General features: G+C 34.1%; 1 protein-coding gene across 2 annotated transcripts; it reads left to right on the top strand.

Annotated features, from left to right (window-relative positions):
- The first annotated feature begins 1474 nt into the window (after positions 1-1474).
- LOC145293958 (folliculin-like) lies at positions 1475-41283 on the top strand. 2 transcript variants are annotated; one of them, XM_080140830.1, is made up of 10 exons: positions 1475-1634; positions 8647-8884; positions 11782-11919; positions 14803-15024; positions 19423-19678; positions 23493-23620; positions 26400-26513; positions 29101-29326; positions 34183-34285; positions 40918-41283. In XM_080140830.1, the coding sequence occupies exons 2-10, from the start codon at positions 8657-8659 to the stop codon at positions 41111-41113; spliced, it is 1611 nt and encodes a 536-aa protein (XP_079996956.1). In that variant the 5' UTR covers positions 1475-1634; positions 8647-8656; the 3' UTR covers positions 41114-41283. The 2 variants fall into 2 exon arrangements, with proteins under 2 accessions (XP_079996956.1, XP_079996955.1); XM_080140829.1 differs by lacking the exon at positions 1475-1634 and adding an exon at positions 1720-1852.
- Positions 41284-60948: the final 19665 nt, after the last annotated feature.

The raw sequence follows: 60948 nt of genomic DNA, 5'->3' as shown, positions 1-60948 counted from the left end.
TCGGCCCTCGCATTTCATTTTCTTCCTTTGCTGAACCAGAACTTTACAAACTTTTAAACTCAACTTATATTAATTGTCAGTGTGGTTCTTGGCAATGCTCACAGATGCTATCATCGTTGAAAATGGCCTCTACCAAAACTAGGGACTACGCCACAGATATAGAGAGGGTCTATTATGATATCACAATGTATTCTGACTTTCTGCAATCCTTTCACTTTGTAATCCTTATAAAAACGTGATTATAAAAAAATGAAGCAAGCAAAAGAAATATATCTTATACAAAGCAAATTTTATGAAGACAGGAAAAGTTTAGCGCTGTTAAGAGGATGAATCAAAAATATTAAATGAAAGATGAGGAATGAAGGTGGCCAGGACTGCTGCGAAGAAGGTAGGTTCTCTCTACCGTGCTAGAAAGCTACTAACGCCCGAAAGTATCCTATACCTCTATAAGGCCACCATTCGCCCATGTATGGAGTATTGTTGTCATATTTGGGCTGGTGCATCTGCCACTAGTCTCTCGCTCTTAGACAAGGTTCAAAAGAGAGTCGCCAATCTGATAGGTCCTGAACTGTCATCTAAGCTTCAGCCTCCATCCCATCGACGAAATGTTGCATCCCTCTGCCTGTTCTACAAGTACTTTAACGGTGAATGCTCTGACGAACTGCAAGCACTTGTACCCCCTCGACATAAATACCCCCGACAAACCCGACAAGCAGCTAAATTTCACCCCTTCATAATAGCGATCCCTAGATGTAAGAGAGCCTCTACTCTAGTAGTTTCTTCCCCAGGACAGCTAGACTTTGAAATTCCCTGCCGGGTTCCTGCTTCCCCAACCGTACTGACATGCAGAAGTTCAAGTGCAACGTGAACCGACATCTTGCTGCCCAACTCTCTACACAGTACCCCTGATGCCTATTTTCCTGATAGTAGCCCCCTACACTAAAGTGGCAATGTGCCTTGTTTGGGGTTAAAATGTAACTAAAAAAAAATTAAAAAATAAGGGGAAAAAATAAGGAAGAAAAAACCCTCTTTAAACCATCGCATTTCGAAGCTAAATGCTTCTCATATGATGCTGGATTTTCTCCACTTCTGATAAGAAACATTTAACTTCAAAATGCCACGGCCTTAAGAGGTTCCTTTCCCCTTATTTTCTTTCCTTATTGATCTGATGTTATAATAAAGTTACAAGTAACCTTTATTTCTCATTTTTCAGTTAATACAGGTGGTGGTTTAGTAAATTAATAAAAAGGTTCTTTATTCAAAATAAATCAAAATGGGTCCTTTTGCTTTGGTGATCGTTTAAACCAACACATTTCACATGAAAACATTATTACGTACTTACGTGTCATGTCGAAATTAGTATAAATTCCGAAAATTACGAAAAATGATCCAATGGATGTGCTAGATGTATTTTTAACAAAAAAAATCATACACAGGTACGGGGAAAATAGCGTACCTTTAATCGAGGCTAATTTAAGGGAATGTAATGCTGAATTAGTCGCACCGCACACGCACAACTCCTTGACGTTATAAAACATACGATAAAATTCGATAAATTCTATTTTTACTTATAATTATTTTTCTACTGGAACATTTCGTATTTTTTGGACTTTAAACTAATTTCGACATGACACGTAAGTACGTAATAATGTTTTCATCTGAAATGCGTTTGTTTAAATGTAAACAAGTACATAAAAAAGAATAAGCTTTTCTAAGGGGAGGTAATTCCTCTTTCAACTCAGAAAATACGATTAGTAATGTTGTAAAGAAAGATGGCTGCTTCCATTATTATTGCTTAGTTACTGCTACTATTCCTTTCTTATTTATTTGAACTAGTCTTTATATTATTCAAGTAAGTATATGGTAAACCTTGATTATTTATCGGTAATTGTCATCTCATACCTTTCCCCCCCCTAATCTGGGTCTGAAAATATCCTGTTCATATCTCTCTCTGTCACGGGATTGTTTACTAACAAGCCCATGATGCTGAAAAACGTCTCACATGAAAGAACGTTAACAAACACGTTTAGATTGTATTCATTTTTTGTGTTATTTTTCTTTTTTAATTTAATATTGGAACACATTTATACTTTTTTGTGTGTGTGATTAATCATTGTTTAGCAGTTTTTGTTCCTGGTATTAATGGAAATGGACATTTAATCCACGTTTATACTTAAAAATATTTCTGAACATTAAAAAAAAAATTGTTTTTTTTTATTTTTTTTTTTTAATTGGAAAGGATTTCGAAAGTTAAATTTAATTTTACAGAGTTTGGTGAATTTACCGAACTAAACCTAAAATTTGGGTTAGGGTTAAATTACGGCTAGGATAACAAAACAACAACAAAAAAAGAAAATAGAAAATAAAGAAAACAGTTTGGTTCGAATTCTGTAGAAGTACCCTAATTGTTATGGTAATGCTAATCTCTCTGTATAAAGTTATTGAATGTTTTCCAAATCTCTTTATTGAATAAGGAGTTACCAACAATTTAAGGCCAGAAACGAAATGAAAATAGTAATGTGCAAGTCACGTGGAGGTGAGAAACGGCAAACGCGCAGACACATGCGTAGTTATCTCCATAATAATAATAATAATAATAATAGACTTTTTCTATTTCATGTTAATGTTTTGTTGACTACTGACACATCCTATCTAAAGTGAAATAACGATATTTACTTGAAAAAGTAATTGAGAACAGATTTAAAAAATATTATTTAGTATTATTAAGTAATATTTGGCGTCAGTCTACATTAGTTTAGAAATAAATGCTGTATTTAGTTCTCTCCCACTGCAAGAACTTAGACACCAGGGTCGGAAAGTGAGATCGAGAAGTCAGCGCCCCAGAGTAAAGGCATTCTGACCTGCAAAAAGTGCCTGTGCAACCCGGTCGGCATTCCCCAGCGATTAGCAATAAACTAACTCCTTCTCAAAGAGAGAAGGCAAGGACTGAGAGAGTGGACCTCCTAGAACTGCACAGAACTAAAACGTCCACCGCAAAATCAACAAGGACCAGATCATTTTACATGAAATAATCTAAATCTCTGTTGATTTTGGGGACCGATAGAAATAAATATAATAATAGCAACAAACTCTACTCGATAAAAGTAAAAATAGCGTTGCTTATTTTATTTTATTTTTAGAACGAATCTGTTATTTTAGCTTTTAACTCTCTTATTTTTACGCATTTTGATAAATAACAACACCGATTATTTTGTTGGCATTTAAATAATAAAAATTATGCTTTAATTTTCACAAGGTCTTGAATAAATGTGTTTCTCTTTTTAGAGAGGGTATGATTCTCAGCTTCGTGTGGTTAAAGAAGAAACGTACTTTTCAACCATTTAGTAACTGCGTCATTTATTTTTACTGAAATAATTTTCTTTTTTGAAATCAGCTACTTGCAAAATACTTTTTAGAGGTTAAACTGATTTTATGAGCACTTTAGTGGCAGTGCATATTTAGAATTATATTTTTTTTAACAAAATACAGAAAAATCTTTATGGTGTACGTACTCGTCACGGGACGAAGATGTCATATTCCACAAATCACATAAGTTGATAAAGTAATTTCATTCTTTTAATAAAGAAAATCAAATTTTACGATTTTAAGCGAATAATAATAAAATGCACGGTCTATAAATTTCTGTAGTCAAATGGAGTTGTCGGCCCTTGAATTTTAATATATTTTAAAACAATATGGCCACTCTCGGCCTTTCCTCGCTTCCTCAAAGATTTGATTTGATTAAAAAAAGTACTTGATGAATTTACGTGATTTTTGGAATATGACATCTTCGTTCTGTGACTACAACGTACACCGTAAGACACGGTACTTTTATAGGAGGAGACCCATATCGTCCCAAATATTTCAGATTGCGGTTTACGAGACAGACTGGAAATGGCCGAACCGTCGCCGAACAGTCAGTTAGTACCGACATGAAATAAAACCACTTTTTTTTTTTTTTTTTTTTTTTTTTTTAACTTACTGTTTCCATTTCACTTCCGGTTGCTCCTTCGGTTTGTGAGAAATTAACTTACCATCACCCTCTTTGCCAGAAAAAAAAAAAACCTAGGATAAAGAACAAGGACTTACCTCCTGCATAGTCTCTTCGTTCTGGTTTCATCTTGCTAAGTCAGCTGGCAGTCCAGGCCGGGTAGTTATGTCGTTTGTAGACATGTTAGTTTGAGAAAAGAAGCATGCATAATCAATTGTTCAATTTCCATTTACTGATGTAATAATCTATATATATAAAAGGTAAATGCGGCTTTTTCGTCGGGGGTTTTCCGGGTGGGAGGGGGGGTACTACTTCTTAGAACTATTTATATATTCCCTAGATCATAATATGTACGATTTGTGAAGGGACATCGTGTCTAAATTTATTTTGATTGACTTTTATAAAATTTGCGTTATTTCATTGTGTCACGTGTTTGTTCCGCTTTTTAGTATAAATAAAGTGAAACTAAATTGAAATGGTTTGTGTTCCTCGGCTTTCGCATCGGAACGTCCAGAAAGCAAATAACTTTGATCAATGTAGTGAAAACCATCATATCAGACAATTGCTCTTCATTTGGATTCTCTCCTTTTTTATGGGGAGCTGGTTTTCCCCCAATAACTTGGGGAAATAAAACCAAAAATACTACCGTGCAGCCAAAGTTGGGAAAAACTGCCTTGCAGCAAAAATTAAATGCAGGATTTCATTCTCTCTATGACGTGATGTTTGACCTCATTAAATTCACGCACCTGCCATTTAATCTTTTAATCGTTAAATTAAAACGCATTTTCTTCCTCTCCTTTCGTGGCCGAGCAGTAAGATGCCAGGTTGTTTTCACACTTTTTTTTTCACATTCGGCTGAATGCTTTTAGTTCGAGCCTACCTTCCTACCAAAACTTTTTTTTTTTTTTTTTTTACACCCACAAGCACACAGGCAATGCCGGGCATCCCTGCTAGTATTTTATAAAGGGGTATAACTCCTGCCAACTCAACAGAGTTTGTAATTTTTCGTCAATTCCATTGTCGATTAGACGATTAAAGAGAATTATAATTAAGTTCAAAATAGAGGACCCATTAATTAGCTGCATTCAGTCCAAGCATCTTGTTAGCAACTGACTGTGAAATCAAATTCCTGCCAAAGGAAAAGTGCCCCTCAGGGGTGCTGGTTTCTCAATCCTCCTCTCACAGTTCTTGCAGTGGGAGAGAACTAAATACCCTTTATGATGTACGTATGAGTCCTGAGAACTGCAGAGTGAGCTTACATAATATTAAAAACACGTTTGAACCCTGAACAAATGTAATGTTAAATGAATATAAGAAGAATGCATAAACAAGAAAATGTTTTAAACTAGCTGTCCCGACCCGATATTCTCTGGGAGTATTTATGCATTTTTTTTTTTTTTCATATTTCGCTTTAAAGTCTGTCATTTTTTATTTTTGTACCCAAATATTGTTTTAAAATCTATTGGATATAGTTGCAAAATTACGTTTGAAGCTATTTTTATTTTTAAATTCTTAAATTAAAAAATAAATTTTGAGGTAGAGTTTCATTACTATGGTCTTTTATTAAAAAGAATGCTACTTATTTAGTAGTAAACCTATTTTCAAAACTAAATGACAGAAAAATCCTTTAAAAACTTTTTGATGTAGTTACCTGTCGCTGAACAGAGATGTCATATTCCAAAAATCCCATAAATTTATCAAGAATTTTTTTTTAAACTAAGAAAATCAAATTTTTTGCTCAAGTGAGATATTATGCTTTGATCTGCCATGTTTTATAAATAAGAGTGAGACAATTCAATTCGAACTATCAACATCAGTCTTATAATGGATACAATTTAATATTAAAAGCGTTAAAAATTGTTAAAAAAAATGATTTTCCATATTAAAAAAAACCTACTTGATCGATTTTGTGATTTTTGGAATATGACATCTTTGTTCCGTGGCAGGTATGTACATCATAAAGATTTTTCTGCAATTTAGTTTTTTAAAATAAGTTTAATTTAAAAAAACATCAAAAAAATTGGTGTTTCTTTTTTTTTTTCTTGCTGCTGATAACAAAAATGGCTTCCATGATCAATTTACATTTGCTGCTTCCTTCTAAAAAATATTCCAGGCAGAATAAAAAATTTTCTTAAGGGAGTTCGAACTTGAATTACATTTTAGTGATTTGAAGAAGACAGTGCCACAAACTACAAGCAGATTGAAATGTTGATTTGTCGGATAGAATCACGACTTAGCTTTGAGAATCCAACTGACTTAATTTTATATATTAGGTAGATTTAAAAATCTTAAATAGAAAAACAAGCTATTTGTTTTTACTATTACTTTTCTACACAATAGCAAGTCTGCATGATATAAAATTAGAATAATATTTACATTATTTGGTGAGGATTTTTGGTCCTTGTTCGAAATAAATGAAAACGGAATTTTAATTAAAACCAATATTATCAATTTAATGGTCATAGCAAAATATGAAAAATAATAAAGTATAAAATTAATGAAAATAGTTTTTGAAAAATTTCAAGTTATACTTAAATTATAAATTTCAAACTATGAGTTACTTCCCTTGTTTAAGTGACGTTTCAAAAATAATAATAATGGACCGTGAAATTGTGAAAGTACATGTTTTATGTAATAATGTAATATGTTATTAATTGCGACATGACAATTAAATTGATAACATTGGTTTTTAATTGAAATTAAATTTTTCGAGCTTCAATTTTTCATTATCACGAGCAAGGCACCCGACATTGCCTGGCCATAAAATATGCTTGAATATGATATTTTAATTTACACAGATTTCATATTTATTATTATAGAGTCAATTATTTAATATTATATTGTATATAAATGTTAAATAGAGAAATAGTCAACCACCTCAGCAAAAATAACCTCCTCAGTGATATGCAGTATGGTTTCCATTCTGCTAGATTTACAGCAGATGTGCTAGCAGTTATATCTCATAGGATTAGTGAATCTCTTGATGGAGGCTTCCTTTCTAGGGCAATTGCCTTGACATATCAAAGGCCTTTGATAGGGTATGGTATAAAGGTCTACTCCACAAAATCTCCAGCTACGGTATAGCTGGAAATGTCTTTTCAATTATTAAATCATTTCTTTCTGACAAGTCCATAAGAGTAGCAGTTGATGGGCAGAAATCAGAAGCTCACAGTATTAATGCTGGAATCCCTCAGGGGTCCATCCTGAGCCCAACTCTCTTCCTGATCTACATCAGTGATCTCCCAAATCGCATCCTAAGATCATTTGTAGACATTTATGCTGGTGACACTACCATCTATGGCAATACTTCAAAGGTCATAAATGACCAAGTTCTCTCTGATTCTCTCTCATCTGATCTTGATCATGTGGTGCAATGAGGAAAAAGGTGGCTGGTTAATTTTAATGCATCTAAAACCAAGCTCTTTACATCATCAATGCTCTGATCCCTGCCTGGCATCAATCAAAATGAATGGCTCTCGTCTTGGGGAGGCTCCATGTTTTGACAAACTTCTGGATCTGACCTTTACTCCTGATCTGAGATGAAACATGTACATCAAATCCATTGCCATGGCTGCTGAAAAAATGGTGGGACTATTCTACCACTCCAGTAGATATCTGACTGCTGATGCAATTCTCTACTTGTATAAAAGCCAAGTACATCCAAGGATGGAGTACTCTTGCCACATCTGGGCAGCTTCCTGCCTTGACAGAGTTCAAAATAGACTAAGTAGCTTAGTGGGGGATTTCTCTTCTGTGAAACCTCTTTCCCACAGAAGAGACATTGCGAGCCTGTCTCTGCTTTATTATTATTTTCATGGCAAGTGCTTGCCTGAGCTCCAATCTATGGCCCCTCCTGTCCTGACTTTTCATGAAAAACACTCATCTAGCTGAAACCACTTTCAATAATTTTCCCCACTCTTTATCTGTGCCTAAGCCTAAATGTAGATTCCATGAACAAAGGTTCTTTCTTAGAACTGCATATTTGTGGAACTCTGTTCTGTTTTCTTGCTTTCCAACTAACTACAATATGGTTGTCTTCAAGTCCAACATGAACAAATTCTTAATGTAAGTAATTCAATTTACCAAATTTCTACTACTAACGATTACTACAATATTTTCCTATTGTCTACCGTACACTCATTAACCCTTATCCTCAAGTGGTCTCCGGGCCTTCATAAGTGGTGACTCCTTTGTAAAAAAAAAAAAAATGATTTGTGTGCCTTCCGCTAATCAAAACCAAAACATAGTTTCATGATTGAAACTATGTTTACAAGTTAAGCACAGACTGAGGTTTATTTGTACTCAGTGTTGTTGGACTGTGGAAAGGAGTGTGAATGTTATTAAATACAAGCTGGTTTCCATGGCAGCAATGTTTTTGATAGACAAGATGCAAGCAAGGGCAGTCGGATGGTCCATAGAGGTTTATAATAATATAGATTCCAAACAAGTACTGGGTTTTTATTTGAAAAAACATTGTAAAACTATATTAATCCTTCTTCTAAAATATGATGAGGCTTTAGAACTTCAATCATAAAAGAGTTACACCCGAGTTGGTGAGAGATTGAAAAAAAACAAACTAATGGTGCTTACTTGAAAGAATGTCTTCGGATTAAAGGAGTGAAAACTGTTGATTGAATTTTTTCCATCTTTTACAGATCCTTAAAAATGAATGCAATCATTGCTGTATGCCATTTCTGTGAACTTCATGGTCCTCGGATCGTGTTCTGCACCCAGCCATTCCATCCTCAGGAACCTCGCACTGTAGATGATGACGATGCCTCCTCTGATGTCAGTTCTGGACATTTGCACTGTCGATCCAAAATTCTACATCGGGGATCTTTCTCTTCCACTGACAGTGCTGCTGTAACTAGCATGAAAACAGACCTTTGTGAAGTAAGTTTTCCTTTTTTTTTTTTTTTTAAATTCATTTTTTAAATTTATGTAATCAGGTCATTATGGAGGAGGAGAGATGGGCAGTTATAGCATTCTCCCTACAATAGAAACTAACCTCTTCTCAGTTCGCCTGTCTCTGCTCTATTGTTATTTTCGCGGCAAGTGCTCATCTGAGCTCCAATCTATATCCCACCACCACCACCTTGCCAAACTTTCCCCCAAAACACTTGACTGGCTACAATCACTATGAACAATTTCCCCCACTTTCTGTGTCTAAATCTAAATATAAATTCCATGAATAAAGCTTCTTTCCTAGAACTGCCTGCCCGTGGAACACTGTTCTACTGGCCTACTTCCTGATTGATAACAATATGGTAGCCTTCAAGTCCAATATAAATAAGTTCTTGTTGAGCTGTTCCCTTAAATTAGCAATACACATGAAAAAATTGAAATGGCTTAACATATTTCAATAATGGCATACATAGAAAGAACTTGATAAGCTAGGAAAGAATCTTTTTAAATCTTTTTAAATCCAATTAAAATTAAAGAAGTTATGACTATTTTTGTGTCTCGCACATTTGGATATTTTTCTCTCTTTAAGACTATATGTGTTTTGTCACATTTTTTGACACTACTTTTTCAGTAAAAATGTTATATCTTTGTTAAAACATGAGATTAAGCAATGGAATTTGCCTTAAAAGTATATTTAAATATTTAAAGCAAGTGACACCATTTTAACTGAAAATGTGACATTTGGAAAAGTATCAAGTATTTTTTGCCCACCTATTTAAATATAAAAAAAAAAACTTTGGCTGAACCTGACAAATTGTTCAACAATTTTGAATTAATTCTAGTTTTATTTTTAATTGCATTTCATGTTTTTCTCTACTGGTATTATTTCTGAACTTCTAGAAACTGAACACCTCCTACAAATATTCAAATATCGATTTTGCATTTTTTTTTTTAATAATTGGGTACATTTGTTTCCATTCAATAATAATCTGCTGAAAAAATTGTAAAAAAGACAAAAAATATAAAAATATAGAGGGAGTGTACCGCTTGTACAAGTGAACCCCAAAAAATCATACTTCAAATTTTCAGTTGTTCAAAGCAAAACACAATATTTTCAAGATTTGACCACTGATCAAATTTTAATAATATTTATATGGTTGATAACAAAATAGCTCTGACTAAACATGTAAGAAAATTTTTTATAATCAGCTTTTCAGTTAAAAAAAAAATTTGATCTAAAATAAAAATCAACAACAAAAAACATCTGTTGTTTACAGCCGTGCTATTGCTACGGCTGATTATAATGCTATTACTAATACTACAAGACAGTCTACACTCAAACTCAAAACGATTTTTTTCCGGGTATCATGATTTTAAATTGCTAGCTACCATAAGAGAAAGCAACATACAATTATAGTTTTAATGGATAGAAACAGTAAAAAGATTGTTTTATTTAACAATGGGTGTCTGAAGAAAATTAAAAAAAAAATTTCAATACTTGTCATGTTGAAATCTTTTTTTTAACACAACAAAAATATGAGTGATCAAAAGTATTTTGGACACCCCAAATTATTAAAATCTTTGGTTAGTTTCCAAATTTCATAACAAAATTATTAATACAAATGCAGTACGAGCATTTACAAATTGAGGGGGTGGTCCTTAAAATATCTTACCGAAAACGCTGTTTTATGATGTTAATATTTTTTATCACTTTATTTGCTTAAAACTCTAAAAATATATAATGTACATTATTATTTATTAATTCATTTGAAAGTATATTCATTTCTGAACAAAACTGTGGTATTTTGAGGACTTTTTTTATTTTTAACAAAGGAGTCATCACACTTAAAAAGGCCCGGAGGCCATTCGAGGATAAGGGTTAATGAGTATACAGAAGTCAAGGGGAACATGTTGTCATCGTTAGTAGTGGAAATTTACTAAATTGGTTTACTTAAGGGAATGGCTCATCAAGAATTTGTTCACTGTTGTTCTAAATCAAAGGAAAACATTAATTTTCTTGTATGCTCATGTTGTAACAATGAAGTTTTTTTTCTTCTTTTAATGAGAAACACTTTGTCAGAATTTGATTTCTTTTCTATCAATTGCTAACCGACAGCAGATAATTTTATTATCAGATTGTCTGGAAAGTTTATGCTGATTTGTGTACCCAAGTTTTACTAAATGCCAATGAACGATGGATTTTGATATGTTAAGCCTTTCTTCTTGTGCTGTGTAATGTGGCTTATTCTTAATTAATACTTTGATTCAGTTTTCATGCATAGAGTGGAGTCTGCCTAAGCATTCTTCATCATTAAGGCTAAAATCTTCAGCTCTAAACCATGCAAATTACTTCCATACAGTTCTGTCAGCTAAAGCATCTTCACTGTATATTGCGCATATCTTTGTTGTTTGCAAGGCATTTTCACCTTTATGGAAAAAAAGCATCAAGTGCCTAAAATAGTTTTTACAATCTTGTTTTCAAAAGGGCTCCCAAATTAGCACAAGTTAAATAATTTTGAACTTTCCTTCTCAAGACATAGCTTGAAGTATGCTTTAACCGAAAATGTAAATGTACTATATCTGTCGATGATTTAACGTTTTCTAATATGGCGAAACATGAACTACTACAAATAGGCACAAACTTTATCGACAACCTGATAGATTTCATATTGTCAAGTTTATTTCTATTATAAAAATAGAAAAATATTTTAATATGTTGATAATTATTTTTAACCTAATTTCAATATGTTCTAATCATTTTTTTAACGGAAATCGCCCTGAACAAGGCATAAAGCCACTTGATGTAAGGAGCGAACAAGAATGAAAGATGATTTATTTTGATTGTGTTTTATTCTAATTGTGTTGTTTTATTTTTTTTTTGTCAGGGTTGTTATTCAGTCAAGACAGGCTTTGTGAGCCATGATGAAGAAGGCCCAATCAGTTACGTGAGTAGTCAGCATCCTCATCACCCTAAAGTCTTCAGTATGGTCCGACAAGCATGTTTACGCAGTCTCAGTTGTGAGGTAAGAAAATACATAATTACGTGATGTGACATTTAATCAAATATATTTTATAATTAATCGTTTTTTTTTTGTTAAATGGAAGTTGGAAAATAGTTAAAAAAATGATTTATGCAGACGAGAATCCAAATGAATTTTTTCATTAGCTGAATTTTTTCTTCATTTTCTTAATTTCTGTTTTTTTTTGCTATTCACTTTTTTTGTCATTCTCTTTTTTTTTTGCCATTTTTTTTTTTGCCATTTTCTTCTTTTTTTTTTGCCAATTTTTTTTTTTTTGCCAATTTCTTTTTTTTCATTTTCTTTTTTTTTTTCATTTTCTTTTTTTTTGTCATTCTCTTTTTTTTTTGTCATTCTCTTTCTCGTTTTCATTATTCTCCCACTTTCTTTGTCTTTTTCTCTTTATTTTTCCGTCGATCTTTCTATCACACTTATGTCTGAAAAAGTATTTTCATCAGATATGGATTTAATTCTTTGATGCATCCATGTATCTCTAAAAAGGCTTTTTCTGTTCAACAATCGCCCCACCTATTTCTACTTCTATCACACATAAATTTGGAAAAAAAGATTCTCTTTGCTAAATACTCAGATTTAATTGGCAGATCTTCAGAATATATATATCCATGTTTTTGTTCTTTCGAATCTCATTAATGAATTTTTATTTATTATAGTTATAAACTAAAATTATTTTTTTTTAATAATTTATACATGCGATGCAATTTATGAACCAATGATATTGCTCACAGCTGGTAGCCTTGTGTCAAACTGGAGCAAGTGCAAACGAAAAAATAAAATAGTATAAGATTTACCTTTTAAAATGGGATATAAACATTCAAGTTGCTAAGTTCATGAGCAGGTTGTGAATTAATTCCAAATGTCAAGTGATCTCATTTGACTAAATGATCGTCCACCGATTTGTCTATTCCCTGCTCCTCTCGTCCCTCATGCTGTGCACAGCTGTTAAGAAAATAAGTAAACAGTGGCTGCTTAAGATAGATAATGTGCACCTTGCTGTCATACATGACTCCAAGCTGTTGCATCTTTACTGTGCATAATTTTGTCAATAAGTTCAAAGACTAGAAATGTCTTGTCATCCATGTGAGCTTTTACAATAACAGAGTTCTCACAAGCTTGAAAAATCCTTGAATTTTGATTTTTGCCTTGAAAAGGCCTTTAAAATATGGAAAATGTCTTTAAAATCGTATTCTTCATGTCCTGTAAAAATTTGTTGCAATATTAAAAATAAAATCAAAATAAATACTAATAAATTATTTTTTAAATGTTAATAAAAATACCATGTTAACTATTTTTTAAATATTGAAAATAGAATCGAAATAAATTGTTCTGAAATTACATCGTATTATTGTGGATACAGGAGTTACATCCCTTTATCACAAAACTCCCTGATGTTTTCCATATAATAACATTAGGTAGTTTCATGACAAAGGGACATAACTCTTATATCCACAATACTGGAAATTAAGAATTAAAAAGTAAAATGAACACAGCATAGAACGATCTACAATGGGGAAAATAACATTTAATCATGCTTGGTTGGACAAATATAAGTTGGTTAGGAAATGTAAATATGATTGTTAACGAGTATATTGTTTTGTATGTAAATAAAAATAACTTTTCCTGTTAATTAAGTTTTTTAGTTTATTATATCATTGTTTATATATCAAATTTGGTTTTGAAAACTTGAATTTTGTCTGCAGAAGGCTTTGAAAAACTTTGAAAAGTCCTTGAAAATAGACTTTGAAAATCTGTACGAACCTTGAATGAACAGCAGCTTTGTGATTGACTGATTTTCATAAAATCATCATCATCATATTCCGTTTCTCCAAGGACTCTGGATTGATACTTACTATAACTTATTATTTCAACATTTCCTTAATTTTTAAACTACATCCCAGGCAAAGATTGATATTTTTAAGGCAGGTTGAGGCCACTTTTACTGCTTGATCCAGGTCCAGGCTCAGGCTCATCATGTCTCTCACAGAGACCTAACAACTCCTCAATTTTTTGTTTAACCCTAAAAAAATAAAGAGAATACCTGAATCTAGCATAATAATTTAGAAATAAAATTCAGTATGGAAACCAACATTGTATGAATGATAACAATTCATTTCTACAGCCAGGATATAAACAGTTTACAACTAATGTTTGCATAAATGACTGTTTGTCCAAATATACTTTTCAAAAGAAATAATTTATGTTTCTATGTGAAAAATGTCTAAGTGTCAGTATATGTATGCATTTAATATAGTAACCTTTTTGAAAATGAAAAAGAAAATTTTCCAAATTTACGATGTGTTGATGTCACTGAAATAGACAAAATCTTTGACGGAAAAGGGTTGTAATATTTTGGTTGAAATGTTGAATAGCAGCAGCAAGGAAGTGGTGGTTGCTAAATGGGTAACGGCACAGACTGACAACCAGGGTATTCCAGGTTTGAATCCAGTTTGTTCCACAGAAACATTTTCACTTAGAGATGTTGGCAACCTTCATTTGGTCTTTCCCATAAGTAACCAATGTTCTTCTAGAAGGAATTCTAACTAGAAAGATATCAGGGGAATGAATACCAACACTAATAGTCTGATTCATAAAAAGTGAATGAACGATGCTCAACAACAACAACAGCAGCAGCAGCAGTCTAATGCATCTTTCTGTAGCTTAGAATTTAATGTTTTTTCTCTTCCAAATCTGTTCTTCGATTCAGTTTATTTCTGTAACTTTGATTGACCCCCTCCTCGCCATTTTTTGTTTGTTTGTTTGTTTCGTGTACTATATCTGCTATAAACGTTAATTCTCTTGAAATTTCTTTTTGCATTTTCATATTATTATGTCACAAAGGCAATTGTTATTTTTTTATTTTTTAATTTGTAGGTTTGTCCAGGCCGTGAAGGTCCAATATTTTTTGGTGACAAACAACAGGGCAATGTTCTCAGCTATACATTTTATGTTCAGGATAACCAAGCCCGAGGGTTTAAACGTTGGTACAGTATCATCATTGTCATGATGGACAAAATCTACTTATTAAACTCTTGGTCATTTCTTGTACCCAACCTTCAGTTAGTCATCAAGCAATTACAGAATAAAGCTGAAAAGGTATGTAAACTAATCTATTGTTTTTTGAGGGGTTTTTTATCATGTGCTAATATTTAAAATTTTATTTTAAAAAAGTTTTTTTAATTCATCCCCGAACAGATATATTGCCACTTGGATGTAAGAGACCACTATTTGGGACCATGTCTACAGGAACACTAAATAGGGAGTTGAATAGCGAGATTACATTTAAATCTTTGTATATTAATACAGTCAGGGAAACAGGAAGGGAATTCCAAAGCCTAGCAAGTTGAAGGAAGAAACTATTAGAGTAGAAGATTTTTCGTCATCTAGGGATCATCTAGTGAAAAGGTGGGATTTTGCTGCTTTTAGGATTAGTCGGGAGTATTTATATCGAAGATGGGGTATAAGTGCTACGAGTTTGTCAGAGCACATTCCATTAAAGTACCTGTAAAACAGGCTCAGAGATATAACATTATGGTGATAGGACAGAGTTGGAGCTTGCTTGATAATACGGAACCTATTAGACTGGAGACTCCTTTCTTGATTCTGTCTAAAACAGTGTGACTAGTTATAGATGCAACAGCTCAAATGTAGCAACTATACTCCATACATGGGTGAATGGTGGCTTTGTAGAAATACAGGATACTGTCAACTGTGAGTAGTTTTCTAATAGTAGAGGGAGCCCACCTTGGCAATGTCTTCAATGTATTTTTAAATCTGTTTTCTTAGCAGGCAATCCATCGGTTGTTTACATATTATTGTTAAAGGTTTATTCATCTGAACTCCAGAACGCCACAAAAGAACATGCATGTTTAAGGCCTTTTTTCTTTACCTTAATAAATCAACACAATTTTAAAAGGTAGTTATAGAGCCACCATTCACCTGTGCCTGGAATATTGTTGTCACATCTGGGCTTAAAAAAAAAAACATGGATATCCATTATGTTCTATATATATATATAAAGAGCCTATTTGTGTGTTGGGAGCATTGTATATGTTATAGTGCTCCATTACGAGTCTAATTTCCTTTGAGGTCAATTTCTTTCTTTTGCGTTGTCTTTGGTTTGTGCTAATCATATTTATTCATCTGTATTTGATTTATTGTATTCTGATAGTTGAAATAAGAAGAGCCAACATTTGCAGGATGCTAACTAGATCCTCCATGTTAGTTTTCAAAAGCACTTCTACTGATCATGACATTCAAATCTTTCTTCTGAACCTCATGGCTTTTATATTTGTTTGGTGTCAATTTGTCATAGTTTTGTTGGTATATGTAATAACACCAAACCCAGGCTTATTTTATATCTCGTTTTGTCATAAGGATAATGTTTATTTATCCCATATGTAAAAAATATGTAGAAGGGCTGGTGAATTGCTGTCCCATTTTGGGATTCTTTATAAGATGCAGAATTATCTTATCTATTCCCACTTCTTTTGTTTGAGTTCGTTTGACTCGTTGGTCTAGTGCTCTCGATCAATTTGCTGTTTTGATACCTCATTGTAATGCAGCTTCCTGTTCCAGTAGCTTATCTTTATCTCTACTATTATATAAAATGAAAGGTTGTGTGTGAGAGAGAGTTCATTCTCTATGAACTCCTAAAACTCTGGGCTGATTTTTTTTTTTTTTTTTTTAATTTTACACAAATATACTTTATGTGCATGGTAATGTGTTTAGATAAGAATCGATAATCGAAAAAATCCGATTAACTAAGGGACAGATAATTTTGACTAAAGTTAACACCTTATACAGCCTAACATCACAAGTACATTTGAGAAGTTTTATTACTGCATGAACAGAAAAACTCAGCATATAAAATCAACAGTAAATTCTTTGATATGACAAGAGTGCATTCAAAATGAATGTTTCTATTTAAAGCACAATTGAACTATGATCCTTGACTTTTGCCTTTTAATTTTTAATTCAAACCATTATATATAAATACTTTTATAAAATTAACAATAGATTTTCTTCAGTGCAATATAAACTACAATGTATTATGGACTGTCATTGTGGGGAGGCATGTAAAGCTTCCTCCCGATGCACTGCAATAGGTCCCCAACTAGAGCAGGTAATTAATCGATTTGATAGAAAAATCGGTGATTTCACTAACAATAAAATATGGGAGTGTGAAATATTCGTTGATCATCATTCAATCCCGGGCAACGTCGGCTCTCCCTGGTAATTTCCAATAAGTACAGATGTGTTGAACTCTCTTTCTACTGACTGTTTTCCTCCTACCTGTAATTTTGGTCTTTTCAAAACTAAAGTCAATAGGCATCTCCTATCTTTGTGATAATAATCTTTCATTCTTATTAGCTCCTTACATTAAGTGGCTCCTCGCCTTGTCTGAAGCGATTTCCATAAAAAATAAAATAAAACAACAGTACACACTGTATGTATTAAATGTTACAATAATGTTGATCGATATTCAGTTCTATGGAGATCAAACATTTCCAAACCTATATGCCCATATATAACATAATCTCAAAGTTTTGTAATCAATTCTTTTTTTCACAGAAGAGATATTGCTAGTCTTTCTCTACTCTATCATTATTTTTTATTATTTTCATTGAAAATGCTTGAAATCATCTTCTTACCACAACTGAAAACAACTTTCCGTTTTTTTTTCTCCGTGTACTAAGTCACAAGTGGAATTTCTTTTCAAAATATTCTCATGAGTGGAGCACATAACCATGGGGTTTCTTCTCTACAAACATGACCGTCTGAATCCAACACCAACGAACACTTATAAACTGTCCCATAAAAAATCAAACTTTGTCTATCCCATTAATCATTTTCAAGCCTCTTCATCATTCAACTAACCCTTATCTGTGAGTAGTTTTCGCCTTGATAAATGTTGACTCATTAGTAAAAAATAACTGAAATTAACAGGAAAGAAAGAGTAATCATACACCAAGGATGGTTTATAATGAGTAAAATCTTTGTTTGGATGGATGAATAACGCGTACAGAAATATGTGAGCAAATTGAAATGCAAAATGTTCATTTCAACTTGCCAATATATTTCTATTACTTTTGCGCATGGGCAAATTCATTCTTAGCTTCAAGTGGTTTAATTTCAAATCTTTCTTATCTGTCTGTCGATAGCTCAAATGGTAAAGAACGCGGCTGGAGTGCAAAATGTTTTGGTTTTGATTCTAGTAGATGGCATCCAAATTATTATTTTATTTTACTTTTGAAATCAACACTATATATTAGGTACAATATAATATTCAATAGAGATTTGCCTCTGTAGTAATACATATGGAATCTGCATGTATTAAAATATATTTAAGCGTATTTCATGACCAAGCAAGGCCAGGTGTCCCCCACTAATTAAAAATAAAAATCAGGTTTTTGTATTTTACTGATCCACTATTCATTATTACTTGGTTAAATGACAGACTGACTTATCTCCCCTTGCTTTGTGGGATTTCTGCTATTATAAATGGTAGATTTTTTTTTACATAGGAATCATAACTTATCAAGGCCATTCGACCACTCGAGGATAAGGGTTAAAGAGTCTACAGTAGTCAATTGGACAATATAGTAATCGTTAGTAATGTCAATTCGGTAAATTTGTTAACTTAAGTAGAACGGCTCCTCAAGAACTCATTTACGTTGGACTTAAAGACAATCAGATTGTAGTCAGCTGGAAAGCATGAAAACGGAAGACAGTCTTTACAGACATGCACTTCTAAGAAAGAAGCTTTGTTCATGGAATCTACGTTTAGGATTAGGCCCGGATAAAGAGGAGGGAGAATTATTGATAGTGTTTTCAGCTAGACAAGTGTTTCTTGTGAAAGTTTGGTGAGGTGGGATCATAGATTGAAGTTCAGTCAAGCACTTGCCGTGAAAATAACGATAAAGTAGAGACAAACTCGCAACGTCTCTTCTGTGAGATAGAGGTTGCAGGGAAAAGAATAGGACATCTACGAGGTTACGAAGTCTATTTTGAACTTTATCAAGGCAGGACAAGTCCTTTCTAGCAGCTCCTGCCCAGATGTTGTAACAGTACTCCTTTCTTGGACATACCCGGCTCTTATATAGATAGAGAATTGCATCAGCAGTGAGATATCTTCTGGATCAATAGAAGGATCCCATCATTTTTCCAGCTGCCTTGGCAACAGATTTGATGTACGTGTTCTATTTCAGATCAGGACTAAAGGTCAAGCCCGGAAGCTTGATAAAGATGCGATGAAACTTGTTTTTTTTTAATTTTTAATTAAATTTTACTCTAATTTTTCCAAACTTTTTGTAAGGATTCTTATTTTTGTCTAATATGTAAGTTTATTGAAGAATTTTTACTTGGAATATGATTTTCATATATGCTACATAACTGTAGAAATGCCTAACTATCCAGTGGTGTGGCCCCGCTTTAGGCAATACAAAACAAACTGTATAACCATTTAAAATTTTTTTTTTTTTTTTTATCTAGGTCTATACAGAAGAGCAAGCCCGGTGTCCACAGAAAGGTTATAGGGACAGTATCTATCCAGCTAATTTCCGATTTCAACGAGGTGGCAATAAACCTGCAAGATCACTAAAGGAGCTGACAGATGACACACATATTTTCAAAAAGTTTCATATGTATTTTGTGTGGATTTTGAAAGCCTGCGTTAACCGGACAACGGAAACCTCTCTGGAAGCACCACCTACAGAAGATGCTATTTTAGATACAGAAAGACTTGAAGGTAATTTATATTCTATGTGGGTCGTTCAAATTTTGTTTTTAGATTTGCCCATACCTCTCTATCAGTGGTATAGTCGATCGATCGAATGATTGGTTCGTCTGCCATGGTTGAGCATAAAATAGCATTATGGGATAGAAAAAGGAAAAAATAAAGATTTTCATATAATTAAGTTAAAGCAGTTGAAGGGATACACAGCTTGCTCACAAGTGGTTGAATGGGAATATGTTCAGAAGTTAATCAAAAGGTCAGGAATGCAAAACTTCCGCTTTTTAGCAGAATTCTTTTTCTTTGAATTCAGAAAAGGCAAGTTTGTTTTTATTTTTTTAAATTTTTGTCAATACTTATTATGGCCAAATCATTTTATTTTTCTTTCTGTCTGTCTGTCTGTCTGTCTGTCTGTCTGTCTCTCTCTCTCTCTCTCTCTCATGCTTGTTTTTCCTTCTCTGTTTTTTTTCTTTCTCTTTGACTGTTTCATCTCGGTTTGATTAGTTTTGCTTCACTTCAAACTTCCAAACAATTCACGATGTGAATAGTGGGAGGCAGAAGACTGTTTTACAAAGAATGACACCTCGTCCCACATACGCACGGAGTCTTTCTCCTGCTAACAGCCATATTTTTTCTTTATTTCTTATCTTCTATATATATAAAAGCGAAAATGTGTGTATGTTTGTATGTTTATGTGTCTGCTAAAAACTTTCGACAGACACAACAAAAATTCACAAACTTGGTCTCATATGAAAGCCCCACCTTCCGGACGACAAATATCGAAAAATTAGCCTAAAGTGACTATCAGAAGTGCGTCAACTGATCGATTTTCTGCAGGAAGGGGGGGGGGCAAAAAAAAGTGACATTTTAATGTTAAACATTACATATTTTTAAATCGATTTATAACTGCCCCAAAAAATACAGCCGCCAACTCTTCTACATAAAGTATACACGCGGCCGTTTATTTTGGGTCAACTTGTATTTAAAACCCGCTGAGTCATGTCACGTGATCTTGACGTCAGCAACCTCTAATGGCGGTCTGAATTTACAATTTAAAAATGTTGTTATCGGTAAAAAAAAATTAATTAAAGCTAAACTATGAACTTCTACGCTATGGCAACGTTACCAAAGTTATTACCACATTCAAAGTAGGTAGATACGATAGTTAAACGAAAAATAAAGCCAAGCCAAACATGTGAAGTAAAAAAAAAAATACGCTTACAAAAAATATTAACGATCAAAGTTTTTTTTTTAAATAAAAACAGCCAGACGCCATTTTCCAGTCTTTAGAGTAAGGCAGACGAAGTGAGAGAGAGAGAGAGAGAGAGAGAGAGAGAGAGAGAGAGAGAGAGAGAGAGAGAGAGAGAGAGAGAGATGTCTAGACAGAAAACAAGAAAAACGTTAACTTTTTCACCCCGAAATCAACAATTTTTGACGGGGGGGGGGGGGGGGGGGTCAACAACGCATGCGTCAGATGACGTCATGACGTCGTGACCTAATTTACTTTAAATAGTTGATAAACCAAACAAACTTTAAAGACGTCGCTTTAGCTCAGGTAGTTAAGGCCTTGGTTCATTATCTAAACGTTTTGGGTTCGAATCGTGGTGTGAGATTTTTATTTATTTATTTTTTTTTTTAATTTAAATATTGAACCCGGTATTATTTAAGCCATTTTTCACGTAACGTTCGTTCATTTTTCTGTTTTAATCGTTCGTTTGCCTTACGTTATTTTTTTTGTGTTTTACCCCCAACCCCACCCCACTTAATTAAAACGTTGTTTTCTTTTCTTACTTCGCTTATAACAATGCTTACATCGTCATCGTCGTCGTCGTAACGCGTGACGACTTTCAAACATCTTTCACTTCTGGCTGGCCGATTTTATTTTCAAAGTTCGCCTCAGGGGTTCGGCTTCAATCCTACCTAAAGGGTCATAATAGGGGTCAAAGTTAAAAAATTTTGACCTCTGCGGTCTCTACCAAATTACTCAGACAATTTCTGGTCTAAACATTGGAAATTTTACATAAAGGGTATTTAGAGATAGGGAAAGCTTTTTAATCAGTTTGGGTCGAAAATTTGAGCTACCAATATATAAATTTATGTATGCATGTATGAGTTTGAGCTTGCCTTCCTACTACCACTTTTTTTTTTTTTTTGCTCAACACACACCTCCAAACACCCGGGCAACGCCGGGCTGAAATGTTAGTATAATAAAAAAGCTATTTACAAAAATGACCTTTAGCAAACTGATACCAATTAAAACGATGTCACCTCTATATGTATTCCTAGGAATATACAAAACTGCCAACCTATCTGATTGTTTATTATTATTTTCATTTACTTATGCTGAGATTGAACATTTCATGAATAATTTCTAAATTCTCTGTTGCCATTTTGCCACCCATTAGGATCAGGCCATCATCAATTGATCCCCTCCATGTCTGTTGCATTGCTTTGACCATTGACATCAATGAGAGACACACTTTGAAGTATTTTGGATAACTGATAGTAGGTGATGTGGCTGTACCAGTTGAGATGTCATTGTGCAACACAATTTTTCAAGGATACTTTTATAGTGAGACCATCTGATGCACTTCAGCCAGAATCAGATTGTTTGACGTTTCATTGTCTACCACATATCACAGTCATACAGCAATACAAGTCGGATATGTATATTGTACATTCTCTATTTCACATTTGATGGAATCCCTGCATTTTGCAAAATTGTCAACAGCTGTTGAATCGAATTAATAAATTAATAATAAAAATATTCTTTTTGTTGTTCTTAGTGATCACTTCATTCCAAGCAGATATTTACGATGAACAAGACCCTCAATATTATTGGAATTCATCAGACACTCAATGGTTAATGGTTGCTTTCCTTGACCCCTTGGGGGGGGGGTTGTGTCGATTGGCCAAAAGGTAACCCAATACCTGCTCTATTGGGTTCACGTGAATCAGCTTATATAAAGCTTTTGTGTTCCATCCTTTTTCTTTCTCTGAACTCATAGCACTTATGCCCCTTTGACATACATTGATAGACTAATCTAACAAGCACCAAAATCTCATCTCATCACTATTGAGATTCCTAAATGCAGGCAAGCCTTCTACTATGATAGTTCTTTCCTATGGACTGTTAGACTCTTGAATTCGCTCCCTGTTTTCTGCTTTCCTGACAGTACTAACCTGCAGAAGTTTAAATGTAATGTGAACAAACATCTTGCTGTTCTATACCTCACATTCCTCTGTTAAATGCGATTTCAAATAGTAACCCTTTATGTTCTAAGTGGCAACATACCTTTTGTAGAGGTGAAAACGAGTAAAAAGAGTAATCCTACTACTGTGATGTCGATTTGACTGCATTGCATTTTTTATTGTATATCATTCCTTATTTTATTTGCCGAAATAAAATTGTAAAAATAATATACCTTATTATTATTCCTCCTTTTAAAATCTGTCATTCTACTTCAACTTTTGTTGCTTATTTTGAATATAATTTCTACTTTCTTATGAGCAAGAATTGAATTTTATTTTGGTAGATAAAAACAGGGTCTGAACCTGAGGAAGTCTGAGGTTTTGGTTGGTGTAGAACCAAACTCATAAGAATGTTTTGAATTCAGAATCTGATTAAAAAATCTGATTTCGAACTTCTAGCATTCTTACAAGTTCAGCTCCAGGATTATTACTGAATAATGAAAGAGTTGGAATCTTATATTTTGGAATTCTAAGAGTCTGAGTTGCACATTTATATCTTCTAATGAAATAAAAAAACTCAATAATGTATTTTTGTAGTCGGCATGGAATCCTATTTAATTCTTTGTTTTATCTTCAGAAACAGAAGAAGGCTTTATCAAATTGTATATGAGAAAGTCCAGCCCTGATTTAGAAAATGCAGAAATGGAATCTTCTGAGCCGAATCCAAATATACCAATGTTTGATAATTTACAACATTTAATGCAGGTGAGAAACCAGCAATGTCTTCCATTACGGTATGTTGGAGATTGGTAAAATATGGTTATATGGCCATAGATTATGAAGTTGCCTACGTCGAGTTTTAATGCTATTAAATTATGCACTAATATATTAGAGTTGACATGGCTCTGTACTAAATTTTCATAGCCCTAGAACCTTTCTGAAACACAATTGAATCTGAATATTGTTTTAATTTGTTATTGATCATGTTCATGTATGCATTATTGTTTTTCATCACAAACATTTAAAAACAAATGAGATTCTCCGATTGGCACAGATGTTCAGATTAGTTTGATGGTGTTAAGATAAAAAATCTGACTTTATCCATTATTTTTACAGTAATAAGACAAAATATTTATTGTTTAAAAAAAGAATTAAAACTTTACAATATTTAAATTAGAAAAAAAAAATACAATATATAATCATCTTGAGTCACCAGTTACTGTTAGATCACAAAAGTTAAGCAATATTTTTTTTTTTTTTACATAGGCATCACCACATTATCAAGGCCAAGAGGCCACTCAAGGATAAGGGTTAAAGAGTGTACAGTAGAAATTGGACATTATAGTAATCATTAGTAATGAAAATTTGGTAAAGTTGATAACTTATATGGAACGGCTCATCAAGAACTTATTTACGTTAGACTTGAAGACAACCATATTGTAGTCAGCCGGAAAGCAGGAAAACGGAAGACAATTCCACAGGCGTGCAGTTCTAAGAAAAAAGCTTTGTTCATGGAATCTACGTTTAGGTTTAGGCACAGATAAAGAGTGGGGGGAATTATTGATAGTGTTTACAGCTAGACGAGTGTTTCTTGTGAAAGTTTGGCGAGGGGGGACCATAGATTGAAGCTCATTCGAACACTTTCCATGAAAATAACGATACATCAGAGACAAACTCGCAACATCTCTTCTGCGAGATAAAGGTTGCAAGGAAGAGAAAAGGACATCTCCTACGAGGCTACGAAGTCTATTTTAAACTCTATCAAGGCAGGCCAAGTCCTTTCTAGCAGCTCCTGCCCAGATGTGGCAACAGTATTCCATCCTTGGACGTACCTGGCTCTTATATAGATAGAGAATAGCATCAGCAGTGAGATATCTACTGGATCGATAGAAAGATCCCACCATTTTTCCAGCGGCCTTGGCAACAGATTTGATGTACGTGTTCCATTTAAGATCAGGAGTAATGGTCAAGCCAAGAAGTTTGTCAAAACTTGAGACCTCCTGAAGACGAGAGCCATTCATTTCAATTGATGTCAGATGTGGATCAGAATGTTGATGATGTAAAGAGAGAAGCTTGGTTTTAGATGCATTAAAAGTAACCAGCCATTCTTTACCCCATTGTACTACGTGCTCAAGATCAGAGGAGAGAGAATTGGAGAGAACTTGGTCGTTTACTGTCTTAGATGTGCTACCATAAATGGTAGTGTCGTCAGCATAGATGTCTACAAATGATTTAAGGATGTGATTTGGAAGATCATTAATGTAGATCAGGAAAAGAGTTGGGCCCAGGATGGACCCCTGAGGGACATCGGCATTAATACTGTGAGCTTCAGATTTTTGCCCCTCAACTACTACTCTTATGAACCTATCAGAAAGAAATGATTTAATAATTGAGAAGACATTTCCAGCAATACCATAGCTAGAGATCTTATGAAGTAAACCTTTATGCCATATCCTATCAAAGGCCTTAGATATGTCAAGAGCAATTGCTCTAGAAAGGTTGCCTCCGTCGAGAGATTTGCTAATCCTATGAGATATAACTGTAAGCACATCTGCTGTAGATCTAGCAGAACGGAAACCATTATTAAGCATCGTCAGAATCAGATGGGTGACCATTTGGGCAGAAGACTCTATGTAGGAGGACGTGAACACTTCTCTGCAAGAACTGTAAAAATTTAATGTTGTCATCCCTTGACTGCAATATACTTGCAATTGGGGACTACTTGCGACTTTGATATTCCCATGAAATTTCCTACTTTGTATATAAGCTAAACGCTCTGTTGTTAATGAACGGTAAAATTTCTGAAATTTTCTTTCTTGAAAAAAAATCTCAAACTCTGATTTTAGGAAAAGTATGAACCCATAATTTGTCCCCAACAAGAAGAGCAGGGACAAAATGTGTTCAATCAATCAGTAATGTTTTGGCATTGAAAGATTGATATGTCATACAAAAAAACTTTCTCGTTAATGATTAAGTTACTGTTTTTTTTTTTTTTGTTTTATGTGTTTAAAAATTTTTTTTTGTCGGCCAGATATGTAACATTTTCCTTCCTTGAGATTTCAGGGGATTGAACACTGATGATGGGGTCTTTTTTAGGCTGATAACTGACAGTTAATTAAGGTAGAGGGTTAAATTATAATGCTTTTCTGGTCAGCAATTTCCCAGGTGATAATACAGGAGACTGAACTTTTAGTTAGCTTTTTGAGAGGTTTCTCCATCAACACTCGCCAAATGTTGACATATTGTTGTCGATTGTCATGTTATGCATGGATGTGCATCATTTTAGGTAATTCTAGCATGGATCTGTCACACTTATGCTAATGTTACGGTTTTAATTTTTATTATTTTGTCTTTGTATTTGTCATCAGTGAAAAGTTTACTTTGATTTGAAGGGATTCTTTGTCTACCTTTTTTGTTATTATGAAGCTGAATCGTCTTTCATTATTTTCCTTACATCAAGTGGCTTCATGTGTTGCCTTGAGCGACTTCCATTAAAAAAAGAAATGGTCAAACATAAAAACTGTGTGTCTTGTTTTTTCTTTAGGTCCTTGGTTACCTCAACTTCCATACAGTTGCACACCACACGATTATTGGTAACCAATTGATAGTGAAAGGAGCACAAAAACAGTTAGTTAAATCCATGTTGGACGTATTAAAGGTAAGTAATGTTTCTTTTGTTTACATTAAACTTGGAAATGACTATGGGATAGTTAGCTTGGAAGCAGCTCCACGGTATTGTGTTCTACAGATGAGCATTCTAGGAAAAGAGTTCTGCTCATGGAATTCTCGTTTAGTTTTATGCACAGATTGAGAGTAAGAGAAATTTTTTATGCAAGATCAATGAAATATACAACTTAAGTCAAATCAAAGTTAAACATCTTTCTGAGAATGATGCTTGGCCAACCTCGTTGTGCAAGAATTCAGAGATATTCGTTTGAAATAGCTGAGTGGTCTTGGTTACAGTAGTCAAGTAATACAGTCTAGTAAATCAGCTTGATGAACGGTTGTTTGTAGTTATAGCTAGTAATATGCTTTCATCATATATTTTAAAGTCTCCTCCAGGTTGATATACCTGTTCAAATTTATGGCTTAAACCAGCAAATGATATTCTTGTGAGGAGGAACCCGGGTGTATTTATATTCATTACGTCAAGAACAATGGCAGCTCCATGATTAACAGTTGGATCTGCAAAATGAAATCTGATGAAACAAGCACATTAGGTCAGTAGAAAGCGCAACATTTTTCTAACATAGAGGATGAATCAGTTATGCTTGTATGGTTATATGGATAAATGGTACTTGTACAGTTTAGTCAAGACATTAAAAAATGAAAATATCGAAAAAAGTTTATATTTAACGTATCCGTTATAAAACGAAGTTCTCTGAAAAAAAATTTCACTTAATTTCATCAAGTAATTTTTTTTTTTTTTTTTACAGCGAAAAAACAATTTGTTATGATACCGAGCAAAAGGTTTGATTTTTAGGAAGAAAAGCTAGAATTAAAGATGGGAAGGGAGTGTCGGCACTTTACATTGAGTTATCTCCCCGTGGCATGCTGTTCAGCTTCACCAAATTTCACAATGGCTGACTTCAACGCGTTCTCATAAGAACGTGTTTTTCCGCTGTAAAAAAAAAACTACTCGATCAAATTAAATGAAATTTTTTTTCGGAGATCTTCAGTCCAAAATGGATATGTATAATATAACCTTTTTTCGATATTTTCATTTTTTAATGTCTTGACTAAACCGTACAAGTGCCAGATAAACTGTTGCAAAAGCATAGATTTCTAAAATCACAACAAGGTTGGCCGGTCCAAAGAAAACTTGGAAGCAATTGTAACCAGACAATATAGGATGGAATTTGTCAGCAGTTGATCTGTTGAACTGTATCAAAGATGAGTAGTGATTTTTAAACGATTACAGCACAATGAAAAATTCATAATTAAATGGATCCGTAATGTGAAATCTGACCAAACCCAACACATTAGGTTAGTGGATTTATTGAAAGCACTACACAAAGATATGGAGAAAATATATTTGGATGGTGAAACTATTGAGGTTGTCTATAAGTTTGTTCCCTTGGAGGACTGGATGGAGAATTATAAGTGGATTGAGTAAGTTCATGGAACTTCTGCCATTATTAACAAGAGCATTAACATTGTCCACTAAGGGAAGAGTGTATGAAAGTGAAACCTGGCCAGAAAGATTTGAGGACATACATTTCATGGAGAGAAAATGATATTAGAAGGATCTGATGGGTAAAGACAGACTTAGATCTGATAACGTCAGAGAAAAATTAAATCTGGACAGTATAGGGAGATGTGTGCAGAACAGGAGACTTTGGTAATATAGTCACATTGAATACATAGATTGAGAGTTCTTGCATTAGTAAATATAGTTGAAGTAGCAGGTTTTGTTCACAGGGGAAGGTCAAAGAAAATATGGGAGGAAGTGATAAGGACTGATTTTTTTAGAAAAAGAAGGATAACTAAAGACCTAGCCAGAGATTAGTTAGTTTGGAAATTAATTTCTAAAAGCCATCCAATGCATATAACTATATAAAATGGATGTAAAACCAAATATGATAACGATGATGATATCATAGAGGTTATCTCTTCCTCTTGGCAACGGTGCAAAAAAAATAAATTTCCAACCTGTTTGCTAAGCTCTGGCCCATCATGTCATTGCAGAGTTGCATCCCTATGCTTGTTTTAGGAATACTTTCACGGAATATGCTCTGCTGAACTTACACTGCACTTTTATCTCCTCAATGAAAATACCCCCAATCCACCTGACCTGCAGCAAAATCCCACTCCTTCACTGAAGAGATCCTAAGATGATGAAAGATTATTGACTCTGATAACTTCTTTCCTTGAATGCTTGCCTTTGGAATTTCTTTATTGCTCCCTGTTTCCTCAACCATACCGACATGCAAAATTTAAATGTAAAGTGAACAAACATCTTGCTATACAACTCCTCACCCAGGTTATCCTCTATCAGTCTGACTTCTACCACAGTAACCTCTTATACTCTAATGACATTTTATCTTGTTGGAGTAAATAAAAAGTAAAATAAAAAAAAAATTAATCAAAATAAAATGTGCATAAGTTGAAGGGGAAAAATAATAAAATATCCTGTTTTTTTTCTTTTTCTTTTTATCGCATCTTTTTTGCTGACGTACACATGTAGCTATGTTGTTTTTGTTCACATTTTTATTTACATTTTTTTAAATGATTTTACTTTTTAGGGTCTACTTCCTAAGGGTTGCTGCAAGACTATTTCATACAGCGATAAATATGAAGATTCCTGGCGTTGCAACTTTCTTGGTCTTCCACTTGAGGTCGCTCTACCTTATCATATCCTCGGTTCTGAACAATTTCTACTGATGGAAATCATAACACCAAAGGACAAACGAGATGACCTCAACATGTATGAATTCAAAATTAGCAGCCAGGTTACTCTTCCCGATAAAGGTATCTTAGTCTTTTTTCTAAAACAATGTCACCTGTAAGTACAGGGTGTTTTTTAGAGGCAGCAAACTTTAAATTGACTACTCTTCTTTCTTTAATTAGAGATTTGATAACTATTGGTTATTTTAAGTTCAGCTTGGTTTGGCAATTCATCATGAAGAAACTGAAATGCAAGCAACATTTTCAAATCATGCAAATTTATTTTTAAACATTTGATAAACTAATAATTTCATGAAATGAACCTATCAACCGTGCACCTTGTTCATACAATTTAACCCCATTAGATTATTATCTTTGGTGATATGTAAAGTCCGATATCTATGCTAATAGACCAGACACAATAAACCACATGGAAGACAATGATCAACATGTTATTGCCAAAATACAACCTAATTTAATGCGTAGAGTTTGTGAAAATAGAACCTCTAGACTACCCCATATATGTGCGAGCCATGGGGATTATTTGCCAGAAATTGTATTTAAATTATAAATGTTAAAAATTAATCTTTGGAATAAACCACATATTTGTAGAATAAGAATATTTTTCTGTGATTTGTTTTAATTTAAAGTTTGCTGCTATTAAAAAAAAAACACCCTATATTATAAAGAAGGATGATTGATATTCCAACTTTTATCAGTTTGGTTACCACATGTTGGAGAAGTATCATTCTTTTAGCTTGCATAAACAATTCTTCATATCAGAAGATAAAAGGTAAATATTTTAACATTTAATTTATTAACAGTTTGTCTGAGACAAACATTCAAAGGAAGTTAGAAAGACATGTCGTACATAAAGATTAAACAACGAAATAACTCCAAATTTAGTTTTAAACAAAGAATACAATCAGATCTTGAAATTTGATATTTTCTGTACACCCTGACGGTGTGTGCATTTGGATTCTTAATCCGGCAGGGGGATGTGATGCGTCTAGTGTGTTAGGTATAAATTAGTGTTAAGTTCATGCTTGCGTGCCTTCTCGCTTCCAGCTAACACCGCTGGTTAACCTCGTGGTGAAAAGGGAGCAGCTATGCATGTCTTCCCTGCCAGTACATAGCCTCTCCATCATCAAGACTCCTACAGTGCCTCCACGTTGACCACACACAGTAACTGGGTGCCTTGCGGCCCCAAGCCAAACTTGTAGGAGATCTCGGAGTAGTAAGGAACTCCAGAGGTAGTGCGTTATGGCCCACCGATGTGTGGACATGTCCTGGCACACCACCAACCCCTACCCCACTGTCTTGTGGGTGTCATTGGTTGGGAACCTCATCCAGAAAGAAAAGGCGTAGTAGCAGACACGATAGAGCAACTGTTTATCTCACTGAGATTACTTTTGGCCAGAAGCTGCGGCCTCCTCTGCTGCCAGTCGTCGTGGGGTCGCTCCATTGGACATGAGCATTGGAGGTTCAGAAGGTGTCTATCTGATATGCAACAGATACTGCACCTAAACTGTGCCAAGTTTGGAGCCAAGGTGGAAAGTCCTGTGGTGATGGAGTGAGACTATGCCAACACCAAGGGATAAAGCACTGAGGCCCCGATTAGTCATCGTTAAGACTGACGGACTGCATGATGATGATGATGATGATGATGATGATTACACCCTGACAAATATACTGAAGACAGTCATGTTGGCCTATTTCGAGATGATGATGATGATGATGGATTGGCTCTAATAGGGATGCTAACAAAATTCAGAGTGAAAACGTAAAAAAAAAAAATTATATATGAAAAAGGAAAGAATTAGGCCTAAGAGTTGAACGATTAGTAAACCTACTAAATATGTTTTTACTTATCTATCTATATATATATCTATAAAAGTGAATGTGTCTGTCTGTGTACATTTCCCTACGCAATAACTCTGTCAATTTTTAGTCTACAGACTCGAAATTTGATATACAGGGTAATGAGATTTGGGAAAATCTATGTGATCGGTTTTCGGCCAGAAAATTGGCTGTTAAGGGGTCAAAGTTCAACAATTTGATTTTTGAGAACTCTACCAAACTCCTCCGACAATTTTGGGTCTAAACACTTGAAATTTTAGATATAGGTTCCTTGGACATGGATCTAACTTAATAACTTGATTTGAGCCCAAAACAATAAATTTTAAGGGGTCATAATAGGGGTCAAAGTTTTAAAAAATTTGACCTCTGCGGTCTCTACCAAATTACTCAGACAATTTCTAGTCTAAACATTTGAAATTTTACATAAAGGGTATTCAGAGATAGGGCAAGCTTTTTCATCGGTTTGGGTCGAAAATTTTTAGTTACCAATATATAAATGTATGCATGTATGTATGTTTGCATGTCTGCCTAAAACTTTCGACAAAGGCGACAGATTTTACCAAGATCATTATAGTTTTAAAGTTCGAACTTTCATACGACAAATATCGAAAAAAATGGTTAAAAACATTAATACCTTCACCTTTAACTAGTCACTTTTCTACAGAGGTGGGGGTCGCTTTTTTCGCCGATATTTTTTAAAGTTATCCTCCCCTTTCGATTGTCTAGCCTAAATGTTAACATAAGTCACTTCAGGTTTTGCGGTGGTCGTAACCGCAAAGACGTCAGGTTTTTTTCCCCATTCTTTTCCTCCTTTGCAGTACGGGTTCGAGCCAGCCTTTCTACTACCACTTTTAAAAAAATTTTTTTTTTTTTTGCTCAACATACACAGCCAAACACCCGGGCAACGCCAGGCTGAAATGCTAGTATATATATATATATATATATATATATATATATATATATATATATATATGAAATTGGTATATTTAGGCAGCATTTTTTGCATTCAAGCACATATTATTAAATGCAACGGAGACACTTTACTTTATGATTCTTTTTTTTTAATTTTTCGATTTTCCATATAATCTTTTTTTTTTCTCAAAATCAAAAATATTAATAAAGGTTTCATAATTGTTGCTGTCACGAGCGCTTTCTATTCATCCACGAATCATCTTCAGGTGTTGAAGTAATCACGAGTGCTTTCGATTCGTGGATGAAGATCGAAAGCGCTCGTGACAGCAGCAATTATGAAACCTTTATTAATATTTTTGAGTTTGAAAAAAAGAAAAGATTATATGAAAAATCGAACAATTAAAAAAAAAGAATCATAAAACAAAATGTCTCTGTTGCATTTAATAATATATATATATATATATATATATATATAAGTGAACGTGTCTCTGTGTGTGTGTGTCTGTGTACATTTTCAAGTCTGTAAATTTTCAATCTACAGACTTGAAATGTGATGTACAGGGTACTGAGATTTGGGAAAATATTTGTAATCTGTTTTCGGCCAGGAATTTGGCTGCTAAGGGGTTAAATTTCAACGATTTGACCTTTGAGAACTCTACTAAACTCCTGGGTCTAAACACTTGAAATTTTAGATATAGGTTCCTTGGACATGGATCTAACTTAATAACTTGATTTGAGCCCAAAAACAGTAAATGTTAAGGGGTCATAATAGGGGTCAAAGTTAAAAAAATTAACCTTTTTTTTTTTTTTTTGCTCAACATACACCTCCAAACACCCGGGCAACGCCGGGCTGAAATGCTAGTCTATCTATAAAAGTGAAAATGTCTGTGTATATTTCCCTACCAAATAACTCTGTCAATTTTCAGGCTACAGACTCGAGATTTGACATAAGGAGTATTGAGATTTGGGAAAATCTTTTTAATCGGTTTTCGACCAGAAATTTAGCTGTTAAGGGGTCAAAGTGCAACGATTTGACCATTGAAAACTCTACCAAACTCCACTGCCAATTTTGGGTCTAAACACTTAAAAGTTTAAATGTAGGTTATTTGGACATGGATCAAACTTTATAATTTGATTTGAGCCCAAAACAATAAATGTTAAGGGGTCAGAATTGGGGTCAAAGTTTTAAAAAATTTACATTTGCAATCTCTATGAAATGACTCAGACAATTTTTGGTCTAAACATTTGAAATCTTACATAAAGTGTATTCACATGTAGGGCATGTTATGAACAGTACATAAGGCCCAAGCAAAGCCGAGCTGAAGTGCTAGTTTACACAAGAAAATAAAACAATATTTATTCATAAAACTTACTAAATAATTATAGCGATTGTTATCCCATGGCGTGAAAAGAAAATTTATCTCCATTATTTTTTACTTTGATACCAACTGATTAGTTTTTTGTTTTTTTTATAGAAATCTTATAGGCGTCAGTTGCAGATAATTATATGATCGCATACATTAGCCTCATCAACCAAATATTGATTTTATATTAAGATGGATGCTAGAAAGCTGATTTGGATTGACATTCTGTTTGAGATGATATAAACACCATTCCACTGGTACATGTCCAGTTGATCAGGTTTTCTTGTTAAACGGATGAATCCAATAGATCACAAAATATAGCTGCAGTAGAACAGTTTTATATGCAGTCGACAATAGTGAAGTGGATAGTGATACAGACTGATTACCTGCTTCTGCTAGGCTCGAATTCATGTGATTATTTAACTTATGGATGTTGGCAACTTTTGTGAAGAAATAAAAGGATGAAAACGATTCCATAAAGATCAACATTATAAATGATTTATTTAGCATTTTACAACTAAGAGAATTACTATGAAAATGAAAAAGTTTGCTAAGCCAATGTCAGTAATCATCTTAACTCAATTTTCCTGTTTTGCTTTCGTCTGGTCAAATTTGTGTCAGGTTACTAATGCATCCCAGTCTCTTTGAGCAAAGGAGATAACTCTAGGGTAGAAAAGTTATTTACCGTTAAACCTTACTTCCTAAATAGACTTTCTCACAGTCTATTTTACTGTGACTGGAAAAGTTAATGTTTAATTTATTTTGGTATTATTTTCATTTATTCATTTTTAAAAATATTTTCAGCTCCTAAAGTGTTAACCCAGATGGAACTTGCCTTACGGAATACAAATTTGAACCATGAAGTAATTGACCAATGTTTGATTTGTTTAAAAGAGGAATGGATGAAGTAAGTAAAAACAAGAACGCATTTTCTTTTTATATATATTTAAGTTAATACGTTTTTTATCCACGAGAAAATCAAGTTTAACGTTTTTTATAAAAATGTAATAAGATTAAACCATGTTTAATATTGAATGTCGAATATGTATTTGGTCAGATGATTTTTAGGTTCTTTTTTATAGCAGCGAAATTCGAAAATCCAAATATTGAATTTTAAGTAAAACTAATAATATCTACTTCATTATAATATCACAGTAATGAAAATATCCAAAAATTACGAAAAACGATAAGGTAGAAAATTAATTATTAAACAAAATAGTTTTCAAAGATATTTGGAAATTTGTTTACATAAATGAATCGTGCACATAGTAGCAAGGGAGGTAATTAATTTCTGAAAACTTGAGAAATGAGTTATTTCCCTTGTGTTTACGTTATCAGCAAACATGATAAAATCGTTTTTTTCATTGAATCCTGAAAATACTTGTTTTATGTAATAACGCAGTAATATTTACCTAATTGCGACATGACAATTAAGTAGATACCATTGCTTTTAGTCTAAATTTACATAAAAAGTAAGAAGTTGTCATTGTTTTTTAATGAAACTCAATTTTTCGACTGTCTGATTGGCTATTATAAGAAAGAAGATTGGCTGTTGGATTTTGTTATTATAAGAAAGAAGAACCAATTTTTATGCTCCCTTTTATGATATATTAGTAGGACTACCCAGTGTTATCTGGGCACATCACAAACGAAATAGAAGTTAAAAATTGTTAGTAACATCTTTATATCTCTACCTATCTCTCTATCTTTCTCTCCTTCCTCATTTTCTAAATTCCTCTCCTCCACCCATCTTTTTTCTTCCTCCATCCAATTTCTCTCTCTTGCTTTAACAAATTTAAAATAATAATATAGGTTATTCACCCCTCCTTTTCTGTAATACATAACATTGCTAATAGCTTGAAAAGCCCCCACCCCTCCTTATTGACGAAACCTGACCCAGCTGATCCCCAAAGAATTGATTTTTTAAAATGTTTAGATATTATTTATCCAGGGCAACACTGATCAAAAATATATCAACTTTGTGGGTATTTGTTTTGTAGTTGTTGTCTGGGGCATCGATAATAAAATAGAAGAGTTAAACTTCTGTACCTTTCTCTATCACTCCTCTCTATCTTACTCTATCCCCATTTTCTTTTTTACCTCCCTCTCTCTTTCCAGTTAAAAAGGATTTTCCTTCCTCCAACAGATGAAAAAACAGATATTACACTTTGAACTATTTGAAGAAAAATATTTTTAAAGTTAAATTTTAAACAAGTTAAGCAGAAGACCATAAAAAATGTGGGGAGTACGAGTCTCTATCATTCTTGGTCAAAAATGATTAAAAAAATGACTGTCCTACTCATAACTAGAATCATCTTAGTCACCACAATGTCACATTTACACTATGGATTGTCCTACTTAAGATATCCCCAAATTGATTGGAAATTTTAACTATACTTTGATCCTAACCCAAAGACCAAGAAAGTGTATTTTAAATTTCAAACCAAAGATCAATAAAAAAAACTGTTCTAAATGCCCCCTCCCAATTTTGTTCTTGATTATCATCCTTCTATTGGCATGGACACTTAATTTAGAAGAGTTACATAAAACCAGGAAGATAAGTCAATCTGTCATTTAACCAATATCATAATTTCTTGTACCAATGAAGAATCAAAAATATATGATAAAACTGATTTATATTTTTGGTAATTTTCCATAATTTTTGCTATATTTTTTAATTATTTTTTGCCTGATAGATTAGTATCAGAGTTTTCATGTTAGTTTATTTAGAACTGTCATAAAGGCTACTGCAAAGAAGGTGGGCTCCCTCTACTGTGCTAGAAAGCTACTTACGCCTGAAAGTATCCTGGTCCTCTATAAGGCCACCATTGCTCATGTATGGAGTAATGTTGTCACATTTGGGCTGGTGTGTCTGCTATTAATCTCTTGCTCCTGGACAGGATTCAAAAGAGAGTTGCCAACTCGATATGTCCTGAAGTATCATCTAAGCTTCAGCCTCTGTCCCATCGATGAAATGTTGCATCCCTCTGCCTGTTCTACAAGTATTTTAATGGTGAATGCTCGGACAAACTACAAACACTTGTACCCCGTCGACGTAAATACCCCCGACAAACCCGACAAGCAGCTAATTCCCATCCCTACACAGTAGTGATCCCTAGATGTAAGAAAACCTTCTATTCCAATAGTTTCTTCCCCAGAACTGCTAGACTTGGGAACTCCCTTCCTGGATTCTGCTTTCCCAACTATACAGACATGCAGAAGTTCAAGTGTAATGTGAACAGACATCTTGCTGCACATATCCCTTCATAATCTAATATCCATGCAACTTATGTCCCTGATAGTAGCCCCCTACTTCAAAGTGGCACTGTGCCTTGTTTGGAGTGAAAATTGAATACAAAAAAAAGAAAAAAAAAAATATAAGCCCTGAATCTTCACATGCATTTTAAAATTAAGTGGATTACCAAAATTAATCTACTTGAAAGCTATGTATGAGGTGCCTTCAGTAAGTTTCCAGAATTTTTTTTGTACAATCATTTAAAATTGTTGTAGACTTTTGAAAATTCAGTATGTTATTGCTATAGATCTTATAACTATAGCTTCTCTATATCCCATTCCCTATCTCAGTTGGTTACATTTCCGACACATTTCCCAGACCAGCAAGATCAACATGCCTCACTTCTAGATCTCTTTCTGACAACGGTTCCCGATGACTGTACAACAAAGGCCCACAGCCCACTTGGGAATGCTGATCATGCTGTGATAATGGTAGAAATCAGCCTAAATTCTCGCCCTAAAACTGAAGACCCACTACTCAAAACAACGAGGTATTACAAAAAGGCTGATTCGGAAGCCATCAGGGAACTAATCAGAGATGCCCCATGGCAAAATATCTTTACTCTTCCAGCAGAACAGTGTGCAAATGAGACCACTGAATGGTTCAAGACTGCAATTGAAGCACATGTTCCCACACGGAAATTCTATAGCAAGCCCCACTCTCCCCAATGGTTTACTTCTGCTTGTGCAGCTGCCATTTGTCAAAGGCAGCATGCGTTCCGTAGATTCAACCGACATAAGTCCAGCTCCAATAAACAGAAGTTTATAGAAGCTAGAAATAATTGTAAAAGAGTGATAGAGACAGCTAAGACAGATTACTCTGAAACCACCAGAAAACGCATCGAAGCACAGAAATTAGGAACCTGGGATTTTTGGAAAATCTACAACAGCATAGTAAATAATGGACAGTCAACTATTCCCCCACTATCAAACAATCATGAGGTTGCTTGCACGGCAACTGACAAGGCTAATCTGCTTGCCAGTCAGTTTGCCTCTAACTCCACACTGAACTCGGTACACCACTCCCTCCCTGATTTTCCTCTGCGAACAGACGCCACACTAGACGATTTGAAAATCACCCCTTCTCAGGTACATGCTATTATAAAAAACCTAGACACCTCAAAAGCATGCGGACCAGATCTCATCCCGGCTGTGCTATTAACAAAATGCTCTGCCGAGGTTGCTCCAGTTCTCTCCAAACTTTACAATAAATGCCTTAACGAATCTTGCTATCCCGACTGCTGGAAAACCGCCTCTGTGGTACCAGTCTTCAAGAATTCTGATGAACTGACCCACTAAATTATCGCCTCATTAGCCTCCTCCCGCTTTTTGCCAAAATATTTGAGTCCTTAGTTAATCAAGCCCTAGTCCAGCACCTGCTAAACTCCTGACTGACAAACAATATGGATTCAGGCAAGCCCGTTCAACAGTAGATATCTTAACTGTAGTTTCTGAACGTATATACTGTTCATTGGACAAAATAGGGGAGGGTAGAGCGGTAGCCCTTGATATATCTAAGGCTTTTGACAGGGTATGGCACGATGGTCTTCTAAGGAAAATTAGATCATATGGAATCACTGGAAGAATTCATAATGTAATTAAATCCTTCTTAAGTAATAGAAAAATCGAAGTTGTCCTCGACGGTCGTACATCTAAACAATATGACATAAATGCGGGAGTACCTCAGGGGTCTATCATTGGGCCTCTATTATTCCTGATATTCATAAATGACCTCCCTGATAATATTGTTTCGGAGATGGGTATATTTGCCGATGACACCACTCTCTATAACAGATATGAGGGGAAAACAAATAATCACATATCCAAGGAAATGGCAGAAACACTAGAGGATGACCTCCAATCTGTAGTGGAATGGTGACAAAAATGGATGGTCACATTCAATGCTGCTAAGACTAAGCTTGTTTCCTTCAATAACTACAAGAAACCTTCTCTACCACTAATAGCAATGGCCAAGAACACATTGCCTGAAAGTACTTCTTTTAAACTCCTCGGCCTAACGTTTACAGGGAATATGAACTGGAATAGATACTTTGAGAGCATTGCCAAGGCTGCTGCAAGGAAGGTTGGCTCCTTCTACCGTGCTAGAAAACTACTTACGCCTGACAGTATCCTATACCTCTATAAGGCCACCATTCGCCCATGTATGGAGTACTGTTGTCACATCTAGGCTGGTGCATCTGCTGCTTGTCTCTCGCTCCTGGACAGGGTTCAAAAGAGAGTTGCCAACCTGATAGGTCCTGAACTGTCATCTAGGCTTCAGCCTCTGTCCCATCGACGAGATGTTGCATCCCTCTGCCTGTTCTACAGATACTTTAATGGTGAATGCTCTGACGAACTGCAAACACTTGTACCTCCCCGACGTAACTACCCCCGACAAACCCGCCAAGCTACTAAGTCTCATCCCTTTACAGTAGAGATCCCTAGGTGCAAGAAAGCCTTTTGCTCCAATAGTTTCTTCCCCAGAACTGCAGGTCTTTGGAACTCCCTTCCGGGATTCTGCTTTCCCAACTGCACTGATATGCAGACGTTCAAGTGTAATGTTAACAAACATCTTTCTACTCATCTCCCTTCATAATGACCTCATTAATTAAGTCCCTGATAGTAGCCCCCTGCTTCAAAGTGGCACTGTGCCTTGTTTGGGGTGAAAATTGAATAAAAAAAAAAAAAACTAATTTTTATGATTTCAGATTCAAATGAATAGCTACAGCGGGAATTGGAATACACTCTACTAAAGTCTGATTGTCACAGCTGGTGAATTTCAAAAATGCAATCTGGACATGAGGACACTTTAGGAGAATGATATGCAATAAAATTCTGTTTTAAACTTTGAAAAATGCCGCAGGAACTTATGGAATGCTTCAGACTGCTTTTGGACCATCTTGGATAAATCTAGCATCAGTTTTTGAGTGGCATAAGAGATTCAAGGAAGGCAGGGATTTGTGAGAGATGATAAGAGGTGTGGGAGAAGTAAAGAAGTCAGAATACCAGAGTTGATTCGTCAAATAAAGAATTTCATGGATAAAGATCGTCTTGTGTCTATAGACAATAAGTGCACTGTTTGATGTCAGTGTAGAACTGTACACACAATTATTTGCAAAGAACTGAAGATGTGGAAAATTTGCACAAAGTTTGTCCCAAGATTACTCCATCCTTGTCACAGACTATTTGACCAAGATGGGTATCAAGACACTTCCTCACCCTTCCAATAGTCCAGACCTTGCTCCCTGTGACTTTTGGTTATTCCCTAAGCTTAAGGAAAACCTTAGAGGCTGTTGTTATGAGACAATTGAGGTGGTGAAAGAAGCTGTGACAAGGGTCATTGACACGCTCACACAAGAGGACTTCCATACAGTCTTCCAGTAGTTGCTGGATTTGTACAAGCGCATTGCAATTGATTCAGAGTTGATTATTTCAAAAGGGACTGGAGTTTCATGTGTGTACTATCAATAAAAGTACCATTCAAAAAAAAAGTCTAGAAACTTAATGAAGACACCTGATAGATGAACAACAATTTTGCTACCAATTTGTTTTCCCCAAAAATTAAAAAAAAAAACAGTACATTTTACAGATCTGTTTCATTCACAGAGAACAATTAATATTTGTATGTCAACATTGAATATTTCCTTCTGGGAACTCAGAAAAAGCAGAAAATTCTCAAATATATATATAAGCAATTTGATATAAACTTTGTAAATTAGAAATTACAACAATTTATTATTTGACAAGGAATACAATAACTTAAAATGTTTCCCTATTCCATTGAGTTTCAAAGAATGGTTCTTATCCGCAGAGGAAAGTAGTTAGGAAAATGATATTCATAGATAGGCTATAAATTTTGCTGATCAACACATAATGTTTAAAATTTTGTATTCCTTATCTAATTTCCAGAGTTTATATTGAGTTTCTTCTATCAATGCTCTATCTTAAATATTGAGCTTTTTCGTCTGGTTAGCATTGTCATATAAATATTAATATTTATACTTGCTTTAAGTTTACAGAATTATTCAATTTGTAAACTTGAAATTTAAAAAAAGAAAATTTTTTAATCATATACATATATATATATATATTAGGTATATAAGATTTACTGATGTGTTCAAACATTTTTCTTTTCTTTTCTTTAAACACCGAATTTCATTGTAAAAAAAACACTTTATTTATAAATATTTTTTGAAATTATATATTTATTACTATAACTTTTTATTTATTATTCTATTTTTCCAGCAAAGTGAAGGTGTTGTTTAAATTTACAAAAGCTGGTGGTTGCCGTTCCGATGATGACACAAAAAAGCTGCTGCAGGTTGTAGGAGCCAAAGATGAAGATAAACAATTGCTTAAATTCTGGATGACTGGTCTGAGTGTTCAATATCGCAATCACATCTTATCGACCTCCATGACGCATACTATGGCTGCATCCTAAACTGTGCTTAAAGAAAGACAATGTTTGCTTTTTACACAGCATTCGCATGAAACGAAAAGGAGCTTGCAAAGTTCCAAATCTCTCACAAAGCATGTTTACATATATCTTTGGAAATTACAAGATTCTTATTTTGGCAAGAATAAAAAAATAAAAGAAACATTTTATTTTGATAGATATTTCAATTTGTTTTTACAAAAACAATTTGGTACTTGTAAGAATGGATATACAAAGGATTTTGTTAGTTACATAGTCCGTCCTGAGTATCGATGGAGAATCGCAAGTTGGTTTTGGAAATGGACGCAAGTATTTTACAATTTGAAAGTCGTGTAAAAAATGTAAAACAGATAAGTTATTTTTCTGAGCTCCAATATATGGTCTCCATTCTGTAAAACATTCACAGCAAAACTCGTCTGGCTACAACCATTGTAAATAATCTTTTTTTCTTGCTCTGTGTACCTAAAACTAAGCATAACCTCATTGAGCAAAAGTTTTTTTGTTTTTTTTCAAAATCTGTGTAACACAATACCATGGTGCTGCTTTCCAGCTGACTACAATATAGTCATCTTTAAGTTCAATGTTAACAAATTCTTAAGCCTTCTTAAATAATCAAATTTTGCCCATTTCAACAATTGTTATCAATTCTCAGTGTTATCTCACTATCCACCTGGCAAACTCGTTTAATCCTTATTCTTGAGTGGCAATGGTGCTTTAGTACATAAAAAAAAGAAAGAAAGAAAAATGGCAGGCAGTACTAGACATTTTCTGAACAGGGTTAAAAGCAATTTTAGCCCCTTAAAAATAGTATGGTTAAAAAAAATTTCTTTCAAAAAAAGAAGGTTGGCTTCCAAATTGTAAACTGCTTCGGCCATTGTTTTAAATATTTGTTGCTGCGTGAGTTATTCATCTAATGAGTTTTGTCTATAAAATACCCATTACGACATGCATCTTCAGCAATTTCTAACAACTATGTCCAGTTTCTAACTTGCTTTTGTGGTTTAGGTATTAACCCAGTTGAACTACTATTATTGCTAAAAAGGGGTGAAAGCAGGTTACCTTGCTCTTGAAAAGCTTTGGATAGGGAAGGGCTCATCACACTGAGAAGACAACTCATCTAAGAGAAGGAAGACTGATCTGAAACATCTGCTGCCTTATGACTGTACCGGCTCTAAGGAGAAATCTGGTGTTAAAGACAATTCAAGATTTTGTGCAGTAACAATCTGGTGACTTCTGCAATAATACTGAAATCTTGTGTATTGGTGCTTGATTTTTTTTCAGTGGGTTACTCCAACGATGTGAAGAAGGGATTGGGGGGGGGGATAAATAATCAATTGTCAACTATTCTACATTTTCCTGAATGGATTGTTAATTATTCTGCACTTTCAATTAATAATTTTCAGAGTTAAATTCAACATACATACTGCTCTAATTTTGACACATTGCTGTCAAAACTCACTACTCCAAAATCTGAATCAACTTAGTCTCTGAAAATCAAGCTTTTTATTCCAACCGATAGCATCTCATTTGAATATGAGGTAATGAGAAATCTTACTTTACGAGATCACCTGCACATAAATAAAAGCAGTACTTTTCTTTATTCTTTTTGTTTGCTAGTGGACACTACTGGCTGAACAAAATTTAGGTTTGTACTAATTTTTAAAGCATTTAATCACATGTGGCATCCTGCATTATCTGGTTTAGGTATTTAGAGTGTTGTGAGTATCCCAGACATTAGGATGGGAAACCTCAAGTTACATCTCACACCTACTCTCCATGCAATGTAATCTGAAGGATTAACATCGATCAAGTTCCCTGCAGTTATATCACTGCTTATGCGATCAAGCAGGTCTTTCTAGGTTTACCATATTCCTTAATACCTAAGATATCTAAACGTGATATGGAGTTGATGCAAGAGATCTTCCATTTTGCAGCTGCATATCCACTCAAGTAGGGCATAGTCATTATGCCGAAACCATTGCAGACTATAATTAATTATCTGGGCTTTGCACTCTTCAGAATGCAACATCATAGTTTTCCAAGACTGAAGAATTCGACTAAAACAACGTATATACTCTGCTACTGTTAAAAAGGACCTTTAGTTTCCTGATGCTGATGGCGTTTGGATCTCAGTGAAGAGGATCTTTATTACTTGGATGATCAAATTGACCATCATGCTCAGTTGAGCTGCTTGTGAGAAGAATATGTTACTGACATCATCACATTCGATTTGTCATTGTCTATATATAGCCGGACAGGTTCTGAACATTCTGCTGATAAGAAAAGAACTTTTTTTGTTTTTGTTTTTTTTATGTATGTTTTTCTTATTCGTTCTAGAAGTAGATTCTGATGCTACCAAATCAGGCTTTCTGAAGATACTGGTTTCCTGATGTTATTATTTTTTTTCTTTCCTTTCTCTTTACAAAACTCAATCATGGTCAGCAAAGCCAAAAAAAAAAAATTTCTTTCCAAAACAACCTAAACTAATCATTACGAATATGTATTTGAAGATGTAAAGAACTTAAAGCATAATTTTTTTTCTCCAAATTACCAGATTCAGCATTAAATAACCCGGAAAAAATTGATATGCTGTAAAACAACCAAGCTGTAAGTAAGCAATTTCATCCAGTCTCATTTTGTCATGAATGGTGGTTGTTGTCCTGGTTTCAGTGAAAAAAATATCTTACTAATGTATATTGTGTATATAATGAGATTTATTTTATAACAATAAAAAAAATTTTTTTTTAATTTTAAAATTATTTATTTTCTGAACAGCGAATCAAAGGTTGTTTGAGTGAAAAACCAGACCTCTATAACTAATTTGAAGTTGAGAAAACTTAGAAATTAGATTATTGGAATAAAATATGAGTTTGCATAAATTTGTCTCTTTTTTCTTTTTTTTTTAAATTATAGATGTACTGGCAGTCTACCCGGCGTTGCCTGGTTGTAAAATACACTTAAATATGATATTTTAATTCATGCAGATTTTTCATTATTATAGAGCCAATTCACTATTGATTATTATATTGTATTCAATGTATAGTAGTGATTTCAAGTTTTAAAAAAAAATGACTTAGGTACCATCAGCTAGAACTGAAACCATAACATATTTTCAATTTTAACCCCTTAGCAACTACTGTTGATTTTATATGCCAGGCCTTTCATGTGTGGTAATAAATTTCTCAAATGCATTTGTAATGTTAGGCTGTTTAAGGTGTTAACTTTGGTCAAAATCGCCTGTTTCTTCTTTCATGAGATTATTATTACCAATTATTGATACTTATAGAAAGCATTGTAATTAAAACTTAACTAAGAACACTGCCAGGCACATAAAGTACCTTCATGTGAAATTTCATAAAAATCGGCTCAGTTATTTTCCAGTGTATAGGCAACAAACTCACACAGACACACACACAAACAAAGTTCCTTTTATATAATAGTAGATAGATAGATATCTGTTCCATCACACAAAAGTTAACAAAAAATGAAATAAAATTTTTTTTTAAGTGCTGGACGAATCTGTTTTCTCAATTTCAATAAATTGAGAAAGCAAGAAGTCAGAAAACCCCACCTTCAATCTATTTTTTTTCTGCTTTCTATGCTGATATATATATATATATGACATAATTGCGTTGACACACCAGGTCTCGTCAGATCACTGAAGTTGAGCAACGTTGAGCCTGGTTAGTACCAGATAGGTGACCATTTGGGAATTCTAACGCTGTATGTGCTCTTTGCTTTTCTCGGCATTTGTTTCCAGTCATCCTGTACATACATTTCACTTGTCACTGGTATTTAACAATGTCGACTCAGGAGAGGTGTGGTTGGAGATTGCACACCTCCTGCCACAAAGATTTTATGTGCAGGCACCCTTACATAGGTATCCATAGTCTGTCAAAGACTGAAGAAACCTGTTATATATATATATATATATATATATATATATATATATATATATATATATATATATATATATATATATATATATATAATATGATTATTACTAGAATTATTTTTAATACCTACAGACACTAGTGTTTCATTCTTTCAAGGATTCATCAATGAAGAGAGTTAAGAGTACAGCCGGTCGGGAAATTCGAGCCCAACCACAAAGCCATCTCTGACTCCATTAGTAAAGAACAAACCGCATGGCCAACGTTAACCACGAGAAATACAATTGAAATTAACATTTTTATATGAATGTCTGGATGACTAGAGTGATCTTATGATTATGACATCATGATCTGTGCATGTGAGCTTAATTGAATGTTATTTATTTATTATTTTTATTTTACTTATAAAACAGTAATAATTACTGTTTTGTAAGTAAAATAATATTTGTTTGTCCAAAAATATGGGTGATTTTCTAAGAAAAAAGATCATGGTGAAAATGCTAATTAACCGTATTATCATTTTAAAAAAATCAACAAGAAATCTACATATATATATATATATATATATATATATTATTTTTTCATTTTTTAAAACTTTCACTGATTCAGACATTATTTTATATAAATGTTAGCACAGACACTGAAGGATAAATTTAAAGTTTTTTTCATAATTTTTAACTGAGGATGTCCTTTTATCCTCCGTATCTCTTTCTAACAGAAAAGACATGAATCTATCTCCACTCTATCTTTATTCTCATGGCAAGTGTTTGACTGAGATTCTATCTATGCATTCGCAACAAACTCTCGTCTAGCCAGAACTAACTATCTGCCTAAAACTGAATGAAAATTTCATAAGCAAAGGTTCTTTTCTTGAACTACCTGTCAGGGGAACATAATATTGCAGTGCCTCTTTCCCAGCTGACTGTTTTCATGGCTGTTTTCAAGTCTAATGTCAACAATGCAATAACTGTTGATGAGATTAAAAATAAAAATCGATGAAATCAATTGATTGAAAATAAACTTTTTTGTTTTTAACAATATGTACCAATATTGCCCTAAATCACTAACAAACAAATTTACTGAAAGCGCCTGTGGTAAAAAGTCATTTTTTAGAAATTTCAACAAGGACAGATATTTTAAGGGTGCACTTATTCAATCTGCATAATTTATCATCGTTATTTCTTTTTTTTTTTTTTTTTTTTTTTTTTTGTCCTCTGACAAAAGGAAATTGACCCTTGTCCGTTCGTCTGTCTGCACTTTTCTCAATAACTATGCCTTGGAATTTAAAAACTTTTTCACAAACATATTACATGATATGAGTAAAAAATTTCCGGGAAAACTCTGGTTGCCCCCTAGGGTTAAAATGACTAAAATTGACACTTTAGTGCTTATTAAAAAAAATTGATGCCTTGGATTTTTATAAAACTTTCCGAAAAGTTGTAACTAACTGATTTCTATATAAATTTGTTTGTCTATATTTCGCAATAACTCTTGAGTATGCCCCAGGAGCTCTTTTAGGGTTAATAAAACATTTTTAGGACTATTTTACCATATTTGTCTAAAATTTTCTGTGTATATCGATTTAGCAGTTCTGCATGGTGCTGAACTCAAATTTAAATATGTTACGGCCTTGGGGACTTTTGTGGCTAAATAGTGGGGGGGGGGGGTGCAATGATGGACTTAGTCATTTCTTTTTTGGCATGGTGCAGAACTCAAATTTACATATGTTAAGGCCTAAGACTGCACTATTTGTTCATTTTCACCAGGATTTGACGTTCCCTGAGGACTTTTGAGGCTAAATGGAGGTGGGGGGGGGGACCATGCTGAACTAAGTTATTTTTTTTATGCCTCATTCACTGTGCATTGACAGGGGATCATGCATGCTTCACATGTTTTTACATGGGGGTCACCACTTATTAAGGCCTGAGGACCACCCGAGGATAGGAGTTAATGAGTGTATGGTAGTCATCTGGCCAACAGCAAAGTAATCATTAGTAGTGGGAATTTGGTATACTTTTATGATTTAAGGCAGGGATGTACACACTTTTTTCAGCATAGGATCTAATTATAGCATAACCAAGACTAAATGACTAAAAATGGGGGGGGGGGGTAAAAAGTTTGAGAAAAATGAGAGAACTTTTTCCTGATTAAATAAAAATTGAAATTAAAGAATTTTTAATTTTTAATGATTGCATGATTTTAAAAATGTAATCCATTTTATTACATAAAAAATGCCGTTGTGAGAACTTTTTCTTTATGGATAAAAAAAATTTAATTTCCATAAATTCTTTTCAATACATCTTCATCATTTATTAAATAAAAAATATGTTTACTAAAAAGAATGAGAATAATCAAAACTGAAACTATTTACTTATAATAATGTAACCGCTCTTTCTAATTAGCGGAGGGTGGGGGGAGGTTGATAATAATTTTCCGATATGGTCTGACATACGTAGGTAAAGTGTCATTGTGAGGAGAGAGTATAGGTTGGTGCTAATGATTCTTATTTTATTTTATTTTTTTTCAATGTCGATTTAAGGGGACAGCACTGCATGAACTTGTTTACATTGGACTTGAAGACCATATTGTAGTCACCTGAAAAGCAGGTCAGCAGAACAGAGTTCCACAGACGAGCAGTTCTAGGAAAGAAGCTTTGTTTATGGAATCCATGTTTAGATTTAGGCACAGATAGAGAGTGGGGGAAATTGTTGAGAGTGGTTGTAGCTAAAGGAGAGACTTTTGCGAAAGTTTGGCAAGGGAAGACCATAGATTGCGGCTCAGAGGAGCAGTTTCCATGAAAATAATGCTTCAACATTTGTTTTACATACTGACATGTGTTGAACAAGTTTCAGAAATTGACATTGAAACTAACATCTCTAAACAGAAAAAAAAATTTAAGCAGCATTCATTTTAGGTGGGTTGAACCGGCTTCCTTTAAAGGAGGAAGTGTCATGGGAATATGAAATTTATAAGCCGTCCCCAGTCGCTTGTATGTCCCTGTTAGGGAAGATGATGACGTTAGGTTTTTGCAGTTCTTGCAAATAGGTGTCGACATCTTTCATACAGTGAATGGTATTCCCAAATGGTCACTCTTCTGGTACTGATCATGCTCAACATTGCTTAACTTTGGTGAAATAAAAAGAACCAGTGTATCAATGTAATTGTGCCGTATATTATTTCTAGACAGATCTTTGTTTATCCAAACCTATCACTCCCTATCATGTGTTCCTCTGACAACTGATCTTGCTACCTCAACCACTTTACATCTAGTAACCAAAGAACTCTCACACATTCTTTCAATGTGACCATATCAATGAAGTCTTCTGCTCTGAACATATATCACAATACTGTCAAGATTTAATCTTACACTGAGATCATCAGATTTAAACCTGTTGCAATATTTTTTAAATAATGTTAGGGTATAATTAAAGAAAATTAGAAGGTTTTATTTGTAGACACTGGCGATAATTGACCAATCTAATGGAGCCACTTTCTGCTAACAAGCAATCAAAAACCAAACTCATTCAATAAAACATACTTTAAAACGTATTTTAGAATTCCCACACATAATTTTTCGTGTCCACACGAAAAGGAATCTTGCTCTTTGTCTGCAAACTGTTACAGCTCAGGACTTATACAGATTAGCTATCCACTGGAAACTATTTTTCATCTCAGGATTTATGCAGATTAGCTACTCATCAGAAACTTTTCTAAAATTAAACATGGCTTTCAATTAAAAAAAACAAACAACTGTTTTCAAGACTTACATTGCATATCTATTGTATCATTCTTATATCATTTCTCTTCATTGAAGGCATGTCCTCAACCCTCACTGCCCAGATTTTTACTTTCATACATTAACATGCACACACACACACACACACACACACATACTCGATAGACTCTTCTCTCTTGTAAGCAGCGGTAATGGTAGAAGTTCCTTGAACACACTCCATCTTCTAACTCTTGCAATCACACGAGCACTAGTGTCTCCCTGTGCTCTGTTGACATCACCAAGGTAACAAAACTTTTGAACAGCGTCAACATCCAAATGTACTTCGTTCACATCTGAGTTTTCATTCATTTCCATTGTCTTATATGGCTGACACCGAAGCATGTTATTCTTTCTGAACCTATTTTATGTTTACACATAAGTACCATAACCAAAGGAGTTGTACCAGACTCCCATTTCTCAGACCGAGCACAAGAACTTTCCAATATTACAGTTAATGATCATCACTTTTACTTTCAGTAGCATTCCTTCAAGTCTCCAATCTATGCCCCCCCCTTACCAAACTTTCACAAAAAAAAAACACTCATCTAGCTGAAACCACTATCAATAATTGTTACAGTAAAAGTAAGAAAAACATTAAATAAGTAAAAATGAGATTAGGATAGACCAAGATTCGAACCTTGTAAGCAAGGTTCAGAAATAGATTCAGAAATGGAATTTAGCATTGTTCAGTTCACATAAAATAGTTTAGATATGTTGTAGCAAAAGGAATTTTGATTGTTCAATTCTTTTTATGAAAAATAAATTAAAATAAGGTCATCTAGAAAATAACGAACAATAGCAAATTAAAAACATATTGAAAAATAAATTAGGTCGAGAAATAGGTTAGTAAGAATTCTTTGTCTGCAGAAATGGTTTGGGAACATGTGTGAACCATGCATATTCAGGCCACGTGGGTCGATCACGTTTTTGGACACATGTATGACGTCATGGCAGAAATGAATTCTCAATATAGGAGAGAGTCAAAGATGAGTTAGACAGAGAGAGATGGAGTCCAGAGTCGAGTCCAGATTGAATCTCCTTTTAGAAGCGAAGGGGAAAGTTTTAAATATGTAGAAACAACTTTGAATCCTGGATGTGATCATCATTTCGACAGGTCAAATGGAATAAAAGAACATCTCATACTTTTGTAACTGCCGTCTTCGTGTCGTCTTTCTACCAAATTGAAGATAATGTGAAATCATTTATATGAACATTGTTCTCACTCATTTTTATAATGAACTTTGTGTATAACTCATCTAAGTAATGTGTCCCTCTCCATCTAAGTAATGACTGTCCCCTCCGGTGTTAAAGAACTGATCAATTTCTCTCCACTCTAATATATGTTAAAAGAAGGAACATCCACAGAACTGTAAAAGATATAAATGTCTTCTCTCTTCTCCTCCCCCCTGTATAAATGTATCTTCCCCTCATCAATATGAATGTCACCATCCATCTCTCTCTCTCTAATATGGTCTCTTATGCAAGATAATTTCTCTAACTCTCAGCCTAAACCTAAACGTCGATTCCATGAACAAAGCTTCTTTCTCAGAACTGCACACTTGTGGAACTTTCTTCAGTTTGCCTGCTTTCCAGCTGACTACAACATGGTCGTCATCAAGTCCAACGTAAATAAGTTCTTGATAAGCCGTCCCCTTAAGTAATTCAATTTATCAAATTTCCACTACTAGCGATTACTATGATATTGTCCAATTGACTACTACACACTCATTAACCTTTATCCTTTAGTGGCCTCTGGGCCTTAATAAGTGGTGACTCCTTTGTAAAAAAAAAAAAACACATCTCTTCTAGACAATTCATACAAAACTCCCGGACAATATTTCTAAGGCACAAATGAAAGGCAACAGACTTCATACAGAAACCTGAATTTAGGAATGGAAATATCATTTCAGACATTTGTGATAGGTTAATCGAGCCATTTATAGAGATTTTTTTTTATTGGAAGTAGGAGGGGGCAAGTCAATACTTATCGAGGCCCAAAGGCCACTTAAAAATACGGGTTAATTGGTATCAGGTGATCAGTGAGACAACGCCGTCATGATCTGTAATGGTAGAACTGATAGAGTATGATTATTTAAGAGGATCTTAACAGGGATCTATATCTGTCAGTTGGCAGATATAGATCCTTGTTGCTTAAAACAAAAATTTTATTTTTAATCAATTTAATTGTATTTAATCCTTTTATTTTTATCAGTAATAAATAATAATAAAAAAAGTGGTCATTGTCAGAAGTTTTAATACTGCCACCAAAATGTTTAATGACAATTATTTTTTCTTTTCGATATTCACCAGTGAAAAAGAGGGAAAGAAAATCTCAATTTTTTTCCTTTTAACTTTTTTTCTCTTTTTTCTTTAATTGCCTTTGGTTGACAGAAGGGAAAAGAAGTTTTAATTTTCATATTTCCATAAAAAAAAATAAATAAATAAAAAATCAAAAGCCAAGTTTCATATGGACAATATCTTTGGATGTGAAAAAACGGCATACTTCATTTAACAAAAATTTTAATTACTAATATGTTATTTTTATTCAGTGAATGGAAGTAATTTTACTTATTTTTATTCTAATAGCTGTTCATCTATTCTTCATCAGAATACATCTGAAGGAAGAACCAGGGCTAATTGCTTGCCAATCTTGTTATATGGCAAATCCTCAACGATTTCAAGTCTCTTGCATCGAACTAACTCTCTACTTGTAATTCCAAAAAGAAAACTAACAGAAGTCCGAAGTAATTTGCATGGACCCGTGGCAAAGTGAATAAAATACTTAGTAAAATTCAGTTGTAAATTACACTCTTCTAAAGGTTGAAGATTTAATCCTCGATCCAGATGACACTCAAAATACAATTGTGAATTATTTACAACTTCTACCCAGTTATGGCTGATGAAACGAGGGCATGCTACCCTTGTGGTTTAAACAAAAAGTTCAGTTTGAGACTCTGTGCAGATTCTTGAGTTCGACAAGGTACACTTAAAGAAGGTCGGAGGTTACGTTGATGAAAATGTTGTGAAAATAGTACTCAAGATGAGAATAGTAATCCAAATAATATGAATTATAAATCCTCATCTAAAAATTCAAAAACGTAATATTGAGTATATGCACATTTATAAATTTGTCTTCATAGGTTTTTTTTTAATTAAAAGCTAGCCTGGGTGCCTGGCGTTGCCCAGTTGTTTGGAGGTGTGTGTTGAGCAAAACAAAAAGAAAAAAAAAATGGCAGTAGGGAGTAGGCTCGAACCAGTACTGTGAAGTAGGAAAAGAATGTGAAAAAAAAAAATGTGACGTCTTTACTGTTGCATACATCACAAAACCGGAAGTGACGAACGTCAAAATTAAGGCTAGTCAATCGAAAAGAGTGGATAACTTTTGAAAATATCTGCGAAAAAAGCGACTCCTCTTTGTAGAAAACTGCCCCATTGAGGGTGAAGGAATTAATGTTTTTGGCCAATCTTTTTATATTTGTCGTCTGCAAGTTCGAGGTTTAAATGATACCATTTTTGTCACGTCCTGATGCATCTGTCAAAAGTTTTAGGCAGACATACATACAGACATGTGAGATTTATTAATTACTAGCGAGGGGTACCCGGCGTTGCCTGGGTGTTTGGAGGTGTGTGTGAAAACTCCGGGGGGGGGGTTAAAATAAAAAAAATGTTTTGGTAGGTAAGTATGAGGATCGAACCCGAACCCTTGAGTCAAAGTTGTAAATTAAAGTGTGAAAAAAAACTGTCCAACGTTAACCATTGCACCACCACGACATACCAATGAAACACGTTTGAATTTATTTAATTGCTTAGATTTGGCAGGTGCACGTTTTAATGACTTAATGAGGTCAACTGTTGACTGCTGAGTAGCATTTCATTTAATGCGGAACGCGGAGGTAGGGGGAAACCGGAAAAATGCCGCCAGAATTAATTATAGGAAAAGGCTTAATCCACATGCGGCGAGCGAAAACTGTTGAATATTTATCTTCTCCAAGTCGAGCAAATTAAATAGATAGGCGAGCTCCGTTGACAACTCTGAGATATTACGATTTACATGTGATAAAAAAGTTTTAAAAAGTTATTAGGCGAGCGACCGCTTCTCTGAAAAAAGCCTTTTGTAGACATACAGAAAAAGCGAACACACATACATACATACATACATACATACATTTTCGCTTGTATATTTATAGAAGACTAGCGGAGCTACCCGGTGTTGCTCGGGACCGTATAAACAATGAGAAAATTGAATTTGATTTTGAATATATTTGTTATTCTTAGGAGTGAGGAATTTTCAATGTCTATGTATCATTTGCTATTTCGAGAAAAAGAATATTTTATCTAGCTAGGACGGGTATTAGACTTATGAAATAATTGTATCTTACCTAGGGTAGATAATTTACAGCATGTATATGAAATAATTTTACCTTTGCAAGGACGGTGAATATGCAACACATATTAAAAATAATTTTACCTACACTAAGACAGGTAATTTAAATACATATATAAAACAATTTCACATACTTTTTGACCCCAAAATGGACATTACTCTCTCCAACCCAACCCCCAAAAGAGAACTTATAATTAACCCAACCCTCAAAAGAGAACTTAAAATTAACATAATCATGCTTCTTTCTACCCACCTCTCCAACCCTCACATCATACCCGGATGATAACATAAAAGTTTTTTAAAAATATAGATCCCCCCCTCCCATAGAAACTGGCTTAGTAAACTTTCATAGTAAACCAACAATATATATGTATTAATCTAATTTTGAGATCGTAAACTGTTTTAGTCATATCCGGAATCGATTCACAAATAAAGTAATTTTGAGATAGAAAATTGTTTAAGCCATTTCTGGTACAAACTTTATCTTTTACCACCCTCATTTATTCCAGAGTGATGCTAATTATTCTGCTAGTATAAATTTGCCCCTATCTCATTCAATACGGCGCAATGCCAGGAATTCTGCTAATAGATATTTCCATCAATATCCTTCAATCCTGAGCGATGCTGGGAATATTGCTAGTATATTTTCTCACCAATCTTATTCAATCTTGAGCAATGCCAGGTATTCTGCTAGTGTATATGTGCAGCCATCTTATACAATCCCGAGTGACGCCAAGTATTAGTCTATTCTGTATTTGTACTTACCTTATTCAATCCCAGGCGATGCCAGGTATTCTGTTAGTATTTATTTGAACTTGCCTCATAAAATTTAGGACGATGCCTGGTATTCTGTTTCTATATATTTCCAGCTGCTCTATTTCTATTCTGCTAGTATATATCTCCATCAATCTTCTTAAATCCTGGGCAACGTAAGGAATTCTGCTAGTATATATTTCAATCAATCTCATTCAATCCCAGGCGCCCGTGTATTCTGCTAGCATACATTTGCATGTATCTCATTCAATCCTGGGTTACTCCGGGTATTCTGCTAGTATATATTTGTGTCTATCTCGTTGAATCCTATACTTCTTGGATACGTTAATAATTTTGACAATCATTTTTCATGATTTAATCCACATTATCACCCCGCTCTTACTAAAATAAAAACTTTCATACATTGTCTGGGCTGTTTATTTCATTACACTCACCAGTAAAATGACTCACATTTCATTATTTTGCATAATTCTTGGATATGTTACTAATTTCTACCACCATTTTTATGATTTAACCCACATTATCGCCCCCATCACTAAAATAATAACTTTGAGACCTTATCTGGGTTGTTTATTTCATTAAAACACACCAATCATATAACTCACATTTCATAATTTTTCATTATTCTTGAATATGTTACTAATTTCGACAATCATTTCTCATGATTTTACCCACATTATTGCCCCCCTCTTACTAAAATAATAACTTTGACATATTCATTGGGATGTTTATTTCATTGCAAACACACTAATCAAATAGGTCGCATTTCATCATTTTTACATTACAAACACACCAATCAATAGTCATGTTTACTTGTAAACGGTTTCTGCGATTTCCAGGACTGTCTTTATATCTCTCACCATACTGTTAAAAATATACATGAAATATTCACAAGTATTTACTCATCTGATAATGACCAAGTTCATTGTTGCTTAACTTTGGTGATCTACATAAAGCATTTTGTATTCCGAAGTAGTCACCCATCTAATAATGACCTCACACACTGTTGCTTAACTTTAGTGATCTACATAAAGCATTTTGTATTCTGAAGTAGTCACCCATCTAATAATGACCTCACACACTGTTGCTTAACTTTAGTGATCTACATAAAGCATTTTGTATTCCCAAGTAGTCACACATCTAATAATGACCTCACACACTGTTTTTTTTTTTTTTTTTTTTTTTTTTTACAAAGGCATCACCACATTATCAAGGCCAAGAGGCCACTCAAGGATAAGGGTTAAAGAGTGTACAGTAGAAGTTGGTCAATATAGTAATCATTAGTAATGAAAATTTGGTAAATTTAATAACTTATATGGAACGGCTCATCAAGAACTTATTTACCTTAGACTTGAACACAACCATATTGTAGTCAGCCGGAAAGCAGGAAAACGGAAGACAATTCCACAGGCGTGCAGTTCTAAGAAAGAAGCTTTGTTCATGGAATCTATGTTTAGGTTTAGGCACAGATAAAGAGTGGGGGAAATTATTGATAGTGTTTACAGCTTAACTTTAGTGATCTACAATAAAGCATTTTGTATTCCAAAAATGTCACCTATCTGACAATGGTCAGGCTCATTGTTGCTTAACTTTGCTAAGCTACATAAAGCATTCCTAAGTAGTCACTCATTTGAAAATGACCAAGACAATGTTGCTTAACTTTGGTGATCTATATAAAGCATTTTTTATCCCCAAATACTTACCCATCCAATAATTACAAAGCTAATTGTTGCTTACCTTTGGTGATCTATAAGAGCATTTTGTAATCCCAAGTAGTTACCCATCTTATAATCACGAATCCCATTGTTGCTTAACTTTCGTTATCTACATAAAGCATAATGTATTCCTAATTAGCCACCCATCTGATAATGACCTAGTTCATTGTTGCTAAACTTTGGTGATCTACATAAAGCATTTTGCATTTCCTAGTAGTTACCCATCTGATAATGACGAAGCTAATTGTTGCTTAACTTTTGTGATCCATATACAGCATTCTGTATTTCCAAGTAGTCACCCATCTGATAATGATCAAGTTTATTGTTGCTTAATATTGGTGATCTACATAAACAGTCTGTATTCTCAAGTAGTTACCCATCTGATAGTGACCAAGCTCATTGTTGCTTAACTTTGGTTATCTACATACACCATTTTGTATTCCCAAGTAGTCACCCATCTAATAATGAGCATTGCTTAACATTGATGATCTACATAAAGAATTTTCTATACCCAATTGTCACCCATCAAATATTGACCCAGTTAATTGTTGCTTAACTTTTGTTATCTACTTAAAGAATTTTGCATTCCCTAGTAGTTACCGCTCTGATAATGACAAAGTTCATTGTTGCTTAACTTTAATGATCTACATAAAGCATTTTGTATTCCCAAGTAGTCACACATCTGATAATGGCCAGGCTCATTGTTGCTTAACTTTGGTAAGCTATATAAAGAAATTTGCATTCCCTAGTACTAACCCATTTTAGAATGACCAAGATAAAGTTGCTTAACTTTGGTGATCAATATGAAGAATTTTGTATTCCCAAATAGTTACCCATCCTATAATAACCAAGCTAATTGTTGCTTAACTTTGGTGATCTAAATAAGCATTAGGTAATCCAAAGTAGTTACCCATCTAATAATCACCAAGCCCATAGTTGCTTAACTTTTCTTATCTACAAAAACGAATTATGTATTCTTATTAGTCACCCATCTGATAATGACCCAGTTCATTGTTGCTTAACTTTGGTTATCTACAAAAAGTATTTTGTATTCCAAAGTAATTACCTATCTGACAATCACCAAGCTCATTGTGGCTTAAATTTGGTTTTCTACATAAAGCATTTTGTATTCCCAAGTAGTCACCCATCTGATAATAGCCAGTTTCATTCTTGCTTAACTTTGGTAAGCTACATAAAGCATTTTGTATTCCCAAGTAGTCACCTAATTAAGAATGACTAAGATCATGTTGCTTAACTTTTACTAAAATAAAAACTTTGAGACAATATCTCGGTTGTTTATTTCATTAAAAACACATCAATCATTTTCATTATTCTTGAATATGTTACTAATTTCGACAATCATTTCTCATGATTTAACCCACATTATTGCCCCCCTCTTACTAAAATAATAACTTTGACACATTGTTTGGGATATTTATTTCATTGCAAACACACCAATCAAATAGGTCGCATTTCATCATTTTTACATTACAAACACACCAATCAATAGTCATGTTTACTTGTAAACGGTTTCTGCAATTTCCAGGACTGTCTTCATATCGCTCACCCCACTTTTAAAAATATACATGAAATATTCACAAGTAGTCACCAATCTGATAATGACCAAGTTCATTGTTGCTTAACTTTGGTGATATCCATAAATCATTTGGAATTACCAAGTAGTCACCCATCTGATAATGACAAAACAATGTTGTTTAACTTTGGTGATTTACATAAAGCATTTTGTATTCCGAAGTAGTCACCCATCTCATAATGACCAGGCAAAATGTTGCTTACTTTTGGTGATCTATATAAAGCAGTTGGTGTTCCCAAGTAGTCACCCATCTGAGAATGACTGAGACAATGTTGTTTAACTTTAGTGATCTATATAAAGCACTTTGCATTCCCAAGTAGTCACACATCTGAGGATGACGGAGACAATGTGGCTTAACTTTGGTGATCTACATGAAGCATTTAATGTACCCAAGTAATTACCCATCTTATAATGACCAGGCTAAATGTTGCTTACTTTTGGTGATCTATATAAAGCATTTGGTGTTCCCAAGTAGTTACCCATCTGATAATGGCCAGGCTCATGTTGCTTAACTTTGGTGATCTACATACACAATTTTGTATTCCCAAGTAGTCACCCATCTAATAATGAGCAAGCTACATCCAAGAGCGGTCACTCGCAGATTATAATAATGATTGTATATTATTCTAATTGTATTCGACAATGAAGCTACATCCAAGAGTGGTCACTCGCATATTATAACAATGATTGTATATTATTCTAATTGTATTCGACAATAAAGCTACTTCAAAGGGAGGTCACTTGCATATTATAACAATGATTGTATATTATTCTAATGATATTTGACAACAAAGATACATCCAAGAGAGGTCACTCGCATATTATAACAATGATTGTATAAGGAGAAGGTCATGTCTAGCTTTAGGGAAACAAACGTAACTCAAAAATATGGAGGATGTCATGCCTGGCATGTCTAGCTTTAGAGAAACAAACGTCACTGAAAAATAAGGAGGAGGTCATGCCTGTCATGTCTAGCTTTAGAGAAACAAACATCACTCGAAAATAAGGAGGAGGTCATGTCTAATAAAAAATATATGGATACGTATATTTATACTGTAAAAGCATCTTAAAAATTAGTTATTGGGATTTAGACTACAGTGCACAAGCACCTTCAAAATTGTCAAAACGAACCTATACTGCCAAGCACCTTAAAAATTCTCAAATCGTGCTTATACTGCACAAGCACTTTCAAAATTGTCAAATCGGACCTATACTGCATAAGCACCTTCAAAATTGTCAAATCGGACCTATACTACACAAGCACCAAATTTCTCAAATCGGACCTATACTGGACAAGCACCTGTTACATTTTTCAAATCTGACCTATACTGTACAAGCACCTTCAAAATTTTTCAAATCGGACCTACACTGCACAAGCACCTTAAAATTTTTCACATCGGACCTATACTGGACAAGCACCTTTAAAATTTTTCAAATCGGGCCTATACTGCATAAGCACCACCAAAATTGTCAAATCGGACCTATACTGCACAACCACCTTTAAAATTTTTCAAATCGGATATATACTGCACAACCACCTTCAAAATTCTCAAACGGGACCTATACTGCACAAGCACCTTCAAAATTGTCAAATCGGACCTATACTGCACAAGCACCTTCAAAATTGTCAAATCGGAACTATACTGCATAAATACCTCCAAAATTCTAAAATCGGACCTATACTGCACAAGCACCAACAAAATTTTTCTAATCGGACCTATCCTGCACAAGCACTTTCACTTGCATATTATAACAATGATTGTAAAATGGTGAGATCTTTCTATCGATCCAGTAGATATCTCACTGCTGATGCAATTCTCTATCTATATAAGAGCCAGGTACGTCCAAGGATGGAATACTGTTGCCAAATCTGGGTAGGAGCTGCTAGAAAGGACTTGTCTTGCCTTGATAGAGTTCAAAATAGACTTTGTAGCCTCGTAGGAGATGTCCTTTTCTCTTCCCTGTAACCTCTATCTCACAGAAGAGATGTTGCGAGTTTGTCTCTGATGTATCGTTATTTTCATGGTTATTTATTTTCAGTGTTCGGCTGAGCTTCAGTCTATGGTTTCCCCTTGCCAAACTTTCACAAGAAACCCTTGTCTAGCTGAAAACACTATCAATAATTCCCCCCACTCTTTATCTGTGCTTAAACCTAAACGTAGATTCCATGAACAAAGCTTCTTTCTTAGAACTGCACGCCTGTGGAATTGTCTTCCATTTTCCTGCTTTCCAGCTGACTACAATATGGTTGTCTTCAAGTCTAACGTAAATAAGTTCTTGATGAGCCGTTCCACATAACTTAACAAATTTACCGAATTTTCATTACTAATGATTACTATATTGTCCAATTTCTACTGTACACTCTTTAACCCTTATTCTCGAGTGGCCTCTTGACCTTGATAATGTGGTGATGCCTGTGTAAAAAAAAAAAATCTAATGGTATTCGACAATGAAGCTACATCCAAGGGAGGTCGCTTGCATATTACAACAATGATTGTATATTAATCTAATGGTATTCGACAATGAAGCTACATCTAAGGGAGGTCACTTGCATATTATAACAATGTTTGTATATTAATCTAATGGTATTCGACAATGAAGCTACATCTAAGGGAGGTCACTCTCATATTATAGCAATGATAGTATATTATTCTAAAGATATTTGTCAATGAAGCTACATCTAAGGAAAGTCACTTGCATATTATAACAATGATTGTATATTAATCTAATGGTATTCGACAACGAATATACATCCAATGGAGGTCACTTGCATATTATAACAATGATTGTATATTAATCTAATGGTATTCGACAACGAAGCTACATCCAAGGCAGGTCACTCGCATAATATAACAATGAATTCCTTGGTGTGGTATTAGTCTCAGCATTCAATTGACTTTAATACCCCTCCTCCTTAACTCAAGATTATATAAAAAACATAACGTCCCAATAATAAGAATGGCTGTCTGAATAATAATATTTTTTATTTCAGAATTTGGGATCAGCAGTTTAACGATATGTGATGTTTGGAATATGACATCTTGTCTCAATTTAGTATACGAAAAATATATACGATGCATCTTTTTTTACTTGGTCTTTTGGCTAAGATCAAAGTGTAATATCTTTCTTAGAATTGAAGCGGTTTCATCTTTCGCCCCCCCCATCCCACTAAGAAAATAAGGAGGAGGTCATGGTTTGCATGTCAAGCTTTAGAGAAACAAACGTCCCTCGAAAATAAGGATGGCCTTCTAAATAATAACGTTTTTAGTTCAGATGTGATTTTTGGAATATGACATCTTGTCTCAATTTAGTATTCGATAAATATGAATTATACATATTTTTATAATAGAAGATAATGGTCAGTAGGAAATTAAGCTGTATAAGACAGTTACTTGGTCTTTTGGCTAAGATCAAAGTGTAGTATTTGTTCTTAGAATTCAAGCGGTTAGATCTTTGCCTTCCTCCCTCTAAAGAGAAATAGTGTTCTAATACTAAAAAGAAAATGGCGTTTGGCTTTGTTTTTGTAAACACAGTGAATCACTTAATATTTTTAAGCGTTAATTTTTTTTTTTTTTTTTGTAGTTGACATTTTTCCTTTTTATTTTTCGTTTAAGTGTCGGATTTTACTATTTTTAACCCGCTAATAACTTTGGATACGTCTTCATAACGTGTACGTTAATATTTTAATTTGTACAATACTGACAGT

Source organism: Euprymna scolopes, chromosome 15 (assembly GCF_053919585.1).
Source record: "Euprymna scolopes isolate OS-2025 chromosome 15, ASM5391958v1, whole genome shotgun sequence".
NCBI classification, from domain to species: Eukaryota; Metazoa; Mollusca; class Cephalopoda; order Sepiida; family Sepiolidae; genus Euprymna; species Euprymna scolopes.
The sequence above is the reverse complement of the archived record's forward strand: the minus strand, read 5'-3'. Positions and strand labels throughout refer to the sequence as shown.

Excerpts from the sequence above, each read along its gene's own strand:
- LOC145293958 (XM_080140830.1), top strand. The coding sequence starts at position 8,657 with ATGAATGCAATCATTGCTGTATGCCATTTCTGTGAACTTCATGGTCCT. Across the intron at positions 23,621-26,399 it reads ATTTACAACATTTAATGCAG|GTCCTTGGTTACCTCAACTT; the intron begins GTGAGAAACCAG and ends TTTTTTCTTTAG. Across the intron at positions 29,327-34,182 it reads GGTTACTCTTCCCGATAAAG|CTCCTAAAGTGTTAACCCAG; the intron begins GTATCTTAGTCT and ends AAATATTTTCAG.